The sequence below is a fragment of the Danio aesculapii genome, chromosome 10 (genome assembly GCF_903798145.1).
Source record: "Danio aesculapii chromosome 10, fDanAes4.1, whole genome shotgun sequence".
Taxonomy (NCBI): Eukaryota; Metazoa; Chordata; class Actinopteri; order Cypriniformes; family Danionidae; genus Danio; species Danio aesculapii.
The window spans coordinates 24,388,761-24,450,648 of record NC_079444.1 but is presented as its reverse complement, the minus strand read 5'-3'; the positions used below and the strand labels follow the sequence as shown (position 1 = coordinate 24,450,648).

General features: G+C 36.1%; 3 protein-coding genes across 3 annotated transcripts in view; 2 read left to right on the top strand and 1 right to left on the bottom strand.

Moving 5' to 3' along the window:
* The first annotated feature begins 1,249 nt into the window (after window positions 1–1,249).
* Window positions 1,250–33,943, top strand: pitpnab (phosphatidylinositol transfer protein, alpha b). Its single transcript, XM_056467225.1, has 12 exons — window positions 1,250–1,443; window positions 9,725–9,755; window positions 19,115–19,260; window positions 21,767–21,858; window positions 23,029–23,036; window positions 23,997–24,071; window positions 24,342–24,425; window positions 24,509–24,586; window positions 25,106–25,216; window positions 28,338–28,460; window positions 29,007–29,091; window positions 31,009–33,943. Exons 1-11 carry the CDS (start codon window positions 1,427–1,429, stop codon window positions 29,052–29,054), a joined length of 813 nt encoding a protein of 270 aa, XP_056323200.1. The 5' UTR covers window positions 1,250–1,426; the 3' UTR covers window positions 29,055–29,091; window positions 31,009–33,943.
* Window positions 33,944–36,139: 2,196 nt separating this feature from the next.
* On the top strand, window positions 36,140–48,765 carry inpp5kb (inositol polyphosphate-5-phosphatase Kb). Its single transcript, XM_056467193.1, has 13 exons — window positions 36,140–36,227; window positions 37,026–37,080; window positions 38,754–38,858; window positions 40,349–40,457; window positions 42,177–42,293; window positions 42,716–42,891; window positions 42,979–43,090; window positions 44,690–44,799; window positions 47,474–47,681; window positions 47,840–47,977; window positions 48,101–48,184; window positions 48,370–48,474; window positions 48,559–48,765. Exons 2-13 carry the CDS (start codon window positions 37,034–37,036, stop codon window positions 48,625–48,627), a joined length of 1,380 nt encoding a protein of 459 aa, XP_056323168.1. The 5' UTR covers window positions 36,140–36,227; window positions 37,026–37,033; the 3' UTR covers window positions 48,628–48,765.
* An 11,203-nt stretch (window positions 48,766–59,968) lies between these two features.
* gbe1a (glucan (1,4-alpha-), branching enzyme 1a) overlaps window positions 59,969–61,888 on the bottom strand; it is a 251,831-nt gene continuing 249,911 nt past the window's right edge. Inside the window, exon 16 of the mRNA XM_056466954.1 lies at window positions 59,969–60,619. Coding sequence (XP_056322929.1) covers window positions 60,557–60,619 — 63 coding nt within the window. The 3' untranslated portion in view covers window positions 59,969–60,556. The remainder of the gene's footprint in view (window positions 60,620–61,888) is intronic.

Genomic DNA, 61,888 nt, shown 5'->3' with positions numbered 1-61,888 from the left:
AAATAAATATAATTAGAATATAAGTTCTATTTATTTATTTTCTCTTTGGTATAACCAAACAATGAGCAATTACACATTATTTTAAAGAATAAAATACAATATTTCAATAAAGGTTTTGCTTTATTTTTATACATTAAATTAGATATTTAGTGCTTAATTTTTCATACCCTCAAAATGTTTGCTGAAAAATCTGTTCATAAATCAACAAGCTCTGGGACATTCTACCAGAAACGTACATTTTCACTTATAAAAAACGTGACAGGGCCTGACTTAAGCTTGTCGTCCTCAAAATCATACAAAAACAAGCATAAAATCATACAATTCAATAATAGAACTCATCCTTGATCACTGTCAGCTTCTCCTTCGTTAAATGATGTCACGTTCAAGTCCTTAAACAAGTAATGCACGCATTTTATGTTCAATTTAATGCAAATGTGACAGGACTGACAGAAATGTGGATAAATGTAAATCTATTTCTATTATATATTCGTAGCATTTATTTGTAGAATTTGTTTATAATTTCATGTTTTTAATCAATTGATGTGAATGATAACAACTTAAACTTGCCATTTCTGAAGTATTTTTTCTTAATAACAGTTTTTAGCATAACAAAACTATTAAAGATGTATGCTGAACTGGACTGAGGATGAGGACAGTGTTTTTAATAAAGAAAAAAATCTGAGAACCAAATGAATGACATATTCCAGAACAACTCACAGAAATCAACCATCAGTCCATTTTAGAAATTTTTGGGATGAAATACTTTTTTTTCACGGTATTTATGTTTTTATTTCAGAGACAGATAATGTAGCATACATTTCTGGTAGAATGTCCCCTCTTCAAATACATCAGATCTGCTTTTGATATAAACAAATACACAATTTAAAGAGAAAAGCCTCCATTTATCTGTGCAGTGTGAGTTAGAGAAACGCTTTGGTGAATGGGGCAGATCAAACTGTAACTACACGAAAATAATCGGATGGTGGGATCTGTCTCCAGATGTGCTATAAATAGACTGCACCAGTTTATCGTTACATAATTTGTGACAGGTTGTAATTTGACTGATGTATGGAGAGCTGTGAGACCACCAGCTGTTACATCACATAAGCGACCACCACGCACCATCCACCGAGGCTGTCCCCATTTTTATCCATTTTTTTTTAAATATAAAGCTGACCACGATCACCCCCCTTCATGACGTCACAACTCCCATGTCACGGCATCAGCAGTTGTCGTTAACGCCCCCATCGGCCCTGATCAGGAAGTGAATCTGAGGGAAATAGAAAAACGGTCCCTAGAATGACATAGAAGCGGGCGAGGTGAGGGAGACCGAGACACCGGGACTAACGCAGGACTCGACACACATTTAATTCATCCAGGTGCAAAAACCGACGTTATCTTTGGGAGGCATAAAGCACCGGAGAAAATGCTCATTAAAGAATTGTAAGTGTAACGTTATTTTTTTATGATGTGATAGTGATGGGAGCATCCTCTGTCTGTCTAGGCAGAGCAGGTACCGGAGGCCATGGCGACATTGTGAACTTGACTTTCTGACAGTTCACATTCAAAGCCTTTGGTTGTAACTGTTTCCCGGGCATTTTATACATAAAAGCTTTGGCGAATATCATTTTACCTAGGCCTATGCAAAACACTTTATATTTGTATAAAATCGCGCCTGTGCCGTTTTGGCTGATGCATTTTGAACGTTTTCACTTGGATATCATTAATTGTAATTAAATGAACGCTTTTAAGTGGACGTCTGGCTATCTAGAGAGTTTAATGGCATCTTCATTGTGTTATTGATACACTCGTGAAGGTGAAACGGAGCGAATTGAGCACACCGCGTTCCGATATTAAATGGCGCCGGTGTATTTATACTAATACTTTCAGAAACATCCCGTTCATCCATCACAATGTGACACAATGCGACATTCACGTTTTCGCTTAACCCTTCGCGGATGCGCGAATGATTTATTGAACATTTCGACTAACTATAACTTGACAATATAGGTAGCCTACTACTCGAAACATCCCCCGTCATTCACCTTTGAAATATTAATAACCTATCTCTGCCCACAAACACAGAAGGCACCGTAGGAAAGGTCAGTGAAACCGTATGAGGCTTTCTATTCATCTCCAAACAGTGCAGATTGCCTAATATGAGAAGCTGCTTTTCATGAAGTCCCTGATGAAAACAAAATCACAGACCCCGATCTGTTTATTTGTTTTGCATTGGATTTAGGTAGTATTTTGATGGTTGAGGGACTTTAACATTATTTATGTCAGTTGTTTTATGTTAGCCTAATCCCTTTGACGTTTAGTCTCGTGCAACTCAAATGATGTTTTGGCGCCCCCAGTGTCAAAATATGGTCAAGACATTTTTGAGATACAATACTACTCATATCGACTGAAACGTGTGAAATAAAATGATAAAAGGAGACAATTTCGTTCGCCGATTTAGCTTAGCATGTTCAAACAGCGACTGAACAGCTGTTGCCATGTAGAGCACTTAGAATAACTTCTGTGGTAACAATACACGTTTGTTTCAAACCTAACCTGAGATCATCATTTGGGACATATGCTAAAATATAACGAGTTAACTGTTTTAAAATCAGATCCAGACACTTGATGTTTCTCCTAGCATTTGTCCTTCAGAAATACCTTTTTCTGTTTAAATCCACTGTGATGGTGCAGGAATGCGCGCTCACGCGTCTTCTCAATGACTCAGCCGCAAGCTGAAGCTCTTCAACGCGCCGTTAACGCGTTATTATCATGTCATACGCTCATCGTCGCCGGCATCTCTCTGACGTCACGTTGAGCAACGTCATGGAGATTTTGAGGGATAGTGAGGGCTCCGCAGAGAACGAGGTGTCCGTTCATTCAAATAAAATCCTCATTGCAACACTGAATATCCATAAGAGTGTTATTTTTGATAGTAACCTACTGCAAAGGCATATGCTAATGGCACGTTCGCATAGACTGAGGAGCAGGTTCTCTTGGCTCTGCTTGTACACCTCAGGTCCCTCAGGGTTTGCTGGTTTGCTGTCCATGGTACTTCGTGCTTTCACTCATGCACTAAAAATAGGCTAACATTCAGCACTAAAAATACCCTCAGGTGAATAATTAGACCTTTGATTGAGTGCGGTTTCAGTATCTTCTTTGATCAGCTGTATTTTATGTTGATTACTCTCATATTTGATATTCAGCTTCATATTTCCTATTTAATAACTTAAAATATTTATTTAACTTATGTATTTATTATTTATAAAAGATAAACACATAATTACACTGAAGGAGTCAGTGGTGATTTGTTGTTGTTGTGGTAGTTTTTTAAATATGTCACCACATAACTATTTAATGGGATATTCCCCACAAAATGTAAATATATTGATACAGACCCATAGCCATGCAGCCTGGTGAAAAGGGTGGTTCGCAGTTTGTGCAGTTTTGCAGTTTGTTGCATTTAATTAGAAGGTTTAAATACTGCATTTTTGGGACATGCTAAGCACTATTTATTAGCTGGATTAGCTTGTCAAGTGGTCATCATAACCACACTTTTTGAGGTACCAAAAACATTTAATAAATATATGGAATAAATAAATATGAAAAAACACTTATTTTGAAATACAAATTTATTACATCATCTCATTAGAAAAAAAATGAGTTAAAGTTAAAATAAATGCATTAAATAATAATAAAAAAACTGTAGCCTACTGTCATTAATTGGACAAATAACAAACTACCACATTCAACTTTCTCAGTCAGAATTTGGCCATCTGAATAATAAAAAGTTAAAATATACTAATATTAACTATATAGAGCTTAATGGTTTTTTAGTCTCTTTTGTAAAAAAAAAAAGAAGTACAATTTGAAAGTGCATCGATAACAAAAATAGCCTAATTACTATTAAAATTAACTTTAATATGCGCCGCTTTTGATCTTCAAACCTTTCTATTGGTATTTTTTTCTTTCAAGAATAAAGTCCAAGATTCAGAATAAAAATTGGGTTACTTATGATGAAAGATGACTTGCACAGCTGGATGTTTGGCTTATGAAAAGTAATAGTTTGCATGTATTGGAAGCCTTTTTTGATGGGTTATATTGACAATTTATGATGGCATAGCAGTCAAAATACAAATGAGCTCATGTATGGGACAAATCCTGGACCTTTTATCAGTGGGGAGTTAGTCTTTTGATGCTATCTACATACAAGTTTTTGTGTGATTTTCTTAGACATCATTAGTCCAATTGTTTTTTTATTGACTGCTGATGACGCTTTCTTATGATCCAGCTTTCTTCAGCTTCCAGCCATAGTGTTTGCTGAATTTCCTACATACTTTATTAGACATCAAATTTTAGAACCCCCATGGCAGTTTTACAGTTTATTGGCACTTTCTTTAACTATCAGCACTTTTGGCAAGTAGAAATCAATAACAATGTCCAAGATTATACATATTCATCATGGTGAATTTTTGTTATTTTGTCATTTCTTTTGTAAATATTTACTAGCTGAAATTTAATTTTCATTAATTGAGTGCTTTTGAATACATACTTTTGTATATTGATTGATTTTTAACTGAACAACAATATTAATTGAAAAAAGGATATTACATATATTCAGTAAAAAGAATTTAACAAATCAAAAATGACAGTAAAGATATTTATAATTTACCATTATGACATTAAAATACAACACAATAACCTAATTTATAAAATGCCATATTACTTTGTCTTCATCTCTGGCTGTTGTTAATTGCCGTTAATTTCACATATTTATTAAACTAGAAAAACTGACCTTTCCTCTGAATATCAAATTTCAGGAACTATTTGTAAACTTGATTGTCTTGTTACTGAAACAATAAGTAAAGCTGGTCTTATAGAGCCAAATCCAGCCATGCGGGCAAAGGCATTTATAATGCAGAAAGTAGCCAGGGTGTCATGGAGGCAGAGTACATAAGACACCGAATCCACACGGTGACCGATAGTCCCTGTTCAGGACACAGGCAGAGCTCAGGAGGGCAAGGTGACTCCTGCTATTATCAGAAGCTAACAGCAAACAGTAAAACACACCTGCGCGACCACAGTGCTTGATAAATGGTGACACTTCACAATGGTGAGCGCACAAATTTCTTCAAAGGCTTTTATACTGCAAAATAATGATCGTAGCAGGCAGTCTTTGACTTGTTCATATTATATTAAATCTGTCCTACTCATTGATCTTATTACCCATGAAGTCATCTGACAGATGACTTGTCATATAGTAGCAGTAGTTCACCCAAGAACTTATATTTGCTTTTAATTTACACACCTCATAGATGATTTTTTTTTGTCAATCGAACATTAAAGAAGATGATTTTGGCAGAAATCCTGGTCCTTGGTATACTGTAAAAATGTTGAGGGTTTGTGAAGGAAGGAAACATGAAGGAATGATGTTAACTTATTAGTTTTTACAGTTTTAAGTGGATTGAACAAAAAACAATTAAGTGTTCCCCCAAAAACCACCCGCTTCGAATGTTATCACTCGATTGAATGGGTGTTGTCAGTGGTTATCAGCTGATAGATGTGGGCGAGTAGGGGCCTTCTGCGCCCACTAGTGTTATCATCCATCCACATGGTTAATCAGCTATACTAATAGAGAAGACTCCAGATCTGTTTTTACATTACTGTGATGGTTGGGTTTAGGGCTGGGGTGGGGGTAGTTGTTAATAAAATCCAATTAATGGGAATTTTGATAAATAATATCATGATTCACATGGTTAATCAGCTACACTAATAGAGATGACTCCAGATCCAGATTTGTTTATACATCATGTGAGAGTTGGGTTTAGGGTTGGGGTAGGGATTAATAAAATACAATTAATGGGAAATTGGATAAATAATATAAATAGTTCTCATTAACTTCTGGCCGCAGCCATGTGATCTATAGCTGATTAACCATGTGGATGGATGATAACAGTCTTCTGAGCCTACTAGTAGACACAGAAGGTCCCTACTGGCCCATATCTATCAGCTGAAAACCGCTGATAATCTCACTTTAAATAAGTAGTGTGAACAAACAGCTAACATCATTTTATACAGCAGACAGCACAGCAGATTTCACAAATGCTTTAGATTTTATGATAGAAGGCAAGATGTCGGCAGTGCAAGAGATTTACCTGTGGAAAAAGCTGACATTAGTTCTGCAATTTGAAAAAAAAGAATAAAAGAAAAAAAGTTGTCCACTACATTTGCTTGCCTTTTATTTTTACAATTAGGTTTAGAAAAAATCGTTTCAAGATTTATATTTATCAGCCTATATATCAGTTATATGCTTCCATCAGCCTATATTTCAGTTGATGGCTTCCAAACAAAGTGTTATCGTTTATCTGCACTGGCCAAATATTAAATTTTGGTGCATTCCTACATAAAATGCTTGTTCATGTGTCAAGAATGTCATAATCATGCTCAGGACTATTTGATGGGCTGTGAATTAAAGATAATAATGTTGTAAATAATGCACAGTGTGATTGTTTCACTTCATAAGAGCTTAATGTATTGTTAAAAGACATGCATATTCATTTTGTTTTATGTGTATAAGCTTTTTTCTCTTTTAAAGTTCTTTTAGACATCCTATTTAATGAATCATGAAGGACCACATTTTCAGCTAAACATTATCTTTAATGTTCTTCTGAAGGAAAAAAAAAAGACTCTTATAGATGGTAAGAGAGTGAGTAAATTAACAGCAAATGATCATTTTAGGCCAACCAGGTCCATGATCTCCTGACAAGTGCATGATTCCGGTCAGAGATCCCTAATAAGTGACATGCAGTCTGTGCTAAAATGTGTGCACTTTTGTCATAAGGCAGATAATGAGAGAGCAGTGCTGGAATGGAGCGCAGTAGTGGTGTTGTCTTACTCCCGAGAAGTATTGATTATATATGCACAGAGTTTGGTTTGCTGCCAACTGCCATCCAGAAACCGTACACAGATATTGGAGATGCTCTTGACAAGGAATAGCTTTTATAAGTTTGCTAATATGAACAGATTCATTCTGTATTATGATACTCAATGCCGCTAAATATAACCTTTGTTGATAAGACAAAGCCAAGCGGGTCCTGGTGTAGAGATTGGGTTTAAGTTTCCCTATCGCTGTTGTAAAATGTTTAAAGTTTGGGTTTATCGGGAATATGAGATGGATGTAAAAGATGGTGGAATTATGTGAACAAAAATGTATAAAAATGGAGATTATATTTGACAGTAGTGAAATGTTTTTAAAATCAATGCTAAATTAATGTGGTTAGTAATTAAATTTGTGCTTAAAATAAAATGTCAGAAATCAACAGTCACAGACAAAATGTAGGAAAGTACTTAAAGGGGACCTTTTATGACCCTTTTTACAAGATGTATGATGTCCCTAGTGTGTGTATGTGAAGTTTCAGCTCAAAATACCACACAAATAATATTTTTATCATGTTTGAAACTGCCCCTTTTAGGCTTTGATCCAAATTGTGCCATTTTGGTGACTGCCGCTTTAAATTCAAATGAGATTGTGCTCCCTGCTCTCTTTTCAGAGAAAAAGGTACAGTGTTCATTTGTATATGCTAAAACTCCACAGTTATAATCATCTTAGTCGCTGATATTATCTTCAGCAGGTGAAAACTCTAATGGTGGGTGGCTGCTTCTCACTCAGGGCTATTTATACTAATGCTGGAGAGATCGTCACTAATGGGCAGGGCTTTTCCTTCTGATGACATGTACAAAGGGACACTGTCAATCAAAGTGTTTCTGCAGTTTTTATCAAGTGTGGTAAAAAATAGAGTTAATAAAATTTCACAATTACAGGCTGGGTGTATACACAAATTGTTGCCAAACAACTGTGTTTAAACCTCTTATAAAAGTGATTTTTGCATTATAGGCCCCCTTTAAACTTTTATTCAGCAACACTGTATTATATTGATCAAATATGACAATAAATACACTTTTAATGTTACAAAATATGAATATTTCAAATAAACACGGTTCATTTGATGCATATTGTTACTATTTTATTAAAGCAATTTTGTAATATTTATTTTGTTTTAGAAGACTTTATATTTTATGCTAAAGCTATACACTCACTGGCCACTTTATTAGGTACACCTCACTAGTACGGGGTTGGAGCCTCTTTTGCCTTAATCCTTCGTGGAATAGATTCAACAAAGTACTGGAAAAACATCCTCAGAGATTTTGGTCTGTATTGACATGATAGCATCATGCAGTTGCTGCAGATTTGTCGGCTGCACATCAATGATGTGAATCTCCTGTTCCACCACATCCCAAAGGTGCTTTACTGGATTGACATCTGGTGACCGTGGAGGTCATTTGAGTATAGGGAACTCAGTGTCATATTCAAAAAACCAGTCTGAGATGATTTGCACTTTATGACATTGTGTATTATCCTGCTGGAAGTAGCCATCAGAAGATACACTGGTCCTAAAGTGATGGACATGGTCAGCAACAGTATTCAGGGAGGCTGTTTTTATTGACACAATGCTCAACTGGTACTAATGAGCCCAAAGTTGAAGGCAGGATGGATCCATGCTTTCATGTTGTTGAGGCCAAATTCTGACCCTATCATCTGAATGTCGCAGCTGAAATCGAGACTCATTAGACCAGGCAACGTTTTTCCAATCTTCTATTGTCCAATTTTGGTGAGCCTGTTCTTAGTCGACAGGAATGACACCTGGTGTGGTCTTCTGCTGCTGTAGCCAATCCGACTCATCCGTAGCCCATGCTCTTCTGCATACCTCGGTTGTAACTCGTGGTTATTTGAGTTGCTGTTTCCTTTCTGTCAGCTGTAACCAGTCTGGCAATTCTCCTCTGACCTCTGGCATGAACAAGGCATTTGAACTGCCGCTCACTGGATTTTTTCTCTTTTTCAGACCATTCTCTGTAAACCCTAGAGATGGTTGTGTGTGAAAATCTCAGTAGATCAGCAGTTTCTGAAATACACAAGCCCATCTGGCACCATCAACCATGCCACGTTCAAAGTCACTTAAATTACCTTTCTTCCCCATTCTGATGCTTGGTTTGAACTGCAGCAGATCGTCTTGACCATGTCTACATGCCTAAATGCACTGAGTTGCTGCCATGTGACTGGCTGATTAGAAATGTGCGTTAACAAGCAGTTGGGAAAGTGTACCTAATAAAGTGGCCAGTGAGTGTATATGCAGAATTCAAAGATTATTTTTTAAAATTAATTAATGGATTTATTTAGCAATAATGCATTACATTCAAATATGATTACAAACACATTATGTAATAAGATTAATGATTTTAATAAATACTGTTTCGTCAATATTTGCGTTCATTAAAGAATCCCAAAAAACAAATCCTATTAGAAACACTTAATGCTAAAGAATCTTAAGCCACCAATCTGTTAAGAATAACTCAACAACAATAACTATTTCATCACTAAAGCAGCATATAAGAATGCTTACATTTATTATAAAATATATTTAAATAGAATGTAGTTTATATAAAATGTTTTATTTCACAGTTCTGTATTTTTTATCAAATATATACAGCCTAAGAAATAGATGTATTGGGCAGTCACATCAATACATGCTGTCTAGAAACTGTCAAAACAGTGGCTCCAACAACATTCTTAATAGCTGTTTTAGAGATTTAACCACATGATGGTAATGCTTATTACTAGATTTTAAATAAAATTCTATAATATAATGTTTTTCTTGTTCTCTTGCAGTCGAGTGATCCTACCGATTTCTGTGGAGGAGGTAAGTGCGAATTGTGTGTATGCTTGTGTTTGTGTAGAAAACGCTGTTAGTGACACTGATACCAAGCATTGTTTTGCTATGTATGTGTGCGGTGTCATTGTCTGATTTGCATGTGTTGAGTTCGGATGACTCAGTCTTAGCTCGTTCTGACAGCAGAGAAGTCACGATGTAGTTTCGTGAGGCTCTCCATGTGCACTAAGCCACAAATCGGCATACCGCTATGTCATTCAGTCACTTATGAGTCACTTATTTCAGCGAGAGGATGAATCTTTTCTCTCTCATGCTGTTTTGATCTCGTTCAGCCCATGCAGAATCGCTAATGCGCCAATATTAATCGCTGTGCTTTTGGCCTAGTCGGCAATTCTCGCATGTTTGTTTCCTCTCTGTCTCTCATACTTTCCTTTGCCCCATTCAGAGTGAGCTTTCCCTGTGTCTCCCAGTCTCCTCATTTCCCATGATCCTCTAGCGTGTCATTCTGTTCAGTGATCTGGTCGTGCATATCTAATGAGTTACCTGATACCACATCCTTCTGCTTCTGTCTCTCTCAGCTTTTCTTGTCGTCGTCTAGTCTCTTGAACATTTGTGATCTGCGAAAAAAAGAATGCTATTCAGACTTTCACCTTTATGCTTGAGGCGGCAAATGTCGGGAAGAGCCAAATGGTGTTTATATAGGTTCATTTAGCATTATTGGGGAGATTTACACACCTTCTAAGACTGTATTTTAGTAGCGGAAAATGCAAAGCTTCAAAAAAAAAGAGTACTATAATTGTGTCTGTGTACACTTCACTGGATAAAGCACGATGCAGGCTTCAAATTTCTGACAGAAAAACAACATATGTTTCGTTTTGTGTAAAATATGAATCTGCATTTTATTCATAATGTCTGCAGTGCTTCTTTTTTTGATCATAAATTAAACTTTAGCCTTTATAGCAGGGGTGCCCAAACTTTTTTGTATGAAGGGCCAAAACCAATATCATTGAAAGCGGTTGGCCAAAGGTAAATATACCAAACTATATTACATTAAAGTTGCTATAGGTAATTTCCTAATTTTTCAAAATAAATAGAATATATTACTTTAAATCTTATTACCTAATGCAGTATAGCATTTTAAATGATAACTTATTGACATAAAAACATAAACGGTCACATTTATAACACACTGGAGTTCAATGCTGAATACACTAGTCAAGCAGAATCTGCCTTTGACTTGATTTGCTCAGCAAAGTCTCTGCATTGTTGGGTAACAGTATGTACATTTAAACAATAATTTACGCCATTTAATTGAAACATTTACTTTTAGCTAGCTTTTAACAATAAAACAAACAAAGGGTTACATTAAACTTGAATTGACAATCTTGAAACATCCCCATCATTCTTCCTGTCTTCTCAGCGGGATGGTGGGCCAAATCAAAGATTACCACTTTGCCCAGCAGGCCCTAGTTTTGGCATCACTGCTTTATAGTAAATATTAAAGGAAAATATAAGCATATTGCACATAAAATGTGATTTATCTTTATTTTAATCTTTACAAAGCTCTTGCATTTATTTAAAAACCTAATAACAGCTGTTTTTTAAACACAAATCTTATCTATTTGTATCAACCCATGAGGTGTCATTAAGGATTTTGAAAGTTACAATATGGGTCTCCTAGAAAAAAGTTTGGGAACCACTAGTTCTGAATAATTAGATGACATATTCACAAGTTTGTCTCTGCATTTTATTTAATATATAAATCTTGCATGATCTGAAACAGCCTTTTTTGTTGCTGTTGTATTCTAGCCAATGTCTGTTCCAGACCTGCACACAAAACCTCTCTGTATCTTTCCTAAAATGTCATGGGTGTGGATATATTATAAAGTTTGGAACAGAATCCAAAGCATTAAAGAACTCCTATTATGGGTTTTTGAAAATGACCTTCAATGCAGTGTGTAACACAGCTCTAAGTGAATGAAAGCATTCAGCTGTGGTTTAAATCTGAAAGTGCACCGTGATTAAAATTATTGATTCTTTAATGAAATAGTCGACTCAGAGTCAAATAACTGAATCATGTTGGGTTCGGATCTTTTGCTTGAACATGTCAATGTCAATATGGTACATGACCAAATATGAAGTGCCAGTTCCGATAATAATGTGAACAAGTCTTTTCCAGACACTAGCGAGCATGGGGGATCACGTGACTGATCATAACACGAAGATGACAGTCACTGACAGATGGAGATTTAGCTGTGGGGAATAAAGGGTTAAAGTTCATTTTCACAAACATTCCACAGTATAGCAACCTAGAGCTGTGTTTATTCCTGTCATTTTTCTGATTTTTGATACAATAACCTACGTTGCAATGCGGGATTTGCTGGCTGTTGCAATTAAAGCAAGGAGCAGCAGAGATTATTATGTATGGGACTTAATCAGACTATGACAGGGACTTTGTCAGAAACTGTTACAGTTCATATGGACCAGTTTTTTCTTCCTCCGGATCATAACATGTAAGTGTTATTAAAACTGTTGCCTTGTTTTGTGTAGTTTGCAAAATTTGTGTTTAATTGTGTGTTGTAACTTGTAATTGCTCCACACGGTTTGTAATCACTTATCTATTATAGAGCAGTGATTATACTGTATCTCTCAAGTTAAATCTTTATGGGCTATTCACATATTGCGTCCAAAACCACGTTGAAAATGCGACGCATGCTTCTTCCTTTACCGTTTTAAATGCATTTCTGAACTTGCAATCCTCTGACAGTTTGCAGATTAGCTTTGCGCTAAAGAGGGGTTTGGGAACAAATGAATCGCTGAATGAATCATATGGGAGTCGTTGGGATAATTAAGTAAAAATAAATGCGTTTATGCTGATGGTTTGGGCTATGAGCTTGTTCATGTACTCACATTTACATTCTTTCTTGTATTTCACCTAAAGGTGTAGTATGTAAGTTTGACACCCAGTGGTTGAACTAGTTATTGCACACCTTGTTCAAAACAAGCTCAAGCACAGGTTGCCAGATTGAGGACACCAACAGCAGTGTGCCTAACTGTTGAGCCTTAAGGCTGATTTAAATTATGTTCTAAATAAAAGCAACTGCACACAATAGAAGGAATATTTTTCATCTTTATTTTAGAAACGGCTTCTGATTTAAGAGTTACCACTTAGATTTGCTTGGCATTTAAAGCAGGTTTGGCATGCTGTCCTGGGAGAGAACCCTGAGCTTGGAGATATTTGAGCACCTTTAAAAATAAAACAAATAAAATTGCAATTGGTATTGAAATCAACCCTGATCAATCTGAAAAATCAACTATGAAAAATCAAGACCGGCACATTCAAAATACTGTACTGTACCTTTAGGAGCCATTACATGATTAAAAATGTCATCACTTACTATAAAGCACTGCAACTGCATGTAGACTACCCGACTCTAGCTGTTTATGTCTCCATAAATCATTTCCTAGTAATTTCCTTGTATCTTTTGTGTTAAATGGGCAGACAGGATCTGCCCTGGGGGACAAACCCTCTCTCCGGGCTGGATTATGTAAATTAATGGTTTGCTTTCACCTTGAAGCCTCTCTTTTTCATCTATACTCATTTTTACAAACCTCAGCATATTTTGCCAAAAAGTACTGTCAGCCAGGATCCACTTAGATAATAGTATAATCAGTTCTGTCACATAAAATATGTCTAGGAAGAGAGGTTTTAATGCAAGTCCTTCCTGTTAGGTCAGAGTCTCCTCTTCGCACAAAGCGGGAATTTAGAAAAAGTTTTTAAAAAGGAGCTTTTGCATTGAATTGCATCCATTAAGATCACACGTACATGTATGTTGAACAGTTTAGATTTAAACTGAGTTGAGTTAAACATCTTGTTTCTCGTGATTTTCATTGATTGTATTTTTGGTCAAAGTAATGATATTTATTGTTGAAATCCTGTCATTAACTTCAGATTAAATATGATTAACTGCTTGAGATTGCCTTTCCTGGAAAATCATTGTTGAAGGGAAGCAACTTTATTAATGAAGGTTGATTCATAATTTATAAAGGTTTACTTTGCTCTTGATTCTATGACTATATATATGTTGTAAAGTATAAAAAGGTTTTACCAGTCTTGTAAACAATGCTGTTTAAATGAAGTATTGTTGTAAGAAAAACCACACTACAGATAAAGCGCTGTGGTTTCAGACCTTCTTTGAGTTTGATAATGAATTTTCTGTTATATTAACAGTTTAATAATCAGAAAGTTAATATTCGCTATACAGGTATTCAATAAGAAGTACAATGTTTACTATTAAGATAAGGAAATAAAAGATTTATACATTTTTGACAGCTTTTAAAAACGGGAACGTATGTATTAACGTAAATCTACTCTTATGAAAATAAATAACTGATAAACATAAGGTTTTAGACTCGATGTCAGTTACTTTTTATCTTGTAGATGTGTCAATTTAGTCCAAATATTATCTGTTAATTTTAAATCAATCCTTATGAATTGGTTGAATGATTCAATGACTCACTCATTTCATTCCTTTCTGATTTAGCATTTTTGGAATTTTGAACTCACACATTAAGAAAGTAATGGCCTCCAAAATTGCACACTATATTTTAGGTACTATGTTTGAATTAAAAACCAACTATTTACTGTTAAAATGTATGCTTTATATAGTGTCATTGTGGGTAGCATGAATGAAAATCAGATATTTACGCATCTGTATATGTTTTCTGCCAATGCTATCTCATGGCGATTTGTAACTTTTTGATTTAGTGGCTAATTCGTATGAAACCGGATCTCATTTGTACAATTTAGTATGATTTGCTTATTGGTTGGGTTTAGGGTTGGGAGCCACGCCTCCTTTAAAATTGTACATTTTCGTTATTATTTCAATTACGAATTATTTAATTACGAATTTACATGAATTAGCAACTAAACGTAAAAGACCATACGTTACGTGACAAAACGTAAAAATAGTTGTCTATTAATACTATGAATTTGGACATACCACTCACCTCATGTACTGTTTATTGGCTACTACATTGTATGGAAGTAAGCCATTTCATACACAGAGATTCACTTGTCGCTACCTAGAGGCATAACTAACTACAAGAAACAAACAATAGAATTTTATGTAATGTAATGTGTGCATTTATAGTGTAAGGCCATACACTCAAAACGCTTCACAATCACGAGCGGGTCTCTCCACACCACCACCAGTGTGCAGCATCCACTTGGATGATACGACGGCAGCCACAGGACATAAGGGCAAGTGGGCTCACCACACACCAGCTATAGGTGGAGTGGAGATAAAGTGACAGAGCCAATTCGGTGGATTGGGATTTTCCCATGTGGTCACTTATCCAGGTACTGACCAGGCACGGCCCTGCTTAGCTTCAGGGAGTAACTGGTATAATTATAATTATATTCATTTTATTAAGATTTACTTTTAGGATTTCTGCCTTTATAATAGGAAAGTATGTAGACAGGAAGGGAGGTTGGAGAAAAAGGATGCCTGAAGCACAATATTTGAAAAGCTGTCAGCACACTGCCCATGAAGCTATCAGTGATGACCCCCTACAGTATATTTTAATTTCAGATTGCTGACTAGAAGTTTCTCAGATTGCTTGAGGAGAAAATAAAAAGGCATGATAAATAATTTGCAGCATTTTAGCCCTCCGTGCCCCAGAATCATCGATCATTAGCTTTAATGAATGCAGAAATACGAATAAATAACAACAGTCGGCTGGCGAATTCTTTTGAGCGCATAGAGCAGCGCTTTCAGATAAGCTCCCATGAATTAAAGCCCTGATCCTTCATCTGCTTTCAGGAGCCTTAAAAGACATTTTATTTGGCGGATGTTGTTTATAGCAAGAGGGCAAAGTGCTATTCCTGGAGTCCATTCATTCAGCGGGGAATGATGGATTAAGAAAGCTTACTTGCTTAAGGGGGCAGCTGGGCAGTTTATGACACTCCCTCATTTCTGTTCTTCCTGTTTTTAGATCTAAACACACACATACATACACACAAGCATCATAAGCTGTCTGTCATTGTAGGCTAGATAGAGACACCGTTTCTGTCCGTTACCATGTCGATTAGTCTGAGCTCACATCTTTTAGTCTGTCCATCACCATCAGTGAACTATAATCAGGGCTTAACCAGACTCTCACAGAGCCTACACACACATCACATGCTGCTCATTCAAAAAGATTACGCTTTTATGCAATGTCACTTTAAAAATAGATATTCTGCACACAAATACTAATAAAGAGCACATCCGCTGCAGATGAAACCCTGTGTGTGTGTGAGGTCTGCAGAGTGAGTGGGATGAGAATGTGTGATGTAGGTTGGATTTTCATAGCGTGCTGCAGAGTGACGCATACTGTTGCTGGATTCTGATTGGCTGAGAGGAGAGATGAAGTCTGTGATTGGCAGAGCAAAGATGCTGCTGCATGTGGATACAGAAACACAGTATCTATCTATCTATCTATCTATCTATCTATCTGTCTATCTATCTATCTATCTATCTATCTATCTATCTATCTATCTATCTATCTATCTATCTGAATCACGTTGTCACCTCCTTTCCCTCCCTCTTTCTTTTCCCCCTTCTCTCCTCTGTCTGTCATTCTCTCTGTCAGACTGGTATAAATAGGCAGTTTGCTCTACGTCGTTTTTTCCTCCTGTTCTTTCGCTTGTTCTCTCTCTCACATAAACTCACTGATGTGTTATGGACGCTGTGTTTAGGAATGAATATCCTCATTTAGACAGTCTGGCTGTTTCTAGGTAAGATTCTGAAGGTGTTATAGCCTGAACCTCAGCTGCTGGCTCGGCTTGGACTCAGGAGTCGAGACTGCTGACTCTGAACATGTGTGTCAGGACAGTAAATCTTTCGGTAACAAATAACAGTCTATTAAACAATATCTGCATATATTCTTTATTATATTATGTGGGACTAAGTGTATGGCTAGAGTATAGGGGTCAAAAATAAAAACTGATTATAATAAAGTTTTGCAGTGATTTGCCTTAGGGCTGCACAATATATTGTGTCAGCATTGATATTACAATGTACTTATTCGCAATAGGCACATCACAAGATATGCAAGGTTGAGTCTATTATATGTCAATGTTGAGGATTATAATGTATCATTTGCATGTGATTAGAGGCCTATGACTTAAACGAAATACCGTTAGACTCGGAAAACGATAAAACGATATTTCAATTGTAACTTTTTCTTGTACTTAATTGTATTTATCTATGCTTTTACTTTGTTTATTAGATTTTATGCAGACGCACACATTAACAGAATCATTCCAACCCCAACAATTATACATTCTTTCCAAACAGACGTTCAAGTCATCTGGTGAAATTGAATTCATATTGCAATATACATTGCAGACTAACAAAATATCGCAATGTTATGTTATTAATAGCAAAACGTCATTGAGAGTAACATCAGTTTTTATACTAAATTGTCAAGTAAGAAGTTTAAAACTAGAGTGATTTAATGGTATATTACAGTTTTTGTCAGTCGCGTTGGTGCATTTCTCGAATTCCTCTTCAATCTTCACATCACTGTCAATTGGGTACATCAAAAAAGCAGTTTCTCATTCCTTTTGTATTTAATAGATATCTTGTATTTAATAGATGTCTAATAGACATCCAACTGTCTTGACTAAATTAGGGCTGTCAGTGAAAATCTAATAGGCATCTAACAATGATCCAAAAATAGACTAATCATCGAATAGACTGATTAGACAGACTTCACATGTGTAGTCGTTCATCACTGTCTTCTGTCTATTTGATGAATAGTCTATTTTAAGCTTTTGTTGCACCTCTCATAGGTTTTCAACAACAGACCAAATTTTAGCCAAGATATTTGGACATCAATTACAGATCTTTTTTAGACATCACATTTAGACATCACGTGAACACGGGGAGAACATGCAAACTCTATACGAAAATGCCAACTGACCCAGCCGAGGCTCGATGGTGAGGTGACATTAGACATCTTTTAAACACAAAAAATGCTTGCTGGGATGATGGTCATTTTAAAACTTTATACTTTGCCAGTATCCATCACATCTCTAGGTTTTACCTATTCACTATCAAGTAAAAAAAATACAATACAAAAAAATTGTATTTACCACTTAATATTTGATTAGTTTTAACAACTACAGGTAAGATTTAGTCAGTTATTACTGGTCCCCCATCCATTATCATTAGCAAGCCAATCAGATCATTCCAAATTCAACATAAATATCCTGTTTAACTTTACTCCTTTATCTTATAGTTTTTGAAGAACCCACCCCATCTCCCTCATCCTCTTTTCTTGAATAATTCAGGATTGGGCGATACGGCAGCTCAGTGGCTAGCACTGTTGCCTCACTGCAAGAAGGTCACAGGTTCAAATCCCGGCTGGGCCAGTTGGCATTTCTATGCGGAATTTACATGTTCTCCCTGTGCTCGCATGGGTTTCCCCTGGTATTCCGGTTTCCTCCCACAGTCCAAAGACATGCGACAAAAGTGAATTAAATAAACCAATAAGAACAATATATGAGTACTTTAGTACTGAGCTTTTACCGCGTGGGTATGCGCTGGTGTGGTTGGCAGTCTATTCCTCTAGGGCTGCCCCTGATAATCAAGGAATCGGTCGAATAAATTCGGAGAGCTCTCAGGAACTACCTGATCTCGTACCCCCTTACATGCTCATTAATAAGGGCTCAATTATCTTCGAGCCCAAAATGCCATAAGAATCTAATCAGAATGCCAAACCTGCTAACATTATCAAGCAATATCTAAGTGTGAACTCTTGAAATAGTTTGATGTAGGCCTGAGATATATTTTAGTTTTAACTATAAATTTTTTTGTGCATTTTGCTTAGTTGGTTATCATATTAAAACATTTTAAAATGATTTTGTAATGTCTAAATGTTCAGTACAGTTGAGAAGTACATTTTTAGTTCAGTGTAAAATTAAAAAGATTCAAACCACTTATTTTTGGGACATTTTCAGACTACACTTTTTCCAGAATGAATTGGATAAGAAGAAACAGTTTTTTGGACATTTTGTTCTTTGCTTACTTTCTAGTTTTGCTTAGTGAATTGGTTGTGGTCTTTTTATTGCATCACATTTACTGCAGACTGCAATTTTCCCCATCATTCATCTGTATGGTGCATTTTGTGTTTATATTACAACTGTATCCTCTACAGGATTATAAGTGATTAAGATATTAAAGAGAACATTGTCCTTTATCGTTCTGTGTAGCATAGAGGAGGGGGAAAACATACACACACACGCACCCACCCACACGAACACACACCAGGATTAAATAGACAACAGATATTTGAATGTGTATGAAGTTTGTGATTGTGGAACTCTGTGTGTCTCACAGTATCAAGTCGGGCAGCTATATTCGGTAGCGGAGGCCAGTAAGAACGAGACGGGTGGAGGAGAAGGTGTGGAGGTGTTGAAGAACGAACCCTATGAGAAGGATGGAGAGAAGGGCCAGTACACACACAAAATCTACCACCTGCAGAGGTACTCACACTTACACACTGACACATGAGAGTATAAATAAAATGTGCTAGATTAATGTTAACATAAAAGTGGAGCAGAAAAAAATCATTTGCACACCTTCATGTTGTTGCATACCAGTGTGTTGTTTTTCATAAACAGAGAGATACAGCAGAATTTTCTTTGTTGTTTTATACAATTCAGCTTAAAGATAAAAGTCGCCATAAAAGTGGATATTTAGACATAAAAAACGAGTCCTTTTAAGATGGAGCTTAAGTAAAGTGTCCACTGCGTATTGAAGGAAGTGGTGGTTTCTACAGGTGGTTTGTCAAGCCACTCACCTGTGTGAAGCACACTCAAAAATGCACAGTGTTTTAATAGAGATATGGAGTGATTTAAAAAAAAAAGTGTCTGGTGCAAACTGGTCCAAGTGTCAGGAAAAGTGTCAGAGATGAAAGAGTGTGTTTTCTACGGGTGGTTTGTCAAGCCCACTCACCTGTGTGAAGCACACTCAAAAATGTGCAGTGTTTTAATAGAGATATGGAGTGATTGTAAGAAAGTGTCTGGTGCAAACTGGTCCAAGTGTCTTGAAAAGTGTCAGAGATGAAAGAGTATGTTTTCTACGGGTGGTTTGTCAAGCCCACTCACCTGTGTGAGGCACACTCAGAATTTCATAATGTTTTGAGGATTTCATGTGTGGTGGGGAGGGAGGAGAAAGAATCCTGGTTTTGGGAGGTGGGATTGTGGATAATATTTCAGAGTGGGGTAAGGTGTTTGGAATTGAGAGTTCGAACAGCTTGACGCTCTAATTCTCCAAAATATCTTCCTGATGGCAAGACCTGGAAGAGACCTTGGAAGGGATGGGTTGAGTCTTTCACAATACCGATAGCTTTACTGGAGGATCGTGAAAGGAAAATATCTTGAATGGAGTAGAGCGGGGCAACTATGATCTTCTCAGCTGCATTTACTGTCTGCTGGAGGGTCTTGCTAATGTAAACTATATGATAAAACACTGTAAAAATATCTGTTATTCACAAGTGTTTAATTTATGGTTGTGAATCGCATTTTGGGACCTTGATTTCTGCTCTGTCCACTTTTGATGTTGAAAATTCAACTATACAGTTTAACAAAGTGACTGTTATTGACATTTTTGTAGTGTGAAATAATATAATGTATAAGAAATTATATATAGAGAAAATTTATTGGCAGTCTATAACAAGGGGGAAGCAGTGAGTGGCACGATCGCCTCACAGCAAGAAGGTCGCTGATTCGAGCCCCGGCTGGGTCAGTTGGCATTTCTGTGGGGAGTTTGCATGTTCTCCCCATGTTTGCGTTGGTTTCCTCCAGGTGCTCCGGTTTCCCCCACACTCCAAAGACATACAGTATAGGTGAATTGAATTAACTTAATTGGCCGTTGTTTATGTATGTGAATGCAGGCGTGTATCGGTGTTTCCCAGTGTTGGGTTGTGGCTGGCAGGGCATCCGCTGCGTAAAACAAATGCTGGATAAGTTGGCGGTTCATTCTGCTGTGGCCACCCCTGATTAATAAAGGGACTAAGCCGAAAAGAAAATGAATAAAATGAATGAGTTCACCAACAAACAAAGTTCAACAAAATTTCAACAAAGTTGTTGCAAGAAAAATCATGGCAACATAGTGCAATTCAAAAGCTTAAACGAATGGTGAAAAATCTAAAATAAAAACATGAATCACAAAATATGGAAAACTGCTAATTTACAGATATTTTCTACAGTGTGTGTGTGTATGTATATATATATATATATATATATATATATATATATATATATATATATATATATATATATATATATATATATATATATTATATATATATATATATTTATTTATTTATATATATATTTATTTATTATATTTATATATATTATTTATTTATTTATTTATATATTTATTTATTTATATATATATATATATATATATATATATATATATATATATATATGTATATATATATATATATATATGTATATATATATATATATGTATATATATATATATAAATAAATAAATATATAAATAAATAAATAAATAATATATATAAATATAATAAATAAATATATATATAAATAAATAAATAAATATATATATATATATATATATATATATATATATATATATATATATATATATATATATATATATATATATATATATATATATACATACACATGATCTCATATACTTTAAATAAAACAGAACAAAATAAAACGTCAAACAAAAATCTAAATATTTTTTAATATTCATGTGGACTGCATATGGTGCTTTGGACTCTAATTTTGTTGTTTGACTTTTCCATTTACTTTGTTTTAATGTTGACTAACACTTCAAAATTAAATTATTTAAATTAACTGAGCAGAAATGTCAAAAAACAATTGTTTTTAAACAAATTTATGAAAAACTCCTCGTTTCCTATTGGTCAGACAAACAGGTAGTCCCCACCCCAAAAAAGTCTTAAATTGCTCGAGCATCTAATCAGCATTTCTGTCTTCACAGTAAAGTCCCATCTTTTGTACGAATGCTTGCACCAGCGTCAGCACTGAACATTCACGAGAAAGCTTGGAACGCCTACCCATACTGCCGCACAGGTAACGCACATGCACAGACACACACACACACACACACACACACACGCACACACGCTTAATTTCTTTTCATGTGCTCTTTGTTTTTCTTGCTTTATTACTATTATTATGACTTCCTATCTGCTTTCCACTGTCTCTTTCTCTGTCACTGCATTTGCGGGCACTGAATAATTCACAGTTTGAGCTGAGAAGGAGTGGAGTTACAGCACAGGAAACTGAGATTATACTGACACATTCGCTTCACATCATTTTCACATGAGAATGCAGACTTCTCAGTTTTTAAGCTCTTGTTGCTTTGCTTAAAACAAACTTACAGCTTTGTTTTTGAATACACTGTAAAACACTTTAAAAAATGGAGCATTATTAAATGTTTTAAATATTTAATAGTGTTTCAATTCAAATATGGACTAACAAAATGATTATTGGTCAGATTTTTCTCCAAATCTAGAAATTTTAATATTGTCTATCAATGTCATGATACAGTAACATAGTGGTACACCCGAGGTATTCAATTAAGCTCCATTTTCTACACAGTAAAGTAGTTTCAAGAGCCATTATGGAATTTCAAAAATATCCATGGCATATTTAGTTGGCAACCTTAATATCTTGTAAAGTTGTAAGTTGTGACCGATATTTTCATGCAATTCGTGCATTGCATATTGAAAAAGAAAAAAAAGGTTGTTTATTGTATTTTGAGATGTGCATAAAATGAATGCAGGCTTATAGTCCATCATGAAGTCAGTAGAGAATGCAAATTTTTGTCATTTTCATAGATTTATGCAAACATGTATCATTTTAGAAACTTTGCTATCTGTAAGCAAGACTTTTTTATGCAAAATAATTTATGTACATTGTTGTTGTGTAAATATATTTTAAGTTTATTTCTGTCAGACTTGTATTAAGTGAAAAAAAAGATTATTATGATTCATCGTTTCTTAAAACTGTGGCTATAAAACCAACTAAAGTTGATGTTATTTTATGAGAATTTATGAGTAAAGATTCACAGAATCATTCTGGAGTATGGAAAGGGATATATTCAGTGGTTTTTGCTTCCAGGCTGATTTAATATGGAATAAAATTATGGCATGGTCATAAAAGTGATGTATTATTTTTAACCTAAAATGTTAATTATGTCACTTTTTTTCCTAATGTCTGGCCTTCATCATCCTTCAGTAATAACTGTAAGTATTCACTCTTCATAAGTACATGCACACTTCTACAATAAGTCATATCAATGAACAAATGTGTTAAATGGGCTACATTTCATCACCATTTTCTCCCACTGATGTGGTTCTAAACTTTTTAGACTTTCTTTCTTCTGTTGACAACACAAAACAAGATATTAAATTATCTTAATCATCTATGTTTCCAACCAAAGATGCAAATGAAACCTTTGTGCAAAAATTCAATATTGCATAAAGCATAAAGTGCCATTTCCATCTAATCAAAGAGTCAAAGAGAACAAACGCACCGCTTTAATGGAAAGAAAGTGAATGCAGACATTTTTATATTAATTTCAGCGTGCTTTCAAGATTAAAAATATGAGAGAAATATGGGAAGATACCTAATAATAGGATATAATGGTAAAATACGGCACAATCCTGGCAAAAACGGGAGGGTTGTCATGCATGAAGTGTTTGTCAAACAACAGTTTTGCGTTCCCTTGCAAAACATATTTTCGAGATAACGCAAAACATCTTTGCGAGGGAACGCAAAAACGTTTAAAAATATGTTTACCTATAACTCTGTTTTTTTTTCTCCCACCCATTTTTTTTCCTCCATGATCACATCCCGTCCGGGTCTCCGTAGAAGCCACAGTGGGTCTTTTTTAAATACTATAGAAGCAAAATGTTGTTTTCAATATACATCCTTGTGTTTAACAGAAGAAAGAAACTCAAACAGCTTTGAAACACGAGTTAATGTTGACAGAATTTTCATTTTCTGAATGAACTATGTCTTTAAAAATACAGATTTACAGCAGAGGCACATATAAACACTCACACAGTTTGAGTGAAAGAGGAGACAGTAACTGTATCTGCAGTGAAAGGAGAGAAGACACACATCAGTGCAGTCACTGCAGAGTCTGTCCAAAAGTTATAGTTTTGCAAGGATTCACTAATTTTAAATTTATCTGTCTTCAGAACGAGTACATGAAAGAAAACTTCCTCATCAAGATCGAGACATGGCACAAACCGGACATGGGACAGCAGGATAATGTAAGTACAGCACTGTATGATTGTGTGGTCTCATTTAAACAAAACCTTATGATCCAACACAATCTCAAAGAAATTACAAACTTTTTGATTTAGATACTCACTTGTACTCAATTGTACATTCGAAGGAGGCACGCCTCCTAAAAATCATTTGTTTTCATTGGAAAAAGTCTTAGGAATTTGTACAAAATAGTCACTTTAATAACAATACTTAAAATAGATACATTTGCATGATCATGTTCTCTGGCAATATTTTTGTATTAATATATACAGGTTCACGGTTTGGACCCAGACACCTGGAAGAAGGTAGATGTGGTTTACATAGACATTGCAGACAGAAGTCAGGTGGAGCCAAAGGTGAGTTTAATTAAATAAAATAGTCACCATTTCCAATTGCTTTCTATTCTGCTTTTATATCTGATTGTGTTATCTCTCCAAAGGACTATAAACCTGAGGAAGACCCTAGTAAGTATAAGTCTGTAAAGACTGGAAGAGGGCCGCTCGGTCCAGATTGGAAGGTAATGCATTTTAATTCATGTCCCTTTAAGGCAAGTCATTTCACTCTGCGGCCATCTTTGAAATGCCTCTCAGGCATTCTGTTTGAATGGGGAACTTTAAATTCTACAAAATTGCTTGCCAAGATTAAATTTTATATTCGGAATTCCCAATAAAATTGAACCACAACTGCCTCTTAAGTTTCATTTCCAAACGTTCGAGTCACACAAAATCTGAGGAAACTCGTAAAAGCACACGTCTGGTCTGAGCCTCTCCCTCAGAGAATCGTCAGTTTATAGTGATTAATGACTGGCTCCTGTTCTAGAAGACGGGGCTTCATTCGCCATATTAACCGTTACACTTTTCCCCATTCAAAACTATACGAGTGACATGTCTTGTGTATTCTATAGTCTTTGTTTTAATGCAGCTTGAATGGGCTGTGTGCCAGTATAAACGTAGTCAGTGCATGCTTGAATTATGAGTGGGAAGCTTATTAATCAGAAATGATATGCTAATGCTTAATGGATTTTGCATCTGTGTAGAGAGAGCTACCTAAAAAGACAGACTGCCCACACATGTGTGCCTACAAACTGGTTACTGTCAAGTTCAAGTGGTGGGGCCTGCAAAACAAAGTGGAAAACTTTATTCAAAAGGTCAGTGTGATTCATTTGAAGAGCTTATTACAGTGAACGAGAAATCAAAACTCAACAAAAGAAGTGCATGACTGAGGGTGTGTTCACACTTGGTTTGGTTTGATTAAAACAAACTCTGGTTCTAATGCTCTGTTGGTGCAGTTCATTTCAATAAGTGGACTGAGAGCTCTAATAAAAAAAATTACTCTTGGTCAACTTCCAAATGTGGTGCAGTTCACTGGAATATTAACACGACAAGAAAAAACATCATAAAAAGAACTGAATCTGAGCAAAATCTTGTCTCAAATATATGGATAAAAGAGCTTTATTGAAAGATGAATTGTCTATTCAAATTGAAATACTCAAATATGCCATTTTTTGTGTTCAATAAGTCGGTGTGTGCTTTGTCCTTCATTATGTATGGTTTAATTATATTGTGGACTCTGTTATATTCAATAATTCAAACAAAAAAGAAAGCTACTCTCTCTAAATTACAGTAGCTGCCTTTCTCTGTCAAGGTGAGAATGGCCATCAATATTCATGATATCGACACTGCTTTATCTATATACTTTCCAAATAAACAAATGGCTCAAAAAAAGCCATTTCACTATATTGTTTAATCTGAAGGAGTGGGATTTGCATTTGTCATTTTGTAGTAAAAAGTAGCCTTCCACATTCATTATTTTGTATTCAGTCACTTACATACAGTACACGCTGCTTAAGTATTATTGTAGCTAAGTTTGTGCTGAAAATGTTTGTGTGATCAGCACTTGATATATTTATAAGAAACTGGAAAAAGCACAAATGTCAAGGCATGTCAAAGCATCTCCGGGGCCACAAATTAGAATTAGATGACCACAAACTCCAAATCAATAAGAATAAAACTGGCAAGAATAAATAACTATTCAATATATGATATTGTACAATAAAAGATATGCCATATTGAGTAATCATAAACTCAGACAAAAACAAAACAAATAAGAAATCCAACTGAAATTCATTCATTCATTTTTCTTAGTCACCTTTATTCATCAGGGGTTGCCACATTGGAATGAACCGCCAACTTACCCAGTATATTTTTTCCCTTCGAGCCGCAACACAGTACTGGGAAATATCCATACACACTCATTCACACACTATGGACAATTTAGTTTATTCAATTCACCTATAGTGCATGACTGTGGGGGAAACTGGAGCACCCAGAGGAAACCCACATGAACACGTGGAGAACATGCAAACTCCACATAGAAATGCCAACTGACCCAGCCGGGACTCGAACCAGTGACCTTCTTGCTGTGAGATGACAGTGCTAACCACTGAGCCACAAAAACCACGCATTAAACTGATCAAACGTGTCAGTAAAGGCATTTCTGGTGGATCAGGTGACATCAGTGACTGGAGTAACGGCTGCTGAAAATTAAGTTTTGCAATCACAGAGACCGTTTATAGAATATAAACATATAAAAACAGAACAGTTAATAATTTTTAATAAAAACTTAATAAAAATATTTCTCAGCATGGGGCGACACGGTGGCTCAGTGGTTAGCACTGTCACCTCACAGCAAGAAGGTCGCTGATTCGAGTCCCGGCTGGGCCAGTTGGCATTTTCTGTGTGGAGTTTGCATGTTTTCCCCAGGTTCACATGGTTTTCCTCCGGGTGCTCTGGTTTCTCCCACATTCCAAAGACATGCGCTAATGCTTGAGTTGAATAAACTAAATTGGCCGTAGTGTATGAGTGTGTCTGACTGTATATAGGTGTTTCTCAGTACTGGGATGCAGCTAGAGAGGCATTCACTGTGTAAAACATATGTTGGATAAGTTGATTATTTACATTTACATTTAGTCATTTAGCAGACGCTTTTATCCAAAGCGACTTACAAATGAGGACAAGGAAGCAATTTACACAACTATAAGAGCAGCAGTGAACAAGTGCTATAGACAAGTTTCAGATGTGTAAAGTCTAAGAAGCTAAGCATTAGTAAATTTTTTTTTTTTTTGCGAGAGAGAGTACAGTTAGTGGTATAGCCAGAGAGGCAGTTGCAGATTAGGAAGGAAAGTGGAGACTAAACAGTTGAGTTTTTAGTCGTTTCTTGAAGACAGCAAGTGACTCTGCTGTTCTGATGTAGTTAGGGAGTTCATTCCATCAACTGGGCAGATTGAATGTGAGAGTTCGGGAAAGTGATTTCTTCCCTCTTAGGGATGGAACAACGAGGCGACGTTCATTCACAGAACGCAAGTTTCTGGAGGGCACATATATCTGCAGAAGTGAGAGCAGATACGAAGGAGCAAAGCCAGAGGTCGCTTTGTAAGCAAACATCAGAGCTTTGAATTTGATGCGAGCAGCAACTGGCAGCCAGTGCAAACGGGTGAGTAGTGGAGTGACATGTGCTCTTTTGGGTTCATCAAAGACCACTCGTGCTGCTGCGTTCTGAAGAAGCTGAAGAGGTTTGATAGAATTAACTGGAAGCCCGGCTAGTAGAGAGTTGCAATAGTCCAGTTTGGAGAGAACAAGAGCTTGAACAATGAGTTGAGCTGTATGTTCAGATAGGAAGGGTCGGACCTTTCTGATGTCATAGAGTGCGAATCATTATCATAATCATTAAGTTCACAGCAAGTACATAAAACATGCTGGATAAGTGGTTCATTCTGCTGATGAATAAAGGGACTAATCCGCAGGAAAAAGAACAAATGAATGAATTAATGTCTTTGTATTACAGTATTTTGCATTTTTGACTACATAAATGCAGACTAAGTGAGTTTAAAAAACACATTACAAAACCAGACAAAAAAGAAAACTATATATTAAACAAATACCATCATATAATTGTGTTTACCATTAACTGATATACAAAAATGGAATGTTGTCCATGTTCAATTCAATTCAATTCAATTCACCTTTATTTGTATAGCGCTTATACAATGTAGATTGTGTCAAAGCAGCTTCACATAAAAGGTCACAGTAAATAGGAACAGTGTAGTTCAATGTCTATTTAAAAACTCATTTCCCCCCATTTAATTCCATTACATTTTTTAAAAATATTTTTTAAATTTCATGTTGACTTTAAATAGCCATCCTTTGAACTACTTTGAAGTTCTTCTTCCAAAACAAACTTAGTATCTCTTTCTCCCTTTTATTTTCCAGCAAGAGAAGCGCTTGTTCACTAACTTCCACCGGCAGCTTTTCTGTTGGATTGATAAATGGATCGAGCTGAACATGGACGACATCCGCAGAATGGAGGAAGAAACTAGGAAGGAACTGGATGAGGTCAGATGATGAGATGCCCTTTTGTCCACTTTAAATCATTCCTCCTCATAATTGTCGTACAATATAAACAAGCTTTTATTTTGGAAGAGAGCTAGCAGTTGATTTCATTTGTTGTCAGATGGCGTTCTGTTGTTTGGAGTGTTGCCTTCGACCCGCCACACATTTTCCCACCGTACAAAGACAATTACTTGTAACAAGGCAGATGAATAATTGAATGAAGCTCATAATAAAGGCCAGTCGCTGCGAACAAAAGGGGCAGCAGAGCGGAGCAGGTCACAGTTCAGTGCTCTCAGGTGCCATTCGGCGACTGAATGACGTCATTTACTGGCACTATCCCAAATTCCATGTACTTGCAGGACTATCCCAGAAATTTGTGTTTGTCTCTTGACTCCCACAAGTGGTTTGAAATCTCTCTGAGGATATGACCATGATCGTTTCATTTTAATTTGAAAAGCAAAGATGTGGCATCATTCTTGAAATGGGTTTTACGAAACGAGTCTTTGACTTTGTATCCAACATGGATGTTGTTTTATTGGTGTGTTTTAGATGAGAGTGAAGGATCCGGTGAAAGGAATGGTGGCTCTTGAAGACTGAGGCTGCTCTGTGTTATTGGATGCTGCTGTTCATAAAGGTACAGTAACTGATGATCTTTAGCGCCCCCTTATGTCATTTATCTGAAATGGCATGTGAGAACTGAAAAATAATTTATTTAATGATTGCTGTATAGACTCAATATACAGTTGAAGTCAGAATTATTAGCCCCCTTGTTTATTTTCCCCCCAATTTCTGTAAACAAAAATGTTTAGCACTTTTTAATGCATAATAGTTTTAATAACTCATTTTTATTAACAGATTTTTTAAAATCTTATTTTAAATATTTTTTTAAATATTTTTTATATTTTTCAAGACACTTCTATACAGCTTAAAGTGACATTTAAAGGCTTAATTAGGATAATTAGGTTAACTAGGCAGGTTAGGGTAATTAGGAAAGTTATTGTATAATGATGGATTGTTCTGTAGACAGTCGAAAAAAAAAGAGCTTAAAGGGGCTTAAAATGGTTCATAAAAAATTTAAAACTGCTTTTATTCTAGCCTAAATAAAACAAATAAGACTTTCTCCAGCAGAAAAAAATATTATCAGACATCCTGTGAAAATGTCCTTCCTCTGTTTAACATCATTTGGGAAATATTTCAAAAAGAAAAAAAAAAATTCAAAGGGGGGCTAATACTTCTGGCTTCAACTGTATATGTAATGTTTGGGATTTGGTACTGATTAATGGTTGAAGCTGAAAATATTTAGCAGTTTTTGTTTGTTTTGGTGGTCTCTGTGTCAAATATAAATTTATATAAGCTTTCGAACCTCCAAACAATACGGCATCATGCAAAAAAACATTTAAGCATTTCAATGTACATTGGACAGTACATTGAAAGTTAATTATTGGAAATGTAAACTAATTTTAACAGACACACCTCTTATTTAATAATACATTAGTCAAACTCTGATTAATAAATGCTGTAAAAGTATAGTTCATTATTAGTTTATGTTAGTAAATACATTTAAAGAATAGCGTCTCTGCAACAAAGTGATGTCATGCCACACACGTTGCTGTTTCTGTGTGAAGTCAAGAAAGAGGTCTAACTCTGTGCCACTGCATAACTATAGACTATTTCAATGTGCTAATGTCATTGGCCCATGAACATTTCCTGCTTGTTGTCGTACTATTTCATAACTATAACAAGAGGCAATTCAATCATGACTTAACATTAAAACAGCTATCATAACATTATTTATCAAAATTTGCCCTTTTTTGGATTCTCGGAAGCTATGGAAATTAAAAATGTAACGGGAAATAAGTTAGGACCATTGTTATTGTTTACATTTCTCAAAATGGTCTATAGATGTGTTGAAAAATAATGAGAATACACACATATATATATATATATATATATATATATATATATATATATATATATATATATATATATATATATATATATATATATATATATATATATATATATATATATATATATATGTATATGTATATATACTGTATATATATATATATATATATATATATATATATATATATATATGTATATATACTGTATATATATATATATATATATATATATATATATATATATATTTTTTTTTTTTTTTTTTTTTTTTTTTTTTTTTTCATCAGGTGTTATATGTCCTGACCGAGAGGTAACAACCGATTTCGCTTGAAACCGCATGCTCGATTTCCAATCACGTGATCAGATCTGGACATCCCTAATTTTAACCCTCATATTTTCAAATAGTTTTACCTCTGCCAACTATTGTCTAAACCATATATCAATGGAAAGCTTATTTAATCCGCTTTCAGATAATGCATGAATCTCAATTTCTTACTGGTTGTCTCAAATTTCCTTTTAATAAACAAACAATTACAATAGTAATTTGTACAGGACAATATTCAGCAAGTATTACATTACTAATTCCTTGTAAACTGTCTTGTTTAACTTTTAAAGTAATTGAACTCTTGTTCTCTTTGTTTCTCAGATCAGACGTGAACTCCAGGAGACCAGCAGCATCGCTCTCCTCAATCAAATCAAAGCAACACGTCTTTTTAATCATAATCAAAGTCCTTCATCCAGCCCTTTTTTTGTGGCCGTTTGTCCTGAGCATCCTTCATATCCTCCTTTCAGTCTGACAATGGAGCGCACTGGCGAGTTAAATAAGCTATTATGCTGGTTCAAAAAGTCACGCCCACTTTATAAAGTCTACCTACTTAAACTAAAACAGGGACGATCAGCAGTTTGTTGTTTATGATGTCAGATCAACACGTGGAGCTCGACAGACTTGTGTTCAGTGAAAAGCAGATGATATTTGTGTGTATATATAAATATATATTCAGAATATCTATTGGCAGTGGAGTTATTGTGACAGGTGTACAAACAGGGTTAAGTGATTGTTCTTTTTTTTTTGCGGACCAAGTTTCGTTTTAATCTTGTAGTGATTTGTTTTTATTGCTGTACGCTTTCATTTCATTCTACCCACTACTTTTTTAACCTATTAATCTGCTGATCCAAGGTGTAAGTGTGTCTATTCATAGTGTAATACTGTACAATCGCTGTCCTGTAACAGGCATTGTGGATTTATTTTGACCAACAGCTGCTGAGTCACGTTAAATTGACCGCAAGTACAGTTTTACATATAACACAGAGTTTATAATAATCTGCTCAGCATTGCTACATTGAACAGTATCACATTCTTGGAATAAGCTTAAAGTATTGTTGTTTGTTCATCAAAAGTCAATATTAATGGTTTTCATTGTCCTCTCTTCCAAAGTCTTCTTGTGTGTGATAAATTGCTATTTTTATTTATTTATTTTTTATAAATCGACAGGTGTACAGTTGGTGTAGCTCACCCTCCATTGGCTGTTTTACGAGATCAGGCTCCGCCCTCTTATTTAGCAACTGGCTGACCGTATTTAAACAACTCGAAGAGGTGACCCTTTAAATCTTTCATGAAAGGTTTATGTATTAAAGCCTGCTATTATTAAAAAAAAGTCTTTTCCTGGTGCTCAAGGAGGATGTTTTATGTTACTGTATGCGCATATTCATAAATGTATTCATTTTCGTTTCACCTCCTTTCCATTTTCTTGAAGGATTGATTATCTTCCCCTTTTATAACTTGAGGATAAAGACACATTTATCCAGATATTAGCAATAATACCTCCTTTCACAAACCCTTCCAGTCAAGACAAATGATGTGAGATAGAGATTTTAGAAATATATATAGTCCACCCCCACTCAGAATGTCGCTTCATTAGGATTTAATACAAATATACTCCCACTTCAAGTCAATCTTAGTTTTATGGATATGGAATTGGATAAGGACGGACAAAATGGGTTGAGTATGGGTTTTTAAAATCAGTCTTTTCTTAGTAACGTGACGTGTGTGTGGATGTATGTGCGTTTGAAGTTCTTAGTGTTTCTTGTTTTTGCCTGAGGAACATCCGACATGTAACTAAGGGTATGTTTATATGACACTATTTTTAACTAAAAATGGAAATATCTATATGTTTTAGCCATTCGTTTACACAACAACAGTGTTTCTGGGGTCTGAAAATGCAAATATTGGAAAACCACACTGTTGAAAAAAAATGCAGATTTGTGACGTCTTGCGCATATGCATTACATACACGGATTCTTGACAATTGAAAAAAAATAATGGTTCATAATACAACAGAATAATATGCAAGCAGGCTTGAAGTGATTATTTGCATTGCAATATTGCCACCTACTGGCCTGGAGTGCATAACACAGCCTTTTTGTGAATCCAAGTCAACATTTTAACAACATTGGTATGTTTAGACAAAAATAGCTTTTAATTTATTGTTGTCATGTAAACATACCCTAAAACGGAGGTTTACACTGTAGTGTTTCTTTCCGCCAATGCTCAGGACCCATGATGCACACTCTGACAGAGTTCAATTACTCTCATAGAATTGCATCAAATTCTGGGAAAGTAAATGCAGGTTTAATGGTGTAGATTGTGTGCATTAAAAGCATCATAATACAACCATGGATACACCAGAACTGTGTTGGTCCTGAGTCCAATCAACTGATGTATGGATGTATGCATTGAAATGTGTATATAGTATATAAATAAATGTAGATGAACACATAAATATAAATATATATATATATATAAAACTATATAAATATAGTTCAGACTATCCTGCCAGGCTATCAGCACATACAGCCTTCCATCAACCCACCCAGAGTAATTATGTCTAGCGGTTTAGTAATTGCTGGGAGTTATCTGTGGGTTATCAATGTCACTTGCTCCTTTTTAATACTGTATGTGGTGGTTTAGGAAATTAAAGCAAGAATTTAAGTGATCTGAACTTGGAACTTTCAGATAACTCCACCCATTACTTTTGCTGACTCCTCCCTCCTAATCCCTGGCCTCTCCTCTTTGGCAGGATGGTGTCTAAATTTGTTTTCATTCATCGATTGTTGTTGTATTTTCGCTGTGAGTTGTAGAAATCTTTCACGTTTAAATTTCTTTCAAAGCTTACACTGTGAACGAAGCCACGTTCAGGACTTTTCAACTTCAGAAAAAAGCCCTTTTTTGGGTGGGGTTTGGACTTTATGCCATTCTTCTCTCAGGAGCTTTGATGAAAAACTCGTCCTTTGAATGACAGGTGGCTTATAAAAGGGAACTATCCACACGAGCTGATCATCAACGGTTTGTGTTTCCATAATGTGAGGCAGATCATGATAAACAGGACTTTCTCATAGATATGTTGTTGTTAGATTTCACAATTTATTGTTGAAATTAAAACCCAATGATTCTAGGAATACAAAAAAAAAAAAAGATATATATATAAAAAGTTTCTGTTCACCCCACCCTGTCATGTCATCTGTTTTATTTATTTTCTTTTACTGTGAATTTGTGCCTTTTGTCATCTTATCTTCCAATAAAACTACATTGGAGATGTGAAGAAAAAAAACTTAAAAAGTAGTGCTTTATTGGTTTACATACTTGGATGTTTTTAGGCGTTTATGTGTTTTTTTTATGGATTTTGTGTATTTCTTTCAAAATGGTCAGTTGTTTTCATTCAAGGTTAGTTCACCCTCAAGACCTCTGCTCATCTTCGGGACATTTTCGGGATCTTGGGGATGTTTTAGATGAATTCGAGAGCTATATGGTCCTGCATAGATGACAGTTCTGAGACATTTAAAGTTCCAAAAAGGAACCAGAACTTTGTCAAAACATTTCATGTAACATCAGCGACTCAACTGTAATCATATGAAGCTCCAAGAACATTTATGTGCATTTTGAGAGTGAGAAAATTTACAGCAAATAAATTTTTTAGGTGAACTATCCCCTTATGGGATCCTTTCATATATAACAAATCATGAAAATACATATTTATATTACTTATAAAACTTTAAAGCATTGCTAGATTATGGCTATATACATTTCATTTTGAACCATAAACAAAGAACCTACTGCTTCATGTCCTTTTTAAAAAAGGATTTTGATATGTAACGACATGTTAACACTGTCCCATCTTTCATAACTTGGCTAAACCTTTTAGGCTTTTATGTTTTTCAATGGATTTTGTGCATTTCATTCTAAATTGTCAGTTGTTTTCTTTTAGGGGACCTTTGCTCATCTTGGGGACATTTCGGGATCTTGGGGATATTTTAGATGAATTCGAGAGCTACTGTATCTGGTCTTCCAACAACAACAGTTCTGAGACATTCAAAGTCCAGAAAAGGAACCAGAACTTTGTCAAAACATTCCATGTAACATTAGCAGCTCAACTCTAATCATGCTAAGCTCCAAGAACATTTTTGTGCACCAGATATAATCTAAAATACGTAGATTTTTGTTCTGAAGATGAACAAAGATCTCAGGAGACTGGAAACGACATGAGGGTGAGTAATAACACAATTTTCATTTTTGGGTGAACTAACCCCCCTTTAACATTAAAGCTGTTGCCTAATGTTGAGTCTGGCTTTCAAAATAATCAAATCTATTCTCCATTATTTCTAGTCTTTATTCATCATGGATATAGATCTCGTTACATTGTGTAATTTCCAAAGTACACATGTCTAGGTATTATTATCTCTCAGAACAAAAACTGCTGTATACTGACGTAAACCGGCATAAATCATGGGGGCGTCTACAAACCCTCCCTTTCATTCAGTTCAGGCTAATCAGGATTTAAAATGTTGAAGCCAGATTAAACTAACCCCTGCTTATGAAGCTTGTGAGAAAAGGAAATATGATTGATTCAGACACTTTGGTTGCATTATACATGAAACATTTTAAGTTGTTTATTAAGTGTTTTTATTAACAACACTCAGTATCAAACAAAGGTAAGATGATTTGTTCAGCTCTTGAGATTAAAGAAACAATAGAGCATGGGGATATTTGGACTGTGAAAATTACCCTTGGTCCATTAATTAATTTACCCTTTAAAAAGTCCACTTTAGCTTAAAGGCTGCCATGTTAGTCATAAAGTCTTTATAGACAAGTCTTTACACTCAAAATGTGTATAGAATTGTGTAAAACCCCTATTATTCCCATCAATAAATAGTATCTAAACAGTTACACAATTTGTAGGGTCCCAAATTAGCTTTTTTTGCACAGAACAATTGTCCACTTTGAATAATGTTTTGCCTGTACATATGTTTTTGACTCTCAAAGTGCATTAGGAGTAGCATTATTTTAATGAATCCCCGAGGGCATTTTAGCTAAAAACTTTATTAATATTATTTTAAAAATGTACCTATATATTTATGATGTCCTGAGGGTGAGAAAATGAACAGCAAATCATTTTTAGGTGAACTATTCCTTTATGGGATCCTTTGATATATAACAAATCATGAAAATACATATTATATTACTTAAAACTGTGAAGCATTGCGAGATTATGGCTATATACATTTCATTTTAAACCATAAACAAAGAACTTACTGATTCATGTCGTTATTCAAAAAGGATTTTGATGTGTAACGACGTTTACACTTTCGCGTCTTTCATAACTTGGCTAAACCTTTTAGGCGTTTACTTTACATGATGAAACATTAAGTACTGCGGCTTTAAGAGGTCCCGGTGGCTTGGCAGGGCAGCGAGGAAGTAAAGGGGTGTAAACACAGACCCCAAACTCCCACACTGTATCCCGTAACACCTGTTAAATTCGGAATAGGTCATTCAAGACACCTACAAAAATCGCCGCTAGACGAGGCTGAAGGGTGAGTTTTTGTTTTCTTCTGTAGCTACTCATCTCAAGTTTAATGTTGCTTTTGCTTATGATAGTTGACGGAGTATTTTAATCCATGCAAATGAAGTGTATTAGCTGTTTAAATAGCTATAAAAACTGTTCATAGCTGCAAACGTTATGACACACGATGAAAGAAAAAAAAAGTTACGATGTTTATTATTTATTTATTTTTATTTAGCTTATTTAAAAAACGTATACTACAATTTCGATCCTGAACTCAAACTTGTATCCTTAAAAGTATGTATTCATTCTACAACGAAGTTATTAAACAACATCACATTAATCACAGAAGTATTACAATTAGTCACAGTATAGTAAATTACGAAATAAAGCCACATCAGGTAAGCATGCGACAGAACGGCGCTTCAATTATGGAATGGTATGGCTGTCATTATTTATCGCTTGATCATAGGTTTAAATATGTTTTAAAAGATCTGTTGCATGAGCTCTAGCTATTTGATGTGACTGCTTTTTTTTAACAATGTTTGACTGTAAGAGCGCACAAAATTTATTATTTTATTTAGACAAACATGGTCTTCACAGAAGAGGTGATGTATGAGTTTCATTTGTAATGTGTTCTTTAATAATTTCATAGGTGGGTTAAAACCAATACATCACATTAATGGTATAATAATCAGTTAACCTTCAGAGTTATAATTCATCATTTTAAAAGGTTTTCCAGCTTTTGAATTAGACAGGATTAACCCTTTTGGATTAAACCTGTTTGAATTAACTTGCATTCATGTGTACATGGTGTTTGTGTGCTCAGGTTTGAGTATGAGCGCTCAAAATGTTGGATCCACTGGTGGACATCAGGCTTTCAGGTAACACTGTCCATTATCAATAAAATAAACAGCTTCACTTCAAAATAACAAGAACGATCAGAGAAAATACAAATGGAAAATTACAGAAAAATGGAAAGAGAATCAAAATGGGCAAGAAGTGAAAAAGAAGTTAGGGTAATGTATATTGGTCAATGTAAATAGGTAGGTTTATCTCATTTAGATCAATCAAATTGTGAATTTCTTTCTCTTTCAAAAGTTTCATAATTTATTTTGACCACTTATTTTGTTCTTTTTTGCCTCCTATAGTCCTCTCTCTACTGTTGAATGCTTCCTTGCAGCTAAGAATTTCCTTGTGACTGTATTATACTGAGTAACTGTTTGGAAAGTTAGCCTGGATTTGAGAATTAAATAACTTTCAGTATTTGTGTCATAAAACAGTTTCAGCTGTGGCTAACTGTGTTTATTATGTTGTCTGAAAAACAAACTCTTGCTTTGTTGGATAATTTGTTATAAAGAATCAAAAAGTACAATTATACTCAAAGTTAAACTTAAAATTTTATTTAAAAAGCAAGATAACTGTTTTTTGTTGGGTCCATTAAATATTGACAGTGTTGAAGCCAGTATACTTGCATAAACCGGATTAGCTTCTGTCGACATTCACTTACGTCGCTCAAGACCTGCAACAATACCCACAGTGATTTGGAGATCAGGCCTGTTAGGTGATTTTGTATTCCTGGCCTCATTCACGTGGTTCTTCACTGCTCCAGATTACAGTTCCTAATCCCGAACACTCGCCAAAATGCATTTTTTTTACTCACACTCATCCATTAGGACAACAGGATGCAATGAGAACATACGTTGAAGTCCAGATCAACAAAAAGGATTGGATTGCTAATTATGAACTACTTGATCTCTGAAGGATTTCTGAGGACTTTTAAGGGCATGGAGTGTTTGTGAGAAGAAATTTGGATCTTGTGACTAAAAAACCACCTGGGATATTATCTGTATCTGCTAAACGTAAACTATTTTTTTAAACCATTTTTGGACTTTCTCAGACATCTGAAGCTCAGAAACGCAACAAATACAATCGAGAATCAAAGAATAAATCTACTCACTTCAAATCTACTCAACATTTGGTTTGCATAAGCCACAGCAGCACCTGATAAACCTAAACCAGTTTTTGGACTTTCTCAGACATCTGAAACTCAGAAACGCAACCAAAACAATAGAGAATCAAATAATAAGTCTACTCACTTCAGATAAACTCTTGGTTTGTATAAGCCATAGCAAGATGTCTGACACGTTTGATGTCCCACGCGTGCGCTCTGACAGTATGTCCACCATGGCTTCTCAGTCTAGTTCAGCGCGGATCATACTTCGTCAGCGACTCGCTCAGTTGCTGACCTGTTTGGAGGATCTCAGCTCAGACGATGAGGCCAATGAGGAAGTGTCCCGAACGTTGGATGAAGCCTTTAACCTCTGTGGAAGATACAGCAACAGAGAGTCCTTCAGGTGTACTGAGTCAATGGCTTTTAGAGTTTGTAATTGAAAATGAGTTTTAGATTGACTTGTCGTTTATTTGTGGTTTATTGACACATTTTCAGAAATCTACTGTATATTTTCTCACAGATTTGTCTTTCAGATATGGAATGTTGATTTCTTAATGTGTCCGTGATTTGTTGGTGATGTTTCTGTCTTGTTCTCTGGTTTAGATTCCACATGGTCACATGGAATGTTGGCACAGCAGAGCCACCAGCTGATGTGAGGTCATTACTGCAGCTTGACTCACAGCCGACCACTGACCTCTATGTGATTGGGTGAGTTACTGAATCACATCATTAGTGTTTTTTTCTTTTTTGCACTGGGCTGTTTATTTATACATTTTTGCTTATAATTTATTATAATTATAAGATGCACAGAATAGAAAAAGTCTTGATCATCCAAGTCAATATAAATTAATAAAATCTTGTCCAAATAGACTTAATTATATTCGTATTGCATAATAAATAAATAAATAAATAAATAAATAAATAAATATATATACATATATATATATATATATATATATATATATATATATATATATATATATATATATATATATATATATATATATATATATATATATATATATATATATATATATATATATATATATATATATAAGAATGTTGGAAACCAATAGCCATCTTCTTTTGTGGTCAATGGAAAAAGAAACTCACAAAGGTTTGGTACCACTAGAGGATGAGTAAACAGTGATAACATTTTTATTTTTGGGTGAACTATCCTCTTTATATAGATTATTTATCCAACTGGTAAACAGGAAATAAATGACAACTAATTAACAGTTGAACTCGTTTATGGTTTTCTAGTATTTCAGGAATGGAAAAAAATTGTTGAAAACAGAAGTAGATTTATTTATTTATTTATTTATTTATTTATTTATTTAATAATTTCTGTCAAAAATGGATCAATAAATGAACAAATAAGTTTTTTGGCTAGTTAGATTCATAACACTAAACACTTTGTCTGGAAAAAATTATAGCACTCAGATGTGTAAAATATCTGCATCTGTGCAGCTTTTCTCTACTAACAGCCAACTAAAGAAACTTAATTAAAAGCAGTGTTAGCAAGAATGAAGTAATACAAAACATGCATAATTTTATTACATAGAAAATCTAATTATTTTGATAAAAGATTAATTTTGATAACTTAAAATAACAAAGAAAAATATGTTGCCAGGTTGATTCAAATTAAGAGTGCAAGAAGTGCATGTGAGCTGACCTAAAAAAAAAAATCTTGAGCAGCTTAAAAAAATTATGTTGATTTTTAAGTTAAACCAACATAAAAATATAGAGTCATGCCCAAAATTATTCATACCCCTGGCAAATTCTGAATTAAAGTTACTTGTATTCAACCAGCATTTTTTTTCACTGAAGATAAGAAATGTATAAGAGGAATCATTGTGAAAAAAAATGTAGCAGTCAACATTTGAAATGAATCAAAAATGTTTTTCAAAATTGTCCCAAGACAATAATGGGTACTGTTCAATAGTTTTAGGACAATTTTGATGAAAGGTGACGATCCACTATAAATGTTGACTACTGTATTTCTCAGCTTTTATTTACATTTGAACAAACACTTTAATTCAGAATTTTCCAGGGGTATGAATAATTTCGAGATTGACTATATATTGCCATGAATTACTGACCATATAATTTTTTGGTGTATACATATATTTATATTGTCAAGCAGCATAATTAAATTGTCACAAGTTTACATTATGACCTGAGCAAATGTGTCCCAGTCTACAGGAAGTGAATGCTACTCCAGTTCGGTACATCTCTGATCTCATTGCCGAGGACACATGGAGTCACCTCCTCATGGATACTCTGGCCCCAGAGGGATACATCAAGGTACATTAAAAACCCTAACATCACAAACTCAGTTTAAAGTGTGTGAAAGACAGAGTGTCCTTACATATGTTCATATGCAGTCACAATAGAGCAGAGAGTGAATCAGGATGAGCCGTCTCCTCATTAAGCTTGTTAAGCTCCATTGTTCTCTGCAAGCCATTGGAAACACTAGAGGCATTGTTTCACACCAGCACATTTGTGTAACGTAACCACAGATTTGATGTGAACCCGCCCCCTTTCTGCCTTTCACAACTAATTAGCTCTGATTTAAAAAACCTCAATTCCACTCCACTAAAACATCTCAGGAATTTCCAGCACTAATCTCCTTATTTTCTTTCCACAGTGTATCAAGGACACATCCATTCTAAGCTCAAATATGTGTTTCCTCTTTCTCTAATATCACTAGCTACAGTTCCATTATCTGAATTATTTTGAAGTATCACATCAGAAATCAGTGATAGATATGAACAATTGATAAAAAAAAATCCTTTCTCTCTCTCAAAAAAGCTACTGTTTAAGATTTGTGTGACAAATAAATGGACAAGCCTTTGTAGAATAAAATTTGACATACTGTAGTGAACATTAAACAACTAGTGTTGTCATGATTACTGGTTTTAATATAAACCATGGTAAATTTCCATTATCGTTTAAAATTTTTATTATAATGAAAACCATGATTGATTATTGTTATATTTAAAACGCAGTGAATCTATAACATTGTGATTAGCTATTTGCTAAAGTCTGCAAAGTAAATGCATGTTTATATAGACAGTTAATAAATACATATTTATATATAACATTAAAGTAAGTCATAAAAATCACAATTAGATGTTTTCACCTTGAAATTTGCAATTTTGTGACAGTGTAAACATGGATCCCTGTGAGTTTTTTTCCAAGTGTAGGTTAACAAATAATTCCTCGACTAAGAAAATCAAATGTGCATATGCACAGAAAAAAAAACCAATGTACCTGAAATAATACAAACATAAGTGAACAAATCTACATAAATGTTGTTTGTCACACATGTCATATATATATATATTTAAAGTTGAAGTCAGAATTATTAGCCCCCTTTGATTTTTTTATTTATTTTATAAACATTTCCCAAATGATGTTTCACAGAGCAAAAAAATTTTGACAGTATGTCTAATAATGTTTTTTTCTGGAGAAAGTCTTATTTGTTTTATTTCAGCTAGAATAAAAGCTGTTTTAAATTTTTTTATGAACCATTTTAAGGTCAAAATTATTAGCCCCTTTAAGCTTTTTTTTTTCGATAGTCCAAAGAACAAACCATCTTTATACAATAACTTGCCTAATTACCCTATCCTGCCTATATATATATAATTTTTTTTTTTTTTTTTACATTTTCAGCAATTTTTTTCAAAAATGCAATATCTTTGGTCACTAGAATTGATATAGAATCGATATTTTCAAACGTTACATCTTTAAAACCAATGTGACTAATCGAATGTTTCCACTTGTGGTGTCTTTTACTTTACCTAATTAGCATTTTTTGCAAGCTTTAAAATTATATGCTTTACGTTAGTATGGACACAAAGTTACTGTTTAATTTGAGGCCAACAAATATCTTTCTTGGCCATAGAAACATCCTAATATCCTAACATCCCACTCTCTGTGAGACTGTCAGGTATGGTATGGATGTTAAAGTGGTTTTATGTTTATGATTAAGTTCATCAAATACTTAAAATCTTTCCTCAGGTGACTTCGGTGAGGATGCAGGGTTTATTGCTGATATTGTTTGCCAAGCAGGTCCACTTGCCTTTCATCAGAGACATCCAAAGTACATATACACGCACAGGCCTGTTTGGATACTGGGTATGACAAAGCCTTTTGATTCCATAATTTTTTTTAATGATTTTTGTTTAAGTTTGGGGCCTGTAAGATTTAACTTCTTTCTTTATTTTATTATTATAATTTTTTGAAGGAATGCTTTATACGGCCGCATTTAATTTACACATATACACGCACACACAAAAACAAACAAATAAACAAACAGCAATACTGTGAAATATTATTGAAATTATAAATATTAAAATCTCTTTGAATTGAATTCTCTCTTAATATAATCCAAAATCGTATTTATTGTTATAATTAGGCAGTTTTTTTACAGTTATTACTTTAGTCCTGACTACTAAAAACTTTGAAGTGAAGTGTTTCTAATATGTACGTTTCATATAAATATAGATTTATTGTAGTAATGATTAGGTGGACTAATATAGGCCAAATTATTCTTGCAGGGAAATAAAGGTGGAATTTCAGTGCGTTTCTCGTTTTATGGTGAAATGCTGTGTTTTCTAAACTGTCATCTGGCGGCTCATATGAACTATGCACTGCAACGGATGGATGAGTTTGAATACATACTGGACACGCAGGAATTTGACATGTTCAACACACCACAAGTGCTTGACCACAAGTCAGTGCTAACTTGCCCATATTTAAGCATCCTCACATGTATGGTAATACAGTATGGTGCTCACATTGCTGTTGTTTTGTCTCACAGGGTGGTCTTCTGGTTTGGGGATCTGAACTTTCGTATCGCTGACCATGGGATGCACTTTCTCCGTTCCTCAATCAACAATGGCCGCTTTAACCTGCTTTGGGACAGAGATCAGGTCAAACAAATACACAAACTTTTGAAAAGCATACCTATTCTTTCACATTTTTGGAAATAAAATAATGTTGAATAAAAATGCCAAAGTGCTCAGCATATAAGTAGACCCCTCACAAATCTATCTTTTAAATTAATATTTTTTACAAGATGCTTTACAATAATTTGTGCGTATACATTAGATGGTCAGTACTGAAGCCAAACCTAGAGCTATTCTAACAATTACGTAAGATCACAGTCCAACCATGAACACACCCAAAATTCTATGCTAGAAAAAATGTAAATTAAATAAAAAAAGGAAAGAGAAACAAAAAAATTATAAAATTTTGTTGAAATTTTTTAGTTTGTAAATTGGTTTTTGTAAAATTTTGCTTGAATTTAAACGCATTATATTATATTTGTAAAGATGTTTGGTGACTAAAATATTATTTTAATAAATATATATTTTTAATAAATTATTTTGTTTAAAAAGACCAAAATATATTATCTTTATTCACCAAGAAATGGATACAAATATTGATTTTCAAAATGGGGTATTGTCATTTATGCTGAGCACTGTATTAATCGTAGAATGAGCATATACTAGTTTGGTAAAATGATATGTTTTTTATTTCATTAGAAGACATGCAAATAAAATACAATGGAAACATGTTTATTAAATTAATTCCTTGATGCATAGATAAAAGCTCTTGTGAGTTTTCCCTAGCAGACCAATCTCACTTCACAACATCTAAAATGTAGTTTTTTTCTGAAATGCTCAAACCAAATGATTTTGTTAAATGACCTCCAGCAGGCATTAAACCTTTAAAGCTATATAGAAAATTTCTAGCAAAATATTATTTACTGTCATCATGGGAAAGATAAAATAAATCAGTTATTAAAACTATTATGTTTAGAAATGTGTTAAAAAAATCTTCTCTCCGTTAAGCAGAAATTGGGGAAAAAAATAAACAGGGGGGCTAATATAAACTGTATGTTGATCCCTGAACATCATTTTTGTTTGAAAATGTAATCCAGACCTATTTCCTACCCCTAAACCCCCAAAATCAGTGAGGAATATTAGTTGGATAACAATCATGTAGAAGTGCCTAAGCCTAACTGTAAGGCTTAACATAAACTGTAAACTTAACAAATAACTGTAAAAAACTGTAAAAAACTTAACATAAACTGTAAACGTATCCCTTAATTCTGATTGGCTGATAGGAATGTTGTTCCAGGATCAACATAGATGTTAATCCAGGAACATGTCTTACTTGGTGAAATCAGGTTGGCGTACCTAGACAGCTTTTTATATGTGCTTAAACATATGTGCATATTTAGTGTATTTTTGCATTTCACTGTGCTGTTTTCCATTGATTTTATGTACAGTAAATGTCCTACAGTTAAACGTTTGCATCAACAATCCCAAAACCCATAGCTTTAGCTTTGGAGAAGTCAGTGCAAATGCTGATTAGAAATATATTTATATAAAATGCACAGAAGAGAGCTGTATATGCTTAGCATCACATCATTATCTTTGAAACATGCAAATTTCACATTTTCTTGAAAACAAAGCAAGTACTGAAAACTTGTCCTGTTGATCATTTTCATTTCTTGCACTTAGTTGTCCATGTTGAAGAAGAAAGAACCTATTCTTCAAGAGTTTGAAGAGGGACCACTGCGCTTTAAACCCACATATAAGTTTGACCGTTTCTCGGAGACATACGATACAAGGTACATTCACACATGAACAAAACACACCAGCAACACCCTTTTTTCGATGCATAAAAGTAGAAATTATCTCAGATCTCTATTTCCTGAGAACCTACCATGTTTTCTTGGAAGAAATTTAAAGTCATTTTCCCCCCTACAGAGCACCCAGGACATGGTTTGGCCTTACGTAAGATTTAATAAGTAAAAAAAAAAAATAGTTGCATGTCTACTTTAACCACTGTTACCCATAATTCATCTCACAGAGCACTCACCCTCACATCCACATAAAACACTGCACTGTCCTCACTAAACTAAACTCTGCTCTCAGATTTCCCAGTAAGCATTTAAGTCCTGTCTATACAAATGAAACGTGGTGTTTTTCTTTCTGCTCACCAGTTGCTGTCAGAAAAACACATGTATGCTGTATGTCTACTTTGAAGACTTTTGTTGTTAGAAGGGAATTTTATTTTCCATTAAACATAAATGGCTGAATATAGGAGGTCTTCCGCACCACAGAGCAATTGAACAGACCTGTCCATGTACAAAAGTGCTTTTCAGCACAGATCTTTCCCTCATTTAGCTGTCATCTATTTGCTGAATTGCTATATGTTTGGGAAAGGATGTTTTGTCGTAGCTATAATGGAAGTAGAGGTAGTTTGTATCTCCGTCAGGAAGAAACTTCAACATTTTTGCAGATTACTAGTCATGCTTAAAGAAGTTAAATGGAGGTTTTCTGAAATGTTAAAAAAGAAAACCATATACAGTATACACTAAACATTCCATGCATCCATCCATCCTCAGACTCATCACATTTAACACATGAACACATATTCATGTAATGGTCACTGGGCTTCTGAAAGCTGTCATTAGAAAACTGTTTTGTATATTACATGTCACTAAGCACCTCTTCACTGTGTGTATGCATGTTTCACTCTGATATGCTGGTGTTTGATGCGTGTTGTTTCATTATGTTGCAATATATAAAGCATATCAATCACCTGTCTGCATGTTTGTGCATAGAAATAGGAACATTTCTTGAAAATGTTCAGTTTCTCTGGATTTATGATTCATAGTTATGTGTAGTTCTGCACAATATACAATAACTGACTGTATATTAAAATATAGTTATAGTGATAATTGTAAATAATATCCTTATCGCAGAGAAGTGCAATACATTCAGTTTAACTTGTGCACCAAACTTTTGTGTGTTGGATGCATTAATTGTTTATACAGATTTGACCAATCACATGGGGACCAATCAGATGTTTATACCCATTTCCCTTAGTAGGTGCTGTTCTGCTGTTGGTTATCAAAGATAAACCTGGACTCAAAGATAAATCTCAGAGCAGAGAGCTGAAAATAAATACTAATGGCAGGAATTGAGACTTAAGACAAGTGAAAAAAACCGTTTGTGTGCATGGAAATGTTTTATCTACACTCAGTGTTAAATTTGATGTAATCTGTATCCTGAAACACACCAGGGGAAAGCTCCTGCTTTCACTTCTCATTTTAAGGAAGGAAGCGATTAGATTGTGAATGAATCTCCATTATGAACGACTCATTTGAACCACCGATATCCCTGCGTCTCAGTGTGCATAATATCCACCTTTCTGATCTAAATGGTATATAACATAGGTAATATTCAATAAATATACAGTATGCACATTGAGGCGCATCCCTGTGTTATCAGGCACCCTTATAAGTTACTTCAAAATCTAGCCGTTACTTCACTTAGCCAACAATAATACGAGTTTATGGCACCACAGCATATTGTTGTCATATTTCATTTACATTGTTGCTGATTTTATTCAACCTAACTAGCATAACTTAAAAATCAATGCAGGTTGGTGCTACTTTGCCTTATAGTGAAGGCAGTGAGTGACTGTATTATCATAATGTTAAAAAAACACATAAGTTCGGAACATACAAAAATATAAAAACCGAAATCTTACCATTGAAATGTTCTGCCTTAATGCTGTTTTCTTTGTTTTGCACATTACTACACTCATATGCAGCGAAAAAAAAAAAACAGCATCTTCGGATTGGCTTTAGTCTTGACTAGTGCAGTTGAATGAGAGCACGGTACAAATGTGGTGGTGGTGGTATTGATGCATGCTCAGGGTCCGTATGTGATATCTAGTGTATATATCTATAATAATATTTTTTAAGGGTTTTAACCTTTATTGGGATAGGACAGTGGAGATTTTACAGACAGGAAAGTGTGGGGAGCAGAGATAGGGGAAGGATCGGCAAAGGACCTCGAGCTGGGAATCAAACTCAGGTCGCCGTGAGCAATTGGTGCTATGTGTCGATGCACTACCACTAGGCTATTGGCGCTGACTAGTGTATATATCTATGATATTCACCAAGGCTACATTAATTTGATCAAAAAACAATAACAATGATTTACATATTACCACAATTTTAAATTGAATTTTGATGTTTTTTCCAGTGACGGTACATGTCAAGTCGCATGATCTTTCAAAAATCATTTGAATATATGTATTTGCTTATTTTCATAAATGCTTAAACTGTTTTCCTACTTTATATGTAAACTGTAATCAATTGTATCGCTATTTGGATCATAATGCAGTCAAACTTTTGATCGGCAGTGTGTATGTGTACTGTCAATTGTTAAATATTTATTTTGTTTTATTTAAATTCCCTTTCTTTTTCTGCATGGGTCAATAATTAGTGGCAAAAAGCGTAAGCCTGCCTGGACTGATCGTATTTTGTGGAGAATAAAACCCAAAGCCACAGAGACTGAGGATGAGAAGAGGTCGACCGCATCATCAGCTGACGATGATGAGTTTCCTGTAAAGGTGACACAGGACATGTACACCTGTGATGTCTCATATGGGGTCAGTGACCACAAACCCGTCATTGGGACCTTCAATCTGGAGGTATGAATTATGCACGCCATGAATATTTAATCAGGCAGATGATAACGAGCTTCGGGATTAATCAAATTGAAGCAATCTGTCTAAAATTATAGTCATTAATAATAATACAGATCTACCTTTTTCTGTAAGTCCAAATTCATCTTGATCTCTTCATGCAGATGAGGAAAAAGGTGGAGACGCCTCTAGTCGCACTAACCGTAGAGGGAATCTGGAGCGCAGATGAAGATGCCATATTCACTTACACCATTCTGGAAAACTTTGAGTCCTCAACCTTTGACTGGATTGGACTATACAAGGTGAGAGAGAGAGAGAGAGAAAAAGAGGATGATGGATGAACAAAAACACAGAATGAGACAAAAAGGAGATCTGTATCACAAAGCAGGTCACTAACTAGAGGTGATTTATATCTCTGCGTTCAGATTGGCTTCAAAAGTGCCTCCGATTACTCCACTTTCGCCTGGGTCAAAGATGATGAAGTGGCTGCCAATGGCGAAGTCGTGACGGTATGGTACACTAGACTTCAAGTTTTAATGTTGAGAACAGCTTTGCATTAATAAATATAATTGCATTAATAAAAAATAATGACTGTTGATTTAAATTTTTTGGGTCACACTTAAAATGTGAATTTTCAAACCAGTTAAAATTACGATAGACTAACAAATGGACTAACATGCATTTCCTTTTTAAGGTCCAGATGAATAAAAATGAGCTCCCTCTGCTGGCAGGGGATTATGTGCTTGGATATTTTAGCACCAACATGCAAACCCTCATCGCATTTAGTCCGAATTTCCAGGTGAGTTTCTGGAAACATACAGTACACTTCTGTGTTAATCCCTGGCTATATTACTTTAATAATCTGCTTGATGTCTGGGTTCAGATTCTAGAGTCGAAGCGAGCTGTAATGGAGGGTCTGGTTCAAGAAAACATCAACGGACTTGAGAAATAACTGGAATGTCTTTTAATCTTTGTTGTATGAATTCACAAATGCAGCAAAATCTGATCTGGAATCAGCTTTTCCTCTGTGTAAATGGACTTTGCTTTGGCTTTAAAAGGTTTACAACTAATTCTGAACCAGATGTCTGACAATGGGTTAAAATCGAAGGCTTTAATTTGTTTTCCAAAATAACATTTCAGTCACTGAAAATACAGTATGTTTTGAAGCTCTTGTAAACAAAAACACATTGTATAGATTGTTCTAATAGAGTTTGTAGCTCATTTTATGCAAAACAACTGACTAAAACGACTAGAATTTATAAGAACTCAAAAATCAGCACATAAAGATTCTAAGAATTCCATTTAGGCCTATGCATTATCATTACCTGTACAGTATCATACTGTAAATGCGTATAAATACATCCATGTTGCTAATTTATATCTTAAACTGATTTTAGTATCTTACACTAGTTTTACTGTACATTGGTGATATGTGTAGTACTTTATACAGTATTTCACAGTATGTCTTAAATAACAGTGCCTGTTTTTCTATGTTGTGTCTGTCTTTTCACTTCCTATAGAAACAACTTTCCATCTTGCTGTTAAAATGCCATTATGTTTGCACTCTTAGGACTGATGTGAGTGTTACATTTTGTCTGTATGTGTCTTTTATCTCAGCAAGAGGCACTTGTTACTGCCTGTTATACACTTCTATTTGTGAACTGACTGACCTGCCTTTTTTCTTTAAATATATAAATGTATCCTCTATATTAGTTCCTGGTAAATCTCTAAGTCTATTCATTTAAGTGGACGAGTGGAACTGGCCCTTTATGATTTTTAAACGCCTTCAAATGTTTCCATAATTAAGCATGCTGGAAACAACCATTGTTGCTATTGTGCACAATTTCAATAAAATACGAAAGTCTGAATATCTGTTTGCCTCATAGTAAAGGCTTGAACATGAATATCTGTCTTCAAACGTGTATTTACAACTCAGCTCTGAGGAATAATATTATGAGGTAACTTGTAATTAACCTGTAATATATTGCTTGAAGGTCTACCACACACATTTGAGTGTTAATTACATAGCTGACATTAATTAGTGTGGCATGAAGCGTGATTTTAATGTCGGCCAACAAAATCCAATCTCCAGAGAGAAGACCAAACAAACACCATCGGTGTTATTTTCCATTAGACATGTTAAGTTCACACATTTTTTGAAATTCACTCTAGGGGGCGCTGTTCACTCGCTGGATTTATGAAATTCAAGCATAAACACAGCGGTCAAGTGCAGGCTCCCAGAATATTAGTACACATATACACACGTTTGTCAGAAGTGTAGATATTGTATTTTACTTACAGGAGTATTTTCATGGATAATTACAGCTTTAAATGCTTCTGAGAAACATGCGGAGGTCTTTAAGGAGGAGTTCGTCATTCTGTCACTGAGAGAAAAAGAAGTCGACAAAAACACTGCGAGTGAGTGATCATGAGCTAGAGTAGACAATGGCGCTGAAACAATTGTTTCTAGACAGCGAATCTATATTTTGGATTCCAAACCCCCCAAAACATCAATGTTCCTTTTTGTAAAACACACATGTGAAATGAAATGTGTTAGGAAATGTGCAACAAGCCTGTTTGAAGATAACTGTACTTAACATACGTTTAGTTAGTTAAAAATGCAATCAAGTTTGTTATATTATTTTTAATTGCAGATAATTAGACAATATATACGTTAATATGTTACGTACAGTTTATTTACCTTATTTTTTTCGTTGAATCTGTTGATTCCCGAGCAAGCGCTAGCACACAGCATGACAGTCCTGAATGAATCAACGCTGTGAACGAATCAACTGACCGAACGATTCAGCCAGTGAATCTCCTTATAAAGAGTAACTTTGTAGGTTTCATGTCAAAAAAAGTATATCTTTTAAAACTTTTAAAACACAACCAAACAAAGAAAAAGATATAGAGAGATCGATGTTGTTGGAGAGATGTCACATTTCTCATCATTCACTTAACACATGCAGTAGCCTAGTATTCAATAACGCAAACTTTTCTCCAGCAAGAGGATAGCAAAGTGTCCATCTTATGTTCACTGTAGTATCTTGCCGGAAGTCATTTGTGTAATTTTTTTGCACAATTGTTATAATAAACACAAAGGTCGCATCTAAAATCAGTCACACATTCACTAATCCAAATTTAGTGAGTGCAGCATATTAGCAAGGTGGATAAAAACATAAAAGCAAAACAGAATTAATAACCTTGGCTTCTGATGATACATTGAAGCTTTACAAAGACACTGAACATTTAAAATATTATTATTACTTTTAATACAGTCTACAGGCAAATTGTGCTGAAATCATGACTATAAAGTATGGAAATGGAATTACAGTCCTGAATGATCAAAGTAATTCATAATATTCATAAAAATAGTTGTGATTCTCACACACTGTTTTTGTTAGGAATTTGAGTAAGTCTAAGAGGCTGATGCACATAACACTTCATTTTAGAAAAATTTTAAAGGATCACCTCCACACAACTGATTGTAATGCAGTCACATGTCAACCCCCCACCCCACCCCCCAAATGTTATTTTACTTTTCACCCGTCTGGATGCTGTTATTGGAGCCTATATACTCCACTTTAAGGACAGGAATGTCTTTAATATTGATATACTGTCTTATTAGTGTTTCAAAGCTTGGACCTGGAGAGCTCTGGTAAAATTAAAGTGCTGCCACAGATTAGACCGAGGCAATTTAATTAAATGCATTAAGAGGGGGGAAAAAGTGTTAATTAGAGTAATTAGGTGGGAATTTCGTCTCCTGTTGTGTCAGAGCAGATGATGAAACCTCACACCCAAGGGATGCTTCCAAGGGAATTCTTCTTCCTTGGAGAGATTTTCACTAGAGAGGCCCTGGAGATTCATATTTATTAACACATCTGACTGGCCCATGATGTCACCCGGTGCTGTAAAACTTTTTAATGGCGCACTAAATCAGAATCGCGGATTGGAGGCATTTAAGGCTAAGTGAAGACAGAGTAAGGTTATGAGGAGGAAGAGGGAAAGTGGGATGAATAGAGACATGGAGAGAAAGAGGGGGGGCAAAATGACCTTGCTGATGTCATAACACAAGCAATGTCCAATCAGAATGCATCTAGAGTGAATGTTAACAACAGCCCATTAAAAGCTCTCTGTGCTTCTGTAATGCATTAACCTCTGAAATAACGACAACCTTCATGAATGATCATTTTCATCACTTATCTAACAAATTATATATAGATAAAAAATGGAAAGGGCCTTAAAGGGATAGTTAAAAAAGGTGAAAATTTGCTGTTAATTTACTTGCCTTCAAGCCATACAAGATGTGGGTGACTTTTTTTCAGTAGAACATAAAAAAAGCTGAAACAGTAGCCACTGGCAATTGATAAAATGAATGGCTGCCAAAATTCTGTACATTCAGTAATTGCTCATTATAGCCTTCTTGTATGTGATTTACTTGACACACACTTTACATTTAGCTTGATCATCAGTCGTTTTTTGGAAATAAATCCACACTTTTGAATTTCTTTTTTCTATTCTATCAAAAAATATATATAAATCTGATGCGAAGTGTACCGTAAATGAGAAGTGTAAGCTCTGGTGGGTGCCAAACTCTGTTTATTGGTTAGTAATATCAATGCAATTGATTTTCATGAGGTGAGCTATTAAATTATACACACTCTCAGTATTTCACCCACACATCACATCAGATCTTAAAGGGATAGTTCACTCAAAAATGAAAAATGTCATCATTTACTTACCCTTCATTTGTACCAAACCCTTTTCTGTTGAACACTATTAAAAAAAAAAATTCTGTTGGAAACTGGTAACCATTGACTTCCAGTGTTTGTTTTTCCTACTATGGAAGTCAGTAGTTACCAGCAGAATTGGGTGTAACGTGTTCCACAGTTGGGGAACGCAGTAATGTAGCGAATTACATTTAACATTTATGCATTATAATTATAATTAAAGTCAATGTTAATGCGTTACTTACTTAACGTCAGTTAATTAACATGCTCTTTTAAAATCGCTGGAGAATGGTTGCTGACGAGAGTGGTCGATTTAATTGAGTGTAAAAACAAAAATATTGCTGTAAAATGCAGATGTCCAGTCTCTAAAGAACTTTTGACTGCTTTTAACTCGACCAGCAACTTGTTCAAGCACTTGAATAGATAGAATTCTATACTCGTCAATACTCGACAATACTCGTCACCAAGGAGGACACTGGTGCCCAAAAACATGGTGGTTCAACTCAGCCTAAACAGGCTAAATTGAATTTTTGTGCAGGATCGGGAGTGAAGGTATGTTCTGAATGTGAAGAAAAGCGTAGCTGCTTATGGGGGCGTTCACATATCGCATCTTTTGCATGCACAAGTTCGTTATTTCCAATAAAGGCGCATGGCTAGCGCATACATATTCGGAGTGCATATTTTGTGTGCTCAAAGTTTCCAGGCGCACCAGTTGAAAACCACATAACATGACAAGAACTGACCAATCAGCTTCATGCTTTGTATGGAATATACACATTTCAGTAGACTAATTACCTCAGACAAAGACAGAACACCCAAACATTGCAGTGCTTTTGCATACTATGGATGTCATGGTTACAGGTATCCAGTTTTCTTCATGTTTTCTTTTGTGTTAAAAAAAGACAAACAGGTTTGGAACAAGTGAATCATGAAAGAATTTTAAGCTTTGGGCAAACTCTTTAAGTCTTTTGAATATGTCAAGCTGCTGTGATCATCCCATTGTAATGTTTTTCAGTGAATCGTAAATTACCGAAAGCTGCAGTTTTATTTTGTATTTTATAGGTATATTTTATATGTTATAAAAGTAACTTCAAAGTGCAGTAATTAGTAATCGGATTACTTTATACATTTAATTAGTTTATACAAATAATTAGTAATGTAATCAGATTACAGTTTTCCAGTAGTCAGTAATTTGAAATCTATGACTTTTTTAAAGTAACTTACCCAATACTGGTTACCGGTTTATAACATTCTTCAAAAATATCTTCTTTTTTATTCAACAGGAAAAAAAGAAACTTTTAAAGGTCTTTTAAATTTTCAGTTTTGGGTGGACTACCAATAAACTTATTTTTACACAGTTCTGGTACTATATAAAAAAAAACTACCAGTTGATAATTGCATGCAGGAAAACTGCCCCCTTTTGCTTGTGTGAAATTATTTTTTACTATTAGTATTACTTTTATTTCAGAGTTCAGAAGTCTATACTCTGATATTTATGGCTCTCCTCATTTTAATGAAATATAAATTCTAACTGCATTCTAATCGGCTTCAGTTAATTCTTTATGGAATCTCTGTACTTTTGGCATTATTTTATTTTGTTTGCAAAGTTAGTCAGCTCGCACATCATTAAAACAACTCTGAAATGATAACAGATTATAAATATAGCACACACCTACTAGTTATTTATAAATTAGCTGCATACAGTATACCTGAACACATGCATAAACCATGGTAACTCTACAGTGGAAAATGATGTAAACCCATATGGGAAAAAGACTCTGTGGTCTTACTTGTTAAAGTAAATAGACTAAAATCCTCTGAAGTATTAGTAGGGGATTTGATGCATTGTGCGGTTTAAGTTTATTTTTAATATTGACTCTATATAGTTCATTACAATTGAAATAATCCATTTAGTTGGTGAAAAAAAGGAAAATTTTGCTTTAATTACTCACCTTCATGTCGTTCAAAACCCTGTTTATTCTCAGAACACAAAATAAGATATTTTAGATGAAATCCTAGAGCTCTCTCATCCTCAAATAACAACAATGGTCCTGAGATGTTCAAAGTCCAAAAAGGAACCAAAAACACATTTACTATTGGCAATACAATGTTTGTGTGTTGCGCTACTGAATTTAATGGCAATTCATTGTACAGCCCATAGTAAATGTGCATCTGATGACCTGGTGAGAAAGAGAAGACATTGGCAAAACAAAAAAAAAAGTAATTTTTACAGTTTTTTTTTTTTTTTTGCACAAAATGCTTCTTTGAGTTTTGATTTTGGGTGAACTAACCCTCTTATCTATTTCTACAGACACTCAAAAACATCACATTTTAAGGTTGATTCTTGTCACGGATTGGTCAGGCTCTCACGATCCCCACTCACGAAGATCACCATCACCTGACTTCTAATGAGCACACAGCTGCATCACATTCACGAGCACCAGATAAAAGCACAGCACTCCAGTCGCTCATTGTCCGGGCTCGTCTCGACGAAAGCGGACAACTGAGCGACCACTCAGCGTAGTCATCCTCAGCTAAAACAAACGCTTTACTTACCTGTTCTCTTTGTATTCCTCCTAGTCTTCCTGGTCCACCCGAATCGTCCTGTCTTCCAGTCCTTCCAAGTCTGTGTCATCCTCTGTCAGCTGTATCTGGTGTGTGCTGTCCATCCTCGTGTATTCCTGTTACCCAGCCACGGAGGAAAAGACCCCAACATCGTTCCTGATCCTCCTGGCTATCCTTCATGTGCTCCTTGTTGTCATTTAATAAACACCCTAACGTTTCCTTACCTCTGTCTCCTGTCCGCTTCATAACAGAAGCCCGGACCAATAACGACGACAACATGAGCACCCCCGATCACTTTCAAGAGCTGGTGGACCAGTTGAAGCGGATTCTACAGCCACCAGCTCCACTTTCCAACGCACCACCAGCACCGAGCACTTCCGCCTCCACAGTTTCTTCTTCGGCCCTTCCTTCCAGTCCCATGGCCCGACCAGCGCCCTACTCAGGCGGAGCGGGGGAGTGCAATGGTTTTCTGTTACAATGTTCCCTCATATTCGAAATGCAACCTTCTCTATATCCCACAGATAAGTCAAAGATCGCCTACATCGTATCACTACTCTCTGGGCCTGCACTTAAATGGGCTGAGACGATCTGGAACCAAGCCGGGCCGGTCATGAATTCCATCACTACCTTCACGGAGTATTTCAAAGAGGTGTTTGGACGTTCTGATGGGGAAGTAGCCGCTGGAGAGCAGCTGTATCATCTAAAGCAAGGTACTCTATCTACACAGGAATATGCTCTCCGGTTTCGCACTCTAGCAGCTGCAAGTGGATGGAATGAGAGATCGTTGTTGACCACGTACCGGCTCGGCTTGGAACCCACTCTCCGAATCCAGCTGGCCACATTAGATGATACTATGGGTCTGGAGAGATTCATCCAACATTCTCTCCGATGTTCCGATCGTCTCCGTTCCTATCAACAGGACACCATCACCCCCTCGTCTGCACTCCTCCAATCGCCTGAGTCAACAGCCTCTCCAGAACCAGAACCCATGATAATAGAGTCTGGAAGACTGACATCAGCGGAACGACAGAGGAGGCTGACCCGGGGTCTGTGTCTATACTGCGGTGTCAGTGGACACACCCGTATGGAGTGTCCCCTTCGTCCCATTCGGACTTCAGTGAGTGTATTCAGTACGAATATTGAACAATGTAAACCACTTACTACCACCGTACAAATAACTACTGCCTCTATTTCTCTCCTTGTCACAGCCCTCATCGACTCCGGGTCAGCAGGGAACTTCATCTCCCAATCCCTCTGTCGTCAACTCCACCTACGTACTGAGGCGTCCTCGCATATATACCAGATACAACCGATAACCCAGTGCACTCGATCTTCGACCCGTATCCATCGACAATGCGAAGACATCCTTCTTCAAGTGGGGTTGTTACATCAAGAGAGGATTCAATTTCTGGTTCTGGAGGGTGCAAATATGGACATCATTCTAGGGCGCCCGTGGCTGGTGAAGCACGATCCCATCATCTCTTGGGGCACAGGAGAGATAAAGAAATGGGGATCTGGATGTACACCTACCTGTTTTCCAAATCTCCCTCTTCAAGGTCGGAACCCCATTTCTTTGTTTACAACATCGGTCGAGAGTCCTCCTGAGAAGCAGTCTATCCACATTCCTAAGGAGTACAGCTCCTTTCATGATGTCTTCTGCCCCAAGAGAGCTTCCCAGCTACCGCCGCATCGGCCATGGGACTGCGCGATCGACCTAGTTCCAGATGCCCAGTTGCCAAGAGGTAGGATCTACCCGCTCTCGCTTCCAGAGAATCAGGCAATGGAAGATTACATAAGGGAGGCTCTGAGTCAGGGGTACATACGTCACTCAAAATCACCAGCCGCCTCAAGCTTCTTCTTTGTGGCCAAGAAGGACGGAGGGCTGCGTCCATGCATCGACTACAGGGTCCTAAATAACGGTACAGTAAAATACCGATATCCCCTTCCTCTGGTACCAGCCGCTTTGGAACAGCTCCGAGAAGCTAAAGTCTTCACTAAATTGGACCTCCGCAGCGCGTATAATCTGATAAGAATACGTGAGGGGGACCAATGGAAGACAGCATTCGTGACCCCTACTGGCCACTATGAATATGAGGTCATGCCTTACGGTCTGGTCAACGCCCCCTCCGTATTCCAAAACTTCATTCATGAAGTCCTCCGGGAGTTTCTTCACCACTTTGTAATAGTGTACATAGATGACATCCTCATTTACTCCCGGAGTGAGGCCGAACATCGCCAACACGTTGCGGAGGTCCTACACACATTGAGAGAACATCACCTCTACCTCAAAGCGGAGAAATGCTCATTCCACCAGAAGTCGATTCATTTCTTGGGATACATCATTGACCAAACCGGTATACGTATGGATGGGAAGAAAATTGAGGCTGTTCTATCCTGGTCAGAACCCACTTCCATTAAGGAGCTCCAGAGGTTTCTTGGGTTTGCTAACTTTTATAGACGGTTTATCAAGGACTACAGCAGGATTACATCACCTCTCACTAATCTCCTCAAGGGTAAACCCAAAGGACTGGAGTGGACCAAAGAAGCAGCCGCAGCCTTCCGCCTTCTTAAGAAGGAGTTCACAAGGGCCCCACTCCTGACTCATCCTGACCCAAATCTTCCTTTCGTGGTGGAAGTGGACGCATCCACCACCGGCGTCGGGGCAGTATTATCCCAACATCATGATACACCGCCCCGACTGCATCCCTGTGCCTATTTCTCTCGGAAGTTGAGCCCGGCGGAGCAGAATTACAGCATAGGAGACAGGGAGCTTCTAGCAATCAAGCTAGCCTTGGAGGAGTGGCGTCACTGGTTGGAGGGAGCCAAACATCCGTTCCAGGTGATCACAGATCACAAAAACCTCCAATATATCAAAGAGGCCAAGAGACTATGTCCACGTCAAGCCAGATGGTCACTTTTCTTCTCACGTTTTGATTTCTCCATTTCCTATCGTCCAGGACCCAAGAATCTAAGAGCAGACGCTCTCTCTCGTTTACACGAGCATCACGATCATGAAGAACTCCCAACGAAGATTCTTCCCGAACACATCTCCATTTGTCCGATCACCTGGAACGCTCCTCCAGTCGTTGCCACTCCGGAAGCCCCTGCTCCGCCGGGATGCCCTCCTCATCGGCAGTTCATACCACCTGAACACCGGGTAGATCTGATCCACTCCTTACATACCTCGCTAGGCACTGGACATCCAGGGATCAACAATACTCTCTCGCTAGTATCCCAACGATTCTGGTGGCCAAACATGGCAAGGGATGTGAGGCAATATGTTCAGGGCTGTAAGGACTGTGCCCAATCCAAGAGCCCACGTCATCTACCCGCTGGAAAGCTCCATCCCTTGCCGATTCCGAACCGTCCCTGGTCACACCTAGGAGTGGACTTTATCACTGACCTCCCCTCGTCAGAAGGTAATACCTGTATTCTAGTCATCGTAGATAGATTCTCAAAGTTTGTCAAACTAATCCCTCTGAAAGGTCTTCCCACAGCCTTTGAAACAGCCGACAATATCTTTAATCAAGTCTTCAGGTCATTTGGTATTCCAGAAGATATTGTGTCGGACAGAGGTCCACAGTTCATCTCACGTCTATGGAAAGCCTTCTTCAAGCTCCTAGGTGTGGCCGTCAGCCTCTCTTCTGGATATCATCCCCAAACCAACGGGCAGACAGAGAGGAAGATTCAGGAGGTGGGACGGTTCCTGAGGACCTTCTGCAGTGGTCACCAGAGCTCCTGGAGCCAGTATTTGGGCTGGGCAGAATATGCCCAAAATTCACTGCGGCAACCCTCCACCGGACTCACGCCATTCCAGTGCGTCCTGGGCTTCCAACCACCGCTCTTTCCCTGGGATGGCGAACCATCTGATGTCCCCGCAGTGGATCACTGGTTCCGGGAGAGCGAGAGAGTCTGGGACGAGGCTCATCAACATCTGCAGAGGGCAGTCCGTCGAAGCAAGGTAACCGCCGATAGAAGAAGGTCTGAAGAACCCAGATACACACCCGGACAAAAGGTGTGGCTATCCACCCGGGACATACGCATGCGACTGCCCTCTCGCAAGTTAAGTCCCCGATTTGTTGGTCCCTTCACCATCGTGGAACAGGTTAACCCCGTCACCTACAAACTACAATTACCCTCTCACTACCGTATTCACCCTACATTCCACGTATCACTCCTGAAACCCTATCACGATCCTGTTCTTCCCTCCACAGAGCCTGACCACGAAGAGGAACCCCCTCCTCCACTGCTCCTAGAAGAAGGAGCCGTCTACGCAGTGAAGGAGATCTTGCGTTCCCGACGTCGTGGTGGCCAGTTGGAGTACCTGGTGGACTGGGAAGGGTACGGCCCCGAAGAAAGGACATGGGTTCCCAGAGCTGATATTCTCGATCCTAGTCTCATGGTGGAGTTTCATGAGAGCCACCCTGAGTTCCCAGCGCCTAGAGGCAGAGGGAGACCACCACGGCGTCGGAGGTGTCGGCCCTCAGGAGCGGGCCCTGGGGAGGGGGGTACTGTCACGGATTGGTCAGGCTCTCACGATCCCCACTCACGAAGATCACCATCACCTGACTTCTAATGAGCACACAGCTGCATCACATTCACGAGCACCAGATAAAAGCACAGCACTCCAGTCGCTCATTGTCCGGGCTCGTCTCGACGAAAGCGGACAACTGAGCGACCACTCAGCGTAGTCATCCTCAGCTAAAACAAACGCTTTACTTACCTGTTCTCTTTGTATTCCTCCTAGTCTTCCTGGTCCACCCGAATCGTCCTGTCTTCCAGTCCTTCCAAGTCTGTGTCATCCTCTGTCAGCTGTATCTGGTGTGTGCTGTCCATCCTCGTGTATTCCTGTTACCCAGCCACGGAGGAAAAGACCCCAACATCGTTCCTGATCCTCCTGGCTATCCTTCATGTGCTCCTTGTTGTCATTTAATAAACACCCTAACGTTTCCTTACCTCTGTCTCCTGTCCGCTTCATAACAATTCTATGCTCTAAAATATGTTTACTTGTTTTGCTGGTACAGCCTCCTTTTAAGCTTGTTACATTTTACATGTTCACCCACACAATGTGTAAAAATTGTTTACAATTCCAGTACTTGGCTGTGGAATAATTGTAATAATGCACAGAAAAAAAAATTGTGCTACATATATGACCTCTGTTTTCTGTGTCAGGAGCAAAGTGTAATAATTTTGTTTTGACTGAATGTTTTGTTGATCCCCACAGCCTAATTCTTGAGTTTGCATTTCATGAATCACTAAGAACCACAGCTTTAACTAAAAATCGTCTTTTATACTCTACTAAAGAAAAGTCACCTACATCTTGGATGGACTGAGGGTGATTGAATTAACAGCTAATTTTCATTTTTGGTTTATGTATCTCTTTAAAGAAATTAGATGATAATTATTTTACAGGATCAGATATGCTGTACTGGAATCATATTTCAGAAATCATAATCATATATAATGGGGGTACCATTATCGTATGTGGAAATAAAAACATTTGTTATAGTGAATGTTATCTGATGTAGGGTTGCACAATATTCAGGGATATGATGCAAGATCCATGTCCATTCATGCGCACGGTCTTCAGTGTCTGAAATCAGTGTCCTCATTTGCCAAGATCAGAGCAGTTCTGCAAGGAATGTAGATCTAGAAAGAGAGAAAAAAATTCATTCACGCTCATTCATATTTATATATGGGTCAAAAACAGAACATCCCATTTTGGTCTCCATATCAAATACTCACTATCCCTAAGCTTAGTCCCTGGCTTATCAGTAGGACCAAACGGAATCTGCGGACATTTTTTGCTATTTCTGCACAGAATTGTGTAAAAATCTGCGGATTTATGAGGAATTATTTTGGCAGTATCATAGCCAAAACCTTTATATATGAAATAAAAAGTAATACCTTTTAAACTTTTATTTAATGTTTACAATGTAAATCCAATTAGATCCACTTTATTTGGTAAACAAAGCAAGTCTCTCTACTATATATATATAATATATCTACTAAAAGACAGAAAATATTACTGTATTGTATTGTAAATAAATCATATAAACATTTTCATTTTAGTCACTAATATTACTGTAATTAATAAAAAAAACTGAAGAAATATAAATTTACTCACATGTACACAAATAAATAAACAGAATCAATGATGGGCTAAAATCTGCAGAATTCTGCGCGCACAGATTCCATGTGGCCCTACTTATCGGTGGTCGCCACAGCGGAATGAACCACCCCATATTCTGATCGGTACTTAAAATATGCAGTATAAAGGAAAAATATGGCATATGGGTAAAACCTGGTTTGAAGGATATCGAAAAAGTATAAAGATTTCAATTTGCACCGTGAATGTAAAATTAACAGTTAATGTTCAGTTTTGGATGAACTATCCCTTTATTAGAGACTTTTAATATGACAAATAAAATATGATAAAATTATTATTCATCTAAACATGTCTGAAAAGTTTTTTGTAATATAAAATATCCTTCATATCTTCTGTAAATCAAAACAAAACTGCACAATAGTCATTATTTTTTGGTCTCCAAGAGCAACTGCCAAGAATAAACTAAAGCGTGTATTCAAATATTGAACATTACATCTGCCCTAATAAACCTGCCATATTAAAAAACAAAAAGAGAAAGGCACAGCTATATTGAGCTTAAAAAGTCAAAACAATATTTCTCTTGGGAGAAAAAGCTTGAAAGCAAGTTATTGCGCTGTTAAAAGGAGCTCTAATCTGCTGAGTGAAAACAATTCTTTATGTAACCTGGGAGCACCTCGCAATACAGTTTTTATTAGCGAAATCACTGTTCTTTGACCTCTCTTCATACAGCAGGACATGAGACTACAGGTCTGGGATCAGTCCGACGGGACCCGAGAAGTGATTGGGTCCGGGTGTCTACATACCGACAA

Bases quoted from the DNA above. Each gene is read 5' to 3' on its own strand.
- pitpnab (XM_056467225.1), top strand. The intron at 19,261-21,766 runs GTACTCACACTT...CTGTCTTCACAG, and splicing joins AAAATCTACCACCTGCAGAG to TAAAGTCCCATCTTTTGTAC. The intron at 24,426-24,508 runs GTGAGTTTAATT...ATCTCTCCAAAG, and splicing joins GAAGTCAGGTGGAGCCAAAG to GACTATAAACCTGAGGAAGA.
- inpp5kb (XM_056467193.1), top strand. From the start codon at position 37,034: ATGAGCGCTCAAAATGTTGGATCCACTGGTGGACATCAGGCTTTCAG. The intron at 43,091-44,689 runs GTCAAACAAATA...TCTTGCACTTAG, and splicing joins TGCTTTGGGACAGAGATCAG to TTGTCCATGTTGAAGAAGAA. The intron at 47,978-48,100 runs GTGAGAGAGAGA...CTCTGCGTTCAG, and splicing joins ACTGGATTGGACTATACAAG to ATTGGCTTCAAAAGTGCCTC.